Consider the following 72,089-nt stretch of genomic DNA (forward strand, 5'->3'; position numbering starts at 1 on the left):
AAACATAAAAACCAAGTCTCACATAGTCCAAAAAATAAATGAATCGAAGTACTTACCTCAGAGTACTTGCGTTTATTTCAAGATAGTTAAAAGCCAATCGCATCTAAAATATCCAGTTTATTCCCAGTGATACGAGCGTCTACCACAATGTTCGTTTGCCGTAGGTATATACAATTATCCCCCCTGCCAATCAAAGTTTCATATCAGTCAATTAACTTCTAACTTGTCCTGAATGTTCTGAATTTGAGCTATTGATTGATTGATTGGTTGATTGATTGAATGATTTATTGATTAATTGATTGTTTGGTTGATTGATCGACGATTGTTAAGCGTCTAAGTCGCACAAAATAATGCATATAAAGTGCGATTACACAATACAATAAGTCTTCTTGTTATCCTGAATAATTTTGTTCTATGTTGTTTGTGTATTTTATGGCACCCTTTCTGATAATTTTTATTTTTCTTCCACACTTTTTGTCCGGGCTAGTTTTTGGATACAAATGGACCAATTGATGGAAAAACAGTATCAAGAACTTTTAAAATGGCTGCCGTTGCCATTGACATGGGAACAGTATTACATTGAACTCTATAGGAAAATCATTAAAGTAACATTTTCTTACAGAATATAGTAAATTAACCCAGGGAAACTTAACTGAAATGTTACATAATAAGTGTCAATTTGGAATCTGTCTTTGAGATTATAGAAATGGTCACCGTAACCATGGAAACAGCCAAAATATCAATAATTTCAAAATGCTCCAAAGTTCTTGAAACTTTAAAGAAAAAAACATTTGGCATGGGTATAGTTACTGTTTTAATCCGGAATTTTCAAAGTAGCTGCCGTTACCATGGAAACAGCGAAATGTGATTTTTTTCAAAAAGGTCCAAACTTAACGAAACTTAATATAAAAATGTTAACTGGCATGTGTTGATGTGCTATTTCACTTTGGAATTTGAAAAAGCTGCCAGGACCGTGGCAATGGGCGGACCATGGTACCATCCGCTATTGCTTGCTATTTCGTTACTAGTATTGTTTTTGTTTCATATGGGTTTTTTTTTTGTCTGTTGTTGCTTTTTTCTTTGGGTCGGAGGGGGAGGTGGCAGTCATAATGTACATTGTCTCCCTTATATCACATTTGACAGTTGTGCGTCCTAAAATCTCATTAACATTTATTCGTCCGCAGTGTACTACATGCAAAAAAGTAGGAGCTTGTTAAAGTAACTTCGAGCACAATGATTCTCTTAAACTGTTTACTTTGATTTATTTTTCTTGGGTTGTGGTCGTTTGCAGTACGATACCACTGAATAGTATGCCTTATTAAACTGTTAAACTGTTTGCCCTTGAACGTCCAACATCGTACGTTAAAAAAATCACTTTATAAATGTCATGCGTCGAAAGCGCTTTTCTTGATTAACCTTCACCAGGAACGCTCAAAGCCGAATATTTGAAATCCACGGATGTATAAGTACTGAACCTGATGGAAGAGTTATTTGACCCAAAAAAAGGATTAACAAATGACCAAATCCATCTATGGTCAACGTTGTATGATGGAGTTGAAATCTTAGTTTCTTTATAATTTATAAATTTATAAACGGACAATTTTAGAAATGTTTTTTTATAAATCATGTACGTACCGAAGTGCTGAATACTGAGCTGATGATATTCCACCAACAGCGGTATCAACCCAGTGGTGTAAAAAATGAAAACAACACTTTATAAATTGTGATTTTCTTACATGTTGAAGATGAAAAAAGAAGGTTGAGTATTTTAGAACTTCTTGAAGTTTCTAACGATCCTTAAATTATTGAAGATTGTTCGCCGGGCATATGTAAATTCTGTATTGCAGATTTTATAACTCTCTCTCTCTCTCTCTCTCTCTCTCTCTCTCTCTCTCTCTCTCTCTCTCTCAAATTTACCCCAATTTAATTTTTATACACCTATAAGGTAGGTTTCAAAATCAAATTTTACAACAGTTTACTATTGCGCTTCTCCGAGGGTGTGTTTTTTTTTCTGCTGCTTTATCGTTTAAATTGTGTAACATTCTTCCAACAAAAAGTTTGAAAAATAATATATTATGTTAAACCTAACATGACAGCGAGTTTATTATCCACGTCGGTTTAACGTTTATCCCCTTTAATATTTATTTTCAAAAATTTTGTTTATCATTATGAGACTTTGAACTGATTTTATATTCAAGAATTTGTTTTCTAATACTTATACTATTTTATTTTATCTTTTTGGCATGTCACAATAAAGTCCGTTCAATGCATACTTCAAATTTGCTTGTATTATGAATAAAAGAAGACGAGTGATATATACGTCAAGGAAACAACAAGCCCAAGACACAAACAATTCATCAAGCCCAATCATATCTATAACACTGGTTTTATAATCAAACAATGAAAACACAGGCAAAAATACATCAATACTTAAGCATTGACTATTCATCTTCTGTGTGTCTTTTGGGAGGGGATAGGTATTGGTGGACATTCAGTTTCAAATAAAATAAAACTGTCTTTATAATTTGTGCTTGTCCCACTGTTAAAAATTGTATATGCAGGAAAAAATGAGGTTTTTTATTTAAGAAAAGGAAAATTCTCCTTAAAAAGTAAATCGTCGATACTTAAATTATACCGAACAATTAAAAATGTTTACATTTACCGAAAAAAAGGATAAGATAATTAATATTCTATATAGTAGACATGGCATTCATGAGTAAAAGGAAACATAGGGTATAAGTCAATAAAAAACCAAACATCAACACTAAAGCCACACATATATGTTTGAAAGTGAATAGTTCTTCTTTTCAATCAAACTGATGATGCCCTGTCTTACCAATGTTATGCTATTAAAAAAAGAATTGATAGTTATCACAATATGTAGGTTATGCACCTATGTTGCTACTCGAATAGGGAAAAATCCTTATTTTGAAACTAAAATCATAACAAATATCACACACAATTTTGTTCAAATGTTCTTCAGTATTTTCTATCGAACGATGTAAATCCTGATTTGAAGCATATTAGGCTTTAATATTGTAACATTATATTGCACTTAACCCTTTGACTGCGCTACGGATATACATCTCCTTTGTCAACAGACAGCGCTATGCAGTGGCGGATCCAGAAATTTTCATAAGGGGGGCCCACTGACTGCCCTAAGAGGGGCCCGCTCCAGTCATGCTTCAGTGATTCCCTATATAATCAACCAATTTTTCCCACAAAGGGGAGGGGGGAGCGCTCCCCCCCCCCCCCCTGGATCCACCTATGCTAGGAATATGTGGAACAAATCAGATAATTAATCAAAATTTCTTCTACTTGAATACTAATTATTATTACGTATAATTTAAGATACTTTAAAATGTAGTTTGACAATCAAAGTTTCTTTTAATTTTTTGCACAGCGTATTTAGAAATCATATCGCGTACGTCATAGGAATACCTAACAAAAAATATGTTTTTCACAAGCCCTAGATTAAACTTCACATAAAACTGATATATTGTTTAAATCTGTCAAAAACAGTATTGTGTTTTGAAAAGATAATTTTTATGGAATATGTTTGAATATTTGAATATATTTCTAATTGATATATCCCTTCGTTTTCATATTAAAAGTTGAAAAGCTTTCATAACTTATTTCAGAAATGACGTTTACAATGGATGATTTATTGATTGATGAGTGAACTGTTGCACGTTTTAATGTGTAATCACCCGTATTTTCGATAGAAAGGAAGATTTGCACTTTAGATTTTCATGTACATGAGAAGATTTCAGATTTCAATACACACAAACACCCAGGCCTGATTTTAAAAATGGGGAGATAAAGTATGATCGCCAATGATTCAACTATCCATCATAGACTAAATGACGTAGATGTAAGCATGTTCATCAAACATTATTAATTTATAATAATAAAATATTATAAATGATGACAATAACTTGTAATCCCTTCGAGGTCGGAGATCTCAAAATCCGTTTTTATTTGGAGGTCTTTTAGTATCAATATGAACTTTTTAAAATTAGGGGTTAATTTATATAATGTATATGTCATTATACACTCAGCTTCATTTACAGCAATTGTTTTCGTTATTAAAAGTTCAATGATAAGTTAATATTTATATTAAAAGACCTACGAACAAAAAGGGATGTTGAGATCCCCGAGGTCACAAAAAACTGTTTAAATCCCCTTGCCCTTCGAGGTCGGAGATCTCAAAATCCGTTTTTGTTTGGAGTACTTTTAATATCAATATGAACTTGTCATTAAACTTTTACTGACTTACAAACCCTCAAAAACTTCAGAAAAGTAGTACACAAAAAAGCATTCACTTATCGGACAGACTTAGATGGAATGCAAATAATTATTGTTCTCTATTCAGTCCAAGTAGTTAATAAATATCGTTTTTTTTTTTTTTTAAATAATGCCTGTAAACTTTTATGAATTAAATCGTATTGAAACTAAAATTGAGAAAGGAAAATTGAAACTGCCTACATTTAAAATCAGCGGAATCAAGTTATGTATGTTTGAGTGTCTCGCTCAAAACGTGTAAAGATGCGATATTTTGGCAAGATTGATCATCATTCTTTAATAAAAATGCAATGTATAATAACCATGATAACAAACACTTTTATTTTAGTCATCCGTATGTAAATTATGCATAAACCCCTTTAAAACAACTTTTACCTTTCATAGTTCTATAATTGCTTGAAATAATCATATATAATAGACCGTAATAAAACAGAAGATAAAAACCATAGTAACAAAAAATAGATATTAGTGTTCAGTCATGTAGTAATTTGCAAAAAAAAAAAAAAAAACTACATTTAACTTTGCATAATTATCAAGGGATTTAAATGGAAGTTTTACATTATAGTATTGTACAAGATCTTGTCATCGTGTCCTGTTTACATGGAGTAATTTATGAAGTTGATTGATTGTTGTTTGCTTTAAGTCCAGTGGCAAATATTTCATGCATGTGTATGACGAGAACACATAAACTTCAAATAAAGTAGGTAGGTCTTGCAATATGAGGTCGACTGTGAGGTTGGAAGGGAAACTTGGAATGCCACTGGAAACATAAATTTAGCCTTGCAATAACTGGCCACACCCAGACCCCTCAAACAATTGGTGCAAGAGTTTTTAATATGCAAAGTTTTGATGCATGAAATCTACTCTGAAGTCAGCCATCGATACTTAAGTGTAGGTTCCAATAAACTGATTTAAGTTAGATGCTTTTAGCTCGCTTCAGTAACTGCGAGAATTCTATGAAACTGTATTGTTTATTAAACTTTTTTGGTATGATATTCTATACTACCGACCACCTGTGCGAGTGCGGGAGGTCGTTGGTTCGAGCCCCGACCAGGTCAAACAAAGACGTTAACTGTGGTATTTGATTTTCAACACTAACTAAGCGGAATTAAGGAGTAGGATCAAAGACTGGTCGACACGGACAGAAATATGTCTGGGTATGGTGACTTTTCTTCCTGTGAACTGTTACCTTGTGAACTAGCACGTTAAATACCGGATCAGCGTGTCGGTCTAGTACAAAGCAGGGTTAATATTAATATTATATTTACATTTTCTCGTCCTGAATATGAATTTAATTTGCTGCTGGACGTTAAGCAGTCATCTATTGTCATAATTAATTTACCGTTACTTTATTGTGAAGTGTTTTTCTTTACTGGATTCTATTAAACTATCTTTGATTTCCACTGATCGAGATTAAAAAATGAAGGTGACATATTTCAATCAAAATGTTGGGATATCTTTGACGGTAAATAGTATCAAATTAATTTTAGTCATGGGGCGGTTTTGACTTTGATATTCTGTATAGGCATCTTCTCTTATAAAAAGACTTTATGTTGACTCTAAATGTTTTGATGTGTCTGTGTTGTTGTGTTGCTGTCTGATTAATGTATACCCTTATCGCCTTTTCTTCAAACCAAAGGATTGACTAGGGTATAGAAATATTGACATATCTGGACTTCTCACGCCCCACAGTACTTTATAGTAAATCCTTGATATAAAAAGGTGCTTCCGTTTGGCTGTGAGGATGTATAAATACACAACCACGTTCGGTCGAAATGGAGACGCTATCTACACGTTAAATAACCATTTGAGTAACTATTCAAGTGTGACATAAGATCCGCGCACAAGTTCAATGATTGAAATCTTTAAAAAGCATCAAAGATCAGCTGTATCTTCAAATAAGTCACATAGCTTATTTCAACTCATTGTTTGCATTTTTTGCAAAGACAATTGTAAATGAATAAAAGCTTTAAATGACAAAAATGGCCAATAAGACAATATCTTCAGATAAATAAAGTGTTTTTTATTAAACATCATTTTTCTTTAATTTTTTTTTTTTTTTATTATTGTTTAATTTCAACATTCGACATTCGTTTTCAACTTTCAAAATTCAATTTCAACATTCAACATTTAAAAAAAAAATTCAACCTTTTTTTTCATTCTTTTTTGTTTCTTTTCAACATTCGTTTTCAACATTCAACAATCGTTTTTCAATATTCGATTTCAGCATTCAACATTCGTTTTCAACATTCAACATTCGTTGTCAACATGATAAAACCGAATCGATCGATTCCATTTTAATTAACATGAAAAATATTCATCGCATTTTTCATATGTAGCATCCCCTATGATAGACATCTTTAAATCTATTCATGTAAATAGAAATTCAAGATTTCATATCTACTAAAAACCCTCGCTTAAAAGATAAATATAAGATAAAATATCTAGAAATTGGAAATCTGTTTGAGACAATTATCCACTGCAGACTAATGATTATACATCAATAATGAAACTGATTAATTGATTTCTCCCTTAAAGTACAGTGGCAAATATGCCATGCATATACATGAGATGCAAAGTGGGTAGACCTGAAATAAACGTTAACAATTTTAGAGTAACATTGTCATGCGATGGAGCATTGGCTAGAGGTAAGACGTATGCCGTACTAGAATAAAGTTGAACCATGATAAAAATCGTAAGTTAAGCTATTAATCCCCCAACCCCATTTTTTCTACATGATAGACGAATGCCAAAACTAAACGAAATGAACTTACAGGCAATAACGGCTACTATGAGTAAACGAGATATGCACTTATTTCGTAAATAAATTCCTATTTCAGCCAAAATGTCCTGGTTTCGGACATGTTTGGATTTCCACTCACATACTGTCTGATTTTAAACCAGAAATAATCAACCAAAGGCACTTTAATTCATTGAAATTGTAAATTATTGTATTTTGCTGGCCGTTTTTTGCCCGATCCTATATTAGACGCCCTGATTCTAAGGTAACGTGTCTAATTAGTCATGCCCTATTAACGTTTAGTAAATAAACCTCAACTTAAAGACCTACACTGGATTATAAAGTTCTAGGTACAATAAGTAAACAAAAGAGATCCTTTATGAAATGAGATCGTCTCAATATATTTAAGAGAATAATGATCCCTTTCTTCATGAATAAGTACGAGTGTTATCATTCTCTTACAATCTTTTAACCCATTGCTAGTCTATTGTTCTTACTGTAGATTATGTAATAGTTATCCCATGAGGACGCGGTGTGTCAGTGTAAGATTACCCCGACGGCCGGAGGCCGGAGTGTAATCTTACACTGACACACCAAGTCCGAATGGGATAACTATTTTACATCCCAACTGTTCTAGATTATATAAAAAACCATCTACGCTTCATAACATCTAGATTTAGAACGTCACAAAATCATTATAATATACTTTATATATAACTATATAGTATATACCCTTTATGAGTCCCGGACACAATGTTTAAATATGCTAAATTAACCGAGAGTTTACATGTAGTCGTCCTGGTGTATGGGGGTATGACTCGTGGGTCTATATGCTTAAGGTCTTGAGTACGATTCCCAGCATAGACACTGGATTTTTTCTACATAAATTTTGATATAATATATGAATATTTCTAACTTTTATTGTGGATTTGACATTCCCGCAAAAATGTTTACAAAGGAAAGCATGCAGAACAAAGAAACGCTAGCTAGGGTGATCTGGTAGGGGTGATCCTGCTCAGATCACCCCTTGTAGAACAAAGGAGCTGGGATGTAATTTTTAAGAATCCACTGACCACAGTGTAAACTTAAGATAACTTATATTATAACTTTTAACTTTTAACTTAAGATCTTTTATTATCTCAAAAACGATTTTCATATGAAGACAAATAAATTTTGTATATTAATATATGTCTTTTTAAATAAATCATAAATACCAAAATCTATTCAATTTAAATAATTTGTAACGATTAAACATTAAATCGAATGTCTAAATATAGATGTGAACCGTATGGATATCATTTTCAACTATTATAGAATAAAAAAGACAAAATACGAAACTATCTTTTTTATGAAATCCCGTTTATTTATTGTCAAAACGTAAAACAGACAGTCGTATTACTAGAAATGGGTTAAGCTAGAGAAGTTATAAGAAGTAGTGGATTCGGAAAAGATAATGAACTTGCGACTAACGTCGCTCGTTGATTGTCGTTTACGAATCCACTACTTCTTATAAATTCTCTATAAAAGAATACGGTAAAGTGCTCAAGGCTAAAATGATCTCAAAGTAAGGAGATGTGGTATGATTGTCAATGAGACAACTATCCACCAAAGTTCAAATGAAGTTGATGTAAGCAATTATAGGCAACCGTACGGCCTTCAACAATGAGAAAAACCCATACTGTATAGTCGCCCATAAAAGGCCCCGACATGAAAAATATGAAACCATTCAATTGAGAAAACTAACGGCCTAATTTATAACAAACCAATTTACGAAAAACATATATGGCAGACATGAACCAACGACAACCACTGAACTACAGGCTCCTGACTTGGGACAGGCACATAAATAATGTGGCGGGGTTAAACATGTTTGTGAGCGCTCAACCTTCCCCCTAACCTGGGACATTGGTGTAACAATACAACATAAGAAAAAACTATAAAAATCAGTTGAAAAAGGCTTAACTTATCAGATGGATACAAATAGAAATTATACATCATTCTAACAAAACCACAGAGTGGACGTGGACGGGTACTTGTACATCAAAAAAAAAAAAAAAAAAAAATCGAAAAGACTCTCAGTACAGATCTGAGAGTACTCGCAGTTACAGACAGCTAGTTCAAAGCCAATAACAACTAACGAAAAAAATCATGTATCTAACACTAAAATATCAATCAGTACACATCCAAAATCCAATGGATTTAGTGTAAAGACGTCATTAACAGTCAGAGAAAAACATGACCCTGTGCAATGCCAAACTATAAGTATCGACAGATTGTAGTACCGTGAAAGTACATATGTGTAATATATAGTATGCTTTTTATTTACTGATAACAAAATCAATATTTATGCCAATAAAAAGGATATTCAAAGATTTAAAATTAATTACAGTGTTGAATAGGTAATTTTTTAGAATAAGTTTATTTAAAGGATTGATAAGTTTACCCGAATCGAATCTATATTTCCGGGCTCGGTTTACAACATCACTGAAAAATTTAGGATGTTCTATTTCGTTTGAAATAAGTTTTCTACAGGTACAGCCAAACTTGCAGACCAAATCTTTGTATCTATGAAATAATTCAGTAAAGGTTTTGAGTAATTTGTGGTAACGAAATCCCTGACTTAATAATTTACTAGTAATACATAGATAAGGCTCATTAAAATCCCAAACGTCACTACAGACGCAAGCATAGCAAACGAGTTGGGATATAAAAACACCGTAAGACGGTGCCAAATGAACAGCACCGTCCAAAAAGGGAAAATTAACACTAGGGAAAGAAAAATTATCCCCTTTGTCGTAAATTTTTGTGTAGAGTTTCTGGTGTAATACTGAAGTATCTAAATCTAGGAAAGGACAGTTATTGCTTTTGATATTAGATTTATTTAAAGTAAGTTACTTTGGGTAAATTGCAGCAGTATATTTAGAGAATTTTTGATTATTTAAAAAAAAATATCATCAAGATAACGGTAAGTGTTGTTGAATTTATCAATTAAATGAAATTTAGACGGTTCTTTACTGAGTTTGGCCATGAACTATGATTCATAACAGTAAAGAAACAAGTCTGCTATTAAAGGGTCACAATTGGTGCCCATAGGAATACCTACAATCTGTCGATAAACTGTATTACCGAAATGTACATAAATGTTGTCAAGGAGAAAATGTAGTGCTTGGATCATCTCATCACACCTCCAGAAAGTATATCTAGCATATTTACCTTTCTCATTAGTGAAAAATGCTTTATATGAGTTACAGCAAATAAATTTGCAACCAGATTTATCAAACGATCATTTAATCAGATAGGAAAACTTTTGTTTGATAAGATTGTGTCGAAGTGTAGTATAAAGAGTGGAAAAGTCAAAACTGTCAACCGAATCAAAAGAACCATCAAAAGCATGTAATTTATCTAAAACATCCAAAGAATTTTTTACACTCCAAAAATGATTAATTCCACTGTTTTCATATGTTTTATTACAAAAATTAACGATAAGTTCTTTGATAGTAGTTAGGGAACTCGTTAAAAGCACCGACAGATTAGTACTAGAACACGTACTAGAGTCCGAGATGAAACTATATTTTACGTTTTTTTGTTTGTGTAGTTTAGGTAACCAATTCATAGTGCGGACCTTCAAATGTGTCGAGGAGGCCTTAAGCTGGGCTGTGGTAGTGACATGATTATTCACTATATGACTCTCTGTGGAGCGTACGGCCTTGAATGTAGTTGAATGTATAATTTCATTCTTAAGGACTTCCATGTATTATCAACGTCATTCCACCACCACATTGTTAGCTGCTTTGTCGGCCGCTTCAAACACAAAACGCTTTGATAGCACTTGAATTTTGTTGTAAATCCTAGAAATGGGCGTATTACTTACTCTTTTATTTATTTCTAAATTATTTTCGAAATGTGATATGCGAATATCAACAATATTCATACATTTATTTAAATAGGAATCAAGTGACTTTTTGTCAGATTTCTCCCGCTTACACCATTTTTTACAATAGGATGAAAGAGCATCTTTAATAACCTGACGACACTCTTCCCAATTTATTTTTGACGGTGGACGATATTTTGGTACTTTTTTTAGAAAGTTTATAACCTCTCGGTCTTGAACGATGTTGAGGTCGCCTCTAATTACATGGTCATATGGATCATATCTAAACTTCGATTTTGCACAGTCTGATGTTGAAGGAGCATTATTTTCTATACTGGCGTCTGATGTAACTGACGTATAATTAAAAATTAAACATTTACTTGTTTTTTATATGAATAAGAAATTATAGGTGACTCAAAGTTATCAAAATAAGGAGGTATAAAGTTTTGAACGGTAGAGTCATGAAAAATACTAGACAAATTAATAAAATCAATACCTCTATTAATGTATTTTATTTTTTGAAAATAATTTTTATGATCTTCAGGTTTGTCAATTTGAGGGAACAGCCTGTGGTGACAAAAAGCTGTAATAATCCGTGTACATTCATATTTTGGACTGAAAAACGATATTGTATCACACTCGTTATAAATATTATGTAATTTACTAATTGGCATTTGACCCAATTTGCACGATTGGTTGTACGACTTTGCCCCAGCAGAGCTATAGAAAAACAGTACTTTAAGTATATGTAAGAGAATCATAATCCCTTTCTTCATGATTAAGTACGAGCGTTAGCGAGTACTTATCATGGAGTAAGGGATTATCATTCTCTTACACACTTAGAATATTGTAAAGTGCTCAAGGCTCAAATGATTTCCTGGTTGTATTCAAGAATTAGTTTCATTGTCATTGCAATGTTAATAATTGATGCATGACTTCTTTTTTCGGCATTTCATTTATGGATTTGTTTTAGTGATGTAAGGTCTTTATCATTTGGGAAATATTAAAAAAAAAAAAAAAAAAGGGGGCATTATAGATAGTACTGTGACACAACAGTACAAAGAAAAGGTAGGAATTGTATATGTTTCCTGATTGTGAGTATGAATGTAAATCATGTAATATTTTATTGAGAACTTATCCTTTTTACATCGGATGTGACCTTGAGAGGTCATGCCGGTGTTATGTTGCCGCAGAAATTTCCTTGCCGTTTGACTAATAATCGAACGTATTTCGTATAATTACGCGGATATTATCGAGTGCAAAATAACATTCCCTATTGCTTGTTATATGTTAATTTCATCAATAAATATTCATGAAAATAATTTGTAAGAACATAGATAAATGTATGAAAATGTTTTGTCGTGGGAAATATATATATCAATAACAAATCATGGATACCGAAAATTTGTGTTAACGCATGCGGAAGAATATCTCGAGAACGTTTTGCAACAAAAGCGGGAAAATATGAATGCCTACTCAAATCCAATCTATTAGAAAAACCAATTATTACAGAAGAGTGTCCACCATGCACTTGCACTGCACTATCATTAGAATAGTAGAATAGAATGATATATATAAATAGATGAAACTTTGCCTGTAGAGTTATTAAGATGATCTGCTATATATATAACTGGTATACAAATATTAATATAATATATAACAACAAACCAGAGTTTACTGATAACAAATGATTATATCACTACAATATCATAATTATTACGGTGAGGTTGAATTCCCTGTCATTTATTCATCATCCACACAGGAACTTGTCTCAAAAAAAAAAATCTAGTATGTACCTTAACCTAACTTTCAGGTATAGAGATGTGATTCTTTTCCTGAGACAAGTGCTTGTGACCATCCACCAGGACTTGCGATGACCGATGTTCAGTACGTCAGTACTTTGATTTTATTTACAGTTTAAATCAATTAATACATTTGAGTTAAAACTAAATTTTATTTCACAGCCAATATTTTGGTCCGGCTTTTTACATCAAATACTATTTCATTATGTCAAATAAAAGAATTTAATATGTTCAAAACTTAAATTAAATTCCTGTTTTTTTTTTATTTTATCGGAATATTGGAAATAACTATTCTTCCCAACCGCTGATCCAGTAATCAAAGTTTTTGAAAGGTAAAGATTTAGGTTTTTTTTTTATTTCAAAGCCTTTTTTCGTTTTTTTGCATTGCTTTGATATAGTTTTATTTTTTCAGTAATTTTCATATTAACATTCACGAGACCAATTTTACTGCACAAGTAAAATTCAACTTATTATTATTTTTTTGTTTGTTTCACAATTCAACTTTTAGTCACTTTCAATCACTGTGTGATAATCCTTTCAGTCTGATAAATGTCACAGTGCTTCGGAGCAGTTGTGACTCATTTATAGAACCTCTTTGTTTTGAACTGTAAATAGATCCAAATAATAGAATAATCCCTTACTAAGAACATAATTTATATTCAATCTTCACAATTAAGAGGCATCAAATCCTACAATTTCATTGGTCGAGAGCACTTTGCTATATTCTAACGGGTGTTACACTGACACTTTTTATGAAGTTACACGGACACTTTTTAAGAAGAGTCACTCGTCAGTCGTGCATTCGGTGAGTTCATAGGCACTTTATCGTACATCTTGTGACCTATTTGCCTGATTTTATAAACATGATTTATATTAAAAGTGTTCAGAAAATTATATTTATAAAAATGCTAACTATGTCCAAAAATGCTGGGTGTTGCTAAAAGGCGGAAGGAAACGGAATACGGAACGGAAACGGAGAACGGAATTTACATCTTTTCTTTTGGGGTATTTGTTTTCGTAGGCAAGTTGTATACAGTATATCACATGTTTATAAGATAAAAAAACAGAGAAATAAATTTAAGAGAAAAGATTTGAAAGCATAAAGTATTGAAATAAAGGGCAGGAGTTGACGAGCCTATGTTTTCAACATATTTAATAAGGGCATGCATATTGTACGTAAGTTAAATGTGTAAACCAATTGCAATTGTTTAATTAGTTTATTTATTTTATATTTTTCTTTTGCACTTAAGACCACGAACGTCATGCGATTCACTATAGTCTGTTTGACTTTTCTGATTTTCCAAAAACAAAAAATGAATAAAAAGAGATATGGGATAAACGTCAATAAGACAGTAACCGAACAACACAAAACTAATCTACATACGGTCTAAAACGATGGACATTCGCCTAGATTCTAAATAGGTTGTGGAGTAATTCATTTTTTTTTTAGAAATGCTTTCGATCATTTTGTCTTTGTTTCTTTTTTTTGAAATATTTAATTCTTCCCAATCGCGGATCCAGTAATCTGAGTTTTGGTAAGGGTTTTAGCTAAAGATTTAGGTTATATTTAAAGATTTAGTTATTTAAAGATTTAGGTTATATTTTAAGATTTAGGTTATATTTAATATATATAAATCTTTTTTTTTCTTACTTTGTATTGCTTTGGTATTGTTTTTTTTCTTTCTGTAACTTGAAGTTATTAATATTTTCATAATACCATTAACGGTATCAATTTTACTTCACCAGTAAACTTCAACTTATTTTGATTTTTTTTTTTGTTTGTTTCAAAATTCAACTTTTAGTCTGTGTCAATCACAAATCTTTTCAAGCTGATAAATGTGCTTCGGGGAAGTTGTAACTCATTTCTATATAGGAAATCTTTGTTTTGAATTGTAAATGTACCTAAACAATAGGATAATCCCTTACTAAGAACATGATTTACCTTCATTTTTCACAATTAAGAAACATCAAATCCTACAATTTCATTGGTCGAGAGCACTTTGCTATATTCTAAGGTATCTTAGATAATTAATTTGCGTTGAATAACAATGAAAATGCACTAGCAGGTTTGTAAAGTACTGAAAAATAATGTGAGCTTATTTCTGGAATACTTTAAATCATATCAACTTGTTTTTAAAATCAAATTTGGAACACACCCTTGTGTGTTTATAGTTTATGGAAATTATTCTAATGCTCGTCCGTTCCCTTTAGGAGACGCACATAGTCTTTAAATCATGACATCGTAGAATTAAAGGTAAATGCTAAAAACAATGTTTGAATCCACAGCCCATTGATGTTGAAGGATTCTCTCTGCAAACATTTTCACGTCCGCTCTCATCGGCATGCTCGACTCATCGATCTGTGAAAGAAGAGTGTGCCATATTCCGATGTGAATAAACTACGATTCACTTCTCCTGTTTACAGTGTTCCGTTTTACGATACACTTACGATGAAACACAGTGCGTAACTTGCGATCAACTTAGTAGTCCTTTGCGATGCCTTTGTGAAACACACGTAACAGGGAACGTAGAACCACACGTAAACGGATCGTAAAATGATACGATGATCGTAATTTAAGAAGGCTTTGTGAAATGGTGGCCAGGAACATAACGTTAAGGAAAATATATATGAATTTGAACAAATAAAATGTTACTCATCTGAAGAAACATTTTCTTTTGTATGAAATAAATGAAATGCACTACTAGTATTAAGCCTTGAGTACATCCTACGCATTCAATCTTTAAAAATTTAAATTACATTTTGATTTAATGAATACCGGCACAATGCAAATGATGTAGCTACATAATTATGTTTATTCCCTTTAAACTTAAAATATGTCTTATCAGTTTATATGACGGATTGGTATGCCTGTAACCTAACCCGGAACAAAAAGTAGTCCAGCTAATAGAATTTCAAAATATTTCTAATCATTTGGAAACAAGTTTAAATATGTTGTGCAGCTCAATGATATACATATCGTAGTTGGAATTTTTCAATTGATGGTCATTATTAAGGTATGTTGTAAACTGATTTTCTTTAAATGAATAAAACATGATATTTAAACAAGGAATTCATAAGAAATAAAAAGGCTAAAGAAAAGTTAAACATTATCAGAAGATGTCAGATTACATGCAGTTTATGTTATTAGAAACATACCTCTAATGGTATAAAATGAGGTACCAATGCCCTAGCAATTGTATTGATAGTTGACAGTTTGTCAGATTGAATAATTATATCGCGATATAGAAAATCGAAATTTTATTTTGGATGGACGTTTGCACACATACGACTTTCTCGACGTTGAAGCGTAAACCAGGTTTCATAAAAATGTAGATAACAGATATTGACTCATTCGATGGAAAAAATGCCGATAATTTATTTTATTAATATTACAAACTTCAGTTAACTGCAGATTATTTTTTTTTTACTATTAAAGAAAAGGACAGAAAGCTGTCATTAATAGTTCTAATTTATAAATTCTTCAAGTATACCAGTGGTGTGTGTCATTTGACACACTTTGGGCATTTAACATAAAGCAAGAAAAAACTTGAATTTATAGAAACAACTACATATCATAATTATGTAAATTAAGTATAAAATACAATACAATTAAAACTAGAATACAAAGTTTATACACTATTGTAAAGCAATATAATAATTGACGATGATTTCATTCTTTTGTCGTTTTTCTTTCTTTATATGATTTTTTAACAACAAGAAATTATGTGTTTTTTATGAATTTAATACATTTATTGCCTTATTGTTGTGGCATTATCTTTTCATTTTTCATTTTGGATTGATGTTCAAAAGGACTTTATAAATACGGATATATTTGATGTTTTAATTATTCAAAACCTATTTCCATCATGAGAAGAACTACAACATGTATAAAAACAATGTATTCAGATTAGATTTTAATCTCTCAAATAAATGCATCAACAGCTGCGCCATAATTGCATGATAATTCCATCTACTTTCTCCTGCTTCTAACTTTGAATATTTGATATATTCTAATCGGCGTACCCACAACACCGTCTTTCTTTTCCCCGAATGTGACCTCCCGATTTTGACATGTAGAGTAGGATCTGCTTACCCTTCTGAAGAACTTGCGATCATCTCGGGTTTGGATGAGGTTCGTGTTGCTCATTCTTTAGTTTTCAATGTTGTATACTGTTGTGTGTCTTTTGGGCGAATTATTTTTTTGCCATGGAGTTGTCAGTTTTTATTCGAGTTATGAGTTTGAATGTCCCTCTCTTTAAAATGGCCTCCGACCAAAACATTTATATGATATTAGACATATGATATGCCATCTCAAGTCAAGTCAAGTCTGTAAGTAAAATAAATAAACTTAAGCTGTCGTTTTTTGTAGCATTAGATAATCTGTTGTCTTTCTTGACGTGTACATCTTTTTTCCACAGTTGATAAATAATTATAAAAGTTACTTAAACATTGATGACTTATAACACAAATTCGTTTTACAGTACCAAAATGGTTGACATTGAAGCGTTACACTTATTACGTCAGCGAAAAGAGGCGCTAAAAAAATTACCAAATCCCGCCGACCCAAACATATCATTTGAGAAGTATGAAGAAACCGTACCAAAGACTATGACAAAGACACAAACAGATTTAGAAAAAGTATCCAAGTATGCAACAGAAATTATAGAAGAACTCGAAAATGTCAGAGAATTGGTGAAAAACTGCAGCGTCAAAATCGGCGAACATCTACAAGAATTAATGAAAAAGAACTTGATAAAAAGTAGGTAATCTTACAGAATGTTCTAAATTGATTTTTTAACTTGTAACGTGTAAGGTTCATTAAAATTGGAATAACAATTGGCTACAATCCCAGGAGGTATATTTTCTTTTTGAAATCGCATTCTTGGTAAAAACCAGTATATTTTTAGTGTATTGCCAACCAGATAAAGTTGGAGTCAAATAATCTTATTTCACCAGTATTTCAGTTTTGAATTATTCATGATGTCAAAATCATTTTTCATCGAAGACAAAGTTTAGCACAAACGACGCATAATTTTCTATTTGATTACTAAAGATTCAGCTTTTGATGTCGTTAGATAGTGTGGGGGTTTTACAGGTAAATTTTTTTTTGAACACTGGTGCGGGTTTTTGCAAGGAAAATATGTACAAGAAATAGTGTATTCAGTGCAATAATATATATAACCGACTTAACAAACTATAAATGTAATAAAGTAAAGGACAATGACAAACATTCAAACAAGACTCTAAACCTATATAACTACGTCAATAAAATTTAACTATTTCAATTGAACTAAAGTTTCATTTACTTACAAAAATGTACATGTAGATCTCATAAACATGTTTAACCCCGCCACATTTTTGCGCCTGTCCCAAGTCAGGAGCCTCTAGCCTTTGTTAGTCTTGTATTATTTTTAATTTTAGTTTCTTGTGTACAATTTGGAGTTTAGTATGGCGTTCATTATCACTGAACTAGTATATATATTTGTTTAGGGGCCAGCTGAAGGACGCCTCCGGGTGCGGGAATTTCTCGCTGCATTGAAGACCTGTTGGTGACCTTCTACTGTTGTCTGTTCTATGGTCGGGTTGTTGTCTCTTTGACACATTCCCCATTTCCATTCTCAATTTTATTCATTACCATATATACCTTTGCAGTGTTATGGCACAAAACGTACTTTTCCCCTTTATAAAAATTATAAATTATTGTTAAGAACAAACACAACTAAGGACAAGGGAAATCCCATACTATTTCATACTTTGCATTGATTAATTCTGTAAATATATGTATAAAAAAGAAGATGTGGTATGATTGCCAATGAGACAACTCTCCACAAGAGACCAAATGACACAGAAATTAACAACTATAGGTCACCGTACGGCCTTCATCAATGAGCAAAGCCCATACCGCACAGTCAGCTGTAAAAGGCCCCGAAATGAAAATTATGGCCCCGTATGTATGTCTTATGTAAACCGTATTTCTGCATGATGATCAATGCAGTGATGTACGATTTAAAGGATAAAACTTAGTACACTGTATCGGGACAACGCAATTGGAGCGTAAAATTATCCATATATTTCTAAAACTCAATGAATACAATATAAACACACCCACTCACTTGAATCGCAAATTCTCAAAATACAGAATATTGCAAAAAAACATATATAAAAAAAATCAAACAACAACACAAACTTGCACGTGTCTCAAACCTGGGAATGTATGCAAATTAAAGTGAAAGTAGTTTACCGAATTTCAAATCTCGTAAATCGAGTAGAAAATCTAAGAGACAAATAAAAGCAACAAACACGAACTGAAGGAGTTGGATGAACAGTAAAAAGAGCAAGACAGGGTACGTCGACAGGATAGACGTCTCCTGCTATGCATGCAAAAATAAAGGGTCGTTAACATAGACAAAATCCTAATCATTAAACATACAGTAATCACAAAATTCTTCAATGAAATTAATTTAGCCAAACAATATCGATGATGTTGAACGATATCAAATAGTGTAAATTATTTGACGCAAAGGTTAAATTTAATGGCAATGACAGTTGAATTGAGTTGGATATATAATACAAAATAAACTAAACAACATATATGAAACATAAATGAAAATTATATCAGGTATAAAACAACGAAAATGGCAACAAAATTACATAAAAAATTAGAATTTTGTTCACTCACTGCAAAAATCTTGGTCATAAGTCAATACAATGCGGATTGGCATCGATAAAACAAAATATGTGAAAATGGATTTCGTGTATGCATCAAAGGGTCTTTTTATATACCTTTTTTCAACAAACTCTTGGATAAATTTACCTTTAATAAGCCACCTTCTTTTGTTTCTTTGAATAATTTATTTCCTCTACAATACTTTAACTAAACAAGCACAACACAACATTAACGATTTCACATACATGTACGCTCATTACCTTTATGAAGAAGTTTATCAAACAGAAAAATATATATTCTATAACATACCGTTTTTTTAAATATCTATTTCCTTATAATAAACTTAATCAAATGATTTGAGTTGCTTGTATATGTACTACTCCGACGTGAAGGTTTTTTTTAATTGCTAATCTATATGTATTTTATTCTTTGCAGTTGAATTTTCACCACAAGGAAGGCCGTTGAATAGGTAATCTACACACCATAAAATGACATACCGATATAACACTTGTATATAGATATTTGACAAACGTCATAAGGACAGCAACTTATCAACACACAAGTTCACAAAAATAGAACATCTTGGGTCAAATTAGCAATGAATAAGTACAAGCTTAGAAAAACGCGGGGTGATATGATTGCCAATGAGACATCTATCTATTAGTGTCAAAATAACGTGGAAGTAAGTAACTATTGGTCACCATACGGCTTTCTAAATAAATCCATACATAAGTAAAAAAAATTCCTACAAAATCGTCTCTGTGGTCTCGCGGTATCGTGTTCAATTTGATTGCGAGAGGTCGATGGTGCGATCCCCGACCAAATCAAACCTTTTACATTTATAGTTGCCGATTTTCCGCTCAGCAGGCAGCATGAGTAAAGCAAACACTGGTTCATTAGTTGTCAGATAAATGTGTCCAGGTAAGTTAAAACGTCTTCCTGCGGACTTTAACCCTGTGAACTAGCATGTTGAAAGTCCTCACCAGCATGTCAGTCTAGTACAAAGCAGGTTTCATTTTCATGCCACATACAGTACACACGTTCTTGTCCTAAATAGGCATTTTATTTGCAGCGTGACATTAAACGGCAACCAATCATCATCTTTATTTCTAAAAAAGATTTTCAAATTCAAATGTAACGTTAAACTCTATTTATTTACTGATAAGGATATTGTTTCCTAGTTTAGCATTTTGTTTATACCAATTAGGAATGATATTGATATGAAAAAACTAGAACAAGTTCAAACTGTGCAGAGACTTGCAAAACAACAACAAGAACTGATGGAGTTCATAGCGAAAACTGAACAACTGGTTTTGAAGATTGAAAGTAACGCAGCTTTGTCCTTTTCCGATTTAACTGGTGTTACAAGTCAAATGAAACAATGGTGTGATGGTTTAGAAACATTGGAAGAACAGAAAAAAAGAAAAAAAGAAGAAAAGGAAGAAGAAGAAAGGAAGAAAAGGGAAAAGGAAGACGCAGAACGGAGAAAAGTAGAAGAGGAAGAACGGAAAAAGAGAGAACAGGAAGAAGCTGAGAAACGGAGAAAAGAGCAAGAGGAACGAGAAGCTGAGGAGAAACGAAGAAAGCAAGAAGAAGACAAGAAAAAGAGGGATTGGAAAAACTGGCCACCTTTCATGTAATTTTGCCTCATTTATTATTTTTTTCTCTAATATGAAGGTGTATAAAGCAGTTCATTAAAACTCTTTCCTTTGTGCAGTTATTCCATACATGAGGATATAAGTCAATTAGATTCTACTAAATGAAACAAAAACAAAAAAAAAGAAATGACATATATTTAAATATTACGAATTCAACAATATACAAAGATACACATGATATGTCAAGCTATTAAAAGCATCGACTGTATTTGTGTATTCTTTGTCATTCTAAATATTAATTATATGCAAATTTCGTCCATTTGTTTAGATATTACAATACACGCCAAAACAAGTTTCGTCAGGAAATCTGCTGTGTTATTTTTACAATGCCTGATGGAACTCAGGAAAGTGATTTTGTCTGCCAAGGGTCAGATGCTGTTGAAGATCTAGATAAATGTTTGGAAACCAATGACGAACAAATCATATCACCTGTTATTACAATACAACCAAAGAAAGGCAAAATGACTTTTGAGGTATAATTTCATCTGTTACTGTTTTAAACTTTATATAAAATGCAATTTAAATTCTGCAATTATATGAAACTTCGCCGATTTCGTCTTAACCAGCCTTTTTAGTATTGATTGCACGCAATCATTACATACCCGGCTGGAAGAATGTGCACACATATCTGCTACCGTCAATGCAACCATAAATGCCCTTTAATCAAAGTCAAGATTACAATCGATTGAATTTCGAGTGTTCAAAAATTAATTAATATACATGTCGGTATTTAACTTAAAACTTATTAATATTAAAACTATTGCTATATTTGCTGATAAGGAATACATATATTTTTACATTTAAGTTGCCAATGCGCGTGTATGTGCCAATAGTATCGCATGATCAGTGCCTACTACCAACGCTGAAGTTATCAATTAAAGGTCAGAAATGGAGATCAGGAAAATCACTTCCAGAAATTCATCTACCAAAAGTGAAAGTAAGTGAAATAAAGACTTTGATTACTTTGTGTTGTTAGAACAATACATTGAATGTCAATCCAAACACTCCGTAACGACCAATTGTTTTGCCATTTCAAACAGCTATTCGTTTATTATCTCGAGAACTTTGCACTTTTTTAATTATATTTTTGGACATTGTGGTTATAATTAAGCGTTATTACTTGGAGCGGGTTTAACCTAGCTTTTCTATTCTATGTTTATACCCTCTTCCATGTAATATCTTATCTTAGGCACATAGTTCATGTTAGTTTCGTACATGCTCCACGATACTCCTTGTCATATTTAGTGTAGTATTATATGTAATATGGATCGGAACGGATATGACCTCTGCACCGGAAATTATATAAAACTGTCAATTTCAATAACAAAGATTCATTTTTATCTTCAAATTGAACAATGTAAGTCAGAAATGATAGACTAGTGTAATTTAATTAACCATTCTTCAAACAATATGAAAATACTGCTATCTTTAATGCTATTTGGTTGAGACATATTTAGTTCCTTTGTGCAGAATCTTTCCAGATGATATCGCTATACATCGTTCTAGTGAATGTTCTAGCTGTTCAACATCAAGGACTTTTGTGTGATTAAAACCATAGATACATGTATGAAGTGTCGGTTCACTGAAAGATATGATTCCTTTGTAATATTGCTACCTTATCAATTTAGACTTTTGCGGAATAGATGGGGTGACTCATCAACATATTGGAGGACACACCTCGAAATATCTGCAATATAAATAACAACCGAACTTTTCCAGGTCACATTGAAAAAATATATTGAGTTCTTCTAGCTGGCATTATTAACGAATGCTGATGAATGATACAACTGTGTTCAATATTTCTTCGTTTGCCACCATAATAGCGGCATTTTTCAAAAGCAATTCTGGTATTAAGCTATGACAACAGCTTGCACCAAAATATACCGTAACCATAAATTACTTAAAACTTTTACTAAATTCTTTCATAGATACAAATATTTGATTAGTAAATTTGGCTGTACCTGTAGAAAACTTCTTAAAAATGGTATTTCACATCCTAAATTTTATAGTAATATTGTACTTAAAGCGCGGAAATCATTATATGATCCGTGTAAACTCATCGAACCTTTAAACAAACTTATTAGTAAGGGTTATCGTACCAATGTTGTAATTAGATCTCTGAATATAGTTTACATTGGCACTAATATCGATTTGTCATTAGCAAATTAAAACATAACTAAATTTGTATTTTCTTTTCAAACGGGATGTATAGAGACACACACACGTTCATTTTTATCTATAAAAGAAGTCACTCCTAACTATCCTACTACCTGTCGATACATTTATTTTTGACATTACACAAGTCATGTCTTCTTTGACTGTTCATGACGTTAAAATACTAAATCCCTGGGATGTATTTTAGTTGATTTTAGTCTCTGATGCATGATTTTTTATTATTAATTGTTTTGGCTTTTAACTAGCTGTCAGTAACTGCGAGTACTCTCAAATCGTACTTTCTTTTTAATTTGACCTGTTGATACTATTTGTAATGCTTTTTTGTTATTTAATGTTAACATGGATCTTGTCTATATACCAGCTTTGATTATTTGGCATTTAATTTACTTCCAATTTTCACTTCTTTGTATTATGAACATCAAAATTATTTCATTTTTCCTTAGATGCTGTTCTTGGACCTGTACAGGAAGTTTTATCTAGCACTAATTGTATATTTTTATTGTTGATATTCACCCCATGTGTACCAAGTGTTAGATTAGTTTTATTGATATTAAAGAAATTTCTTGGTATTCCTAAACGGAAGATTTTATACACACAGAAGAAGTATACTTAACAACAAAATTATTTTCATTTACCTGTGTATAATATGACGCAGGTTTCTTCAAAAGTGATGATTTTCTAAAAATTGTTTGAAAAAAGTAAAATCACAAAAATACTGAACTCCAAGGAAAATTCAATCGGAAAGTCCCTACTCACATGGCAAAATCAAATGACAAAACACATCAAACGAATGGACAACAACTGTCATATTCCTGACTTGGTACAGGCATTTTCAAATGTAGAAAGTGGTGGATTGAACCTGGTTTTATAGCGCTAAACCTCTCGCTTGTACGACAGTCTCATCAAATTCCGTAATATTTACAACGATGCGTGAACAAAACAGACATAAAAAATAAAATAGTCAAAATATGGGTACAACAGTCATCACTGTGTTACAATATCAAAACAAACAATCATTTACAAAAAAGCACAAAAGCATCTATCAAATTAAAAACCACATTCATTGCTTCGCGTGTCTGACGTCAGAAAATGTAAACGTCACAAAAGAAGAAATTGTGTCGTTCAATGTTTATTCAAAACAATTTTATAATTTCACATGGGGAATGTTGGTATACAGGGTTAAAAAATCAAAAGTTATGTTAGAATTAATTTCAGAAATAGACCGAGATTTAAAATTGTCCAGAAGTTCTTTAGAATATTTTAAGAATCCACAAATGGTTAATACCACTACGCGAGTAAAATAAATTTGTCGTTTGTCGTTCAAAGTATTTTCAAATTTATAATAGAACAATAACATAATGACATATAATAGAACAATAACATAATGACATATAATAGAACAATAACATAATGACATATAACAGAACAATAACATAATGACATATAATAGAACAATAGAATAATGACGGGATCTTTTAAAGTACAGAGTCACGTTATAAGAACCAAAGAAACACAAAAAATTGCACATACAAAACACACCAGCAAAAATGAAAGATAATACAAACACATTGACGGGATGTATAAGTACCGAGCCACGTCAAATGGATATCACAGAAAACGAACCAAACAGTAAAAGCAATATTAATAATAGAACAAAGACAAATGAAAGAACAATATAACACGTTGTTAAGATGATAAACAACGTCAGTACGCAGAATCTTTACTTCAAGACCATCATGTATTATTTGTGAAGTTGATACGGAATATTTATCAACAAGGTCTTGGTACCTTCCGATGAACTTTTTTAGAAAAAGGACGAGACGTTCTTTGACATACCCCTGGTTCATCAACTTTCTGCTCAGACACTGGTGACGTTTTACAAAGTCTGAGTAGGAGCTGCAAGCTCTTGAATATCGAATAAGTTGGGAAATGTATATCCCATATGCAGGTGAAGTTGGTATATTGCTACTAAGGTGGGGAAATTTATAATTTTAAAATTCAAATCGTCTCGTTTGTCATAGATTCTGGTACTGAAATGACTGTGTATGTCAAATTCGAGATATAAGTCTAAAAATGAGGCGGAGGAAGCCGTGTCTGTTGTTTCTTTAATTTCTAGTTCTGGAGGATATATTTATGGAACCCAATCAGAAAAGTTCGGATTGTTAATGGAAAGAACATCAACATTGAAATTTCACAGTGATATCATACTTTAATTTTGTTTAAACCTGTTTATTTACTTTTAACTTTAATTATTTATCCCTTGTAATTTTTTATTAACTGTGTATTTGCTTTTAGGTGTCACATGTCAAATTTATTCGTTCATTGAGTGTTAATTTACGTTTTTTGATTGAGTTAAGCCTTCCAATTGATATTTTATAGTGTGTTTGTCTATGTTGTGATGTTATACTATTGTTTCAGAAAAGGGAGAAGGTTTGGTACCATTAAAACGTTTAATCCCACTGCAAATGTTTGCACCTGTTCCAAGTCAGGAATCTGATTACAGTAGTTGTCGTCTGTTTATGTAGTTCATACGTGTTTCTCGTTTCTCGTTTTTATATAGATTAGACCGTTGGTTTTTCCGTTTGAATGGTTTTACACTAGTATTTTTTGGGGCCCTTTATAGCTTGCTGTTCGGTGTGAGCCAATGCTCCGTGTTGAAGGCCGTACCTTGACCTATAATGGTTTAATTTTATAAATTGTAACTTGGATGGAGAGTTGTCTCATTGGCACTCATACCACATCTTCCTATATCTACTTAGATTATCTGATTGCCTTCAAGCTATTATGGGCACGGGAAATTTTTTTGATAACTTGTAATTTTTTTTTTTAATTTATTTCCAATGTTCCCGAATGACACCGAAGGTGTTTCTCACAGATGTTTGGTAAGTGACAACACATGGGTTAAATTGTTGTCAAGGTGTTTTGTTTTCTGTTTCTATAAAACAATCAACAAACCCAAAAAAGTATGCCTTAAAACACATAGTCATAAACTCTATTAATTAGTGTCTTCCTATCTAAATTACTGTTTGTATATTCCATAATGTAGACTCATGTATATAATATCCCTATATTACAGAAAATAATTTTAATTTCAAACATTTTAAAAACTAGGGTGTTTCCTTCGTTGGAGTAGAAATACCCATTAACCAATTTGAAAGCATTCAGTGTGTTGCTGTTGACAGACACAAACGTCATGAAATCGAAGTCGACGAAGAAGGGAAAGTTTTTGAACCAGAAGTTGACAGAAATATCAAAGTAAAGTTTCCACAGAGAGCGTTTGCTGGGAAAACTATTGTAGCTACGAAGGTAATATTTTAAAAACAAATCATAACCGAAAAGAGCAATGATACTGCAATGGTAAATATATCTATATGAGTCTTTACACAATAAGAAAGGGAGAAAAAACCAAAGAAGAGGTAATAATCAACGTGGCTTGCAAAAGCTACAAGAAGTATAATAAATAAATCATAGAAGTGAAAGAAAACTTGGCCACAAAACTACATGAAGGAATGATAAGACAGCTTGACGTATTGTATCCACAAAAACATGTAGAAGAAATATATCATAGTTTTAATCCTTTTAACAAGATAAACACAAGCAATGGCGAAAATGAAAATTCTGCTGACGACCCATCTATCACACCATCGACGGTCGATACAGTTGATCGAGTTTTTATACAATCGCAAATACATTGGTCTTTTAATGACTCTGTATAATGATTACCTTGTGTCTCTTTGTCATATTTCAAGAATAGAGGGATATAACTTTAATTTTGACGACGTATTAGGACACCATACATAAAAAAATAGTTTTCTATACTTCATGACAACAGTTGCTAAGATCTTTTCTATAACACATTGTACTAGCACCAGATATGATCCGTAGCAGTTCTCCTCGTGCGATTCTTTTTTTTTTTTACAAATTTATGTGGTTTGGAAGATGATTTAAAATATTATGTGAAATGAAGAATCTATTTAGTAGGTAACACAACGTATTGGGCCTTTTGTTTTATTAGGATTAAAGATCTATAGTTTATATATATAATGTAATTATTGGTATTATGTTTTATCAAATGACAACTATTAAATCAAGTATTACTGTGTGTTATATTTTTAAAGGCAGTACCATGGACTCATGCGGACATTAACAATGCTTCAAAGAAGCACAAAGAGTTGCAAAATATTAAAACAGCTGGTTCTTATATAGATATATCATGCGAAAATTCAACAAAAGAAGATTCAGATTTAGAGATGTATGATTTTGGTTGGGTTGGTAAGTGTTATTGTATATATTTAAAACGAATGCTTTATTAACAATCAATTTTCTTATTCTTTTTCTTCTTTTTTCACATACGCGAGTTATGTAACGAATGTCTATAGAATCAATATATGGAAAGTAATTATTCTTTCTTTCTTTTATCTAGTTGACAAAAATGTCAAAAAGAATCAATCAGTTAACCAAGAAACTATTAACAGATGTAGCAGATGGGTAGTCAATAATTTAAATCCTGATGAAAATGCATTGCAATTAAATGATGTCTTTGATAGTGACTTCGTTGAAGACCTGAAGGTTTGTTGAAAAATGTATAAAATTCGACAATCTACCTATACATTCAGATTCACTCATGCAATAACTGTAAACTAAATAATGTGAAAAAATGCATTAGTGTATAGAAATACACTAAATCAAGAACAGAAAATGAAGCAAGAGACTTATGATACGACAGGGACAATTAAAACAATAGGTATCATCATGGCAAAAAGGAAAAACGACGAAAAGCAAAAAAGTCAGTCTACAAAACAATACAAAATATAGAATAAAGACTAGTAACACAAATCCAATAAAAAAACCGGTGTGATCCCAATTATTTCTCAAGTGTAAGCAGATTCTGTTCAAATAGTGACACCCATGTGCTGCTGATGAAAGGAAAACACTCATTGATAAGTCGCTTTCATAAAGTATTTTATTTGTGAATAGAAGAAATGTTGGTAGTTTTGACGAAAGATTCAACCATCAAATCTTGCAAAACAAAATATATAAACGGTTGCTTGCTATATGATACAAATACAAAATTATATTTTGTTAGGTCTTATATTCTTGTGTATATACTGGCTAGTAATATTCTTATGTATATATATATATTTGATAATATTCTAATGTATATACTGGCTAATGATATTTTAATATGCAGACAAAAGAGACAGATGGGGACAAGACTCGCTTGATTCTTCGTCATTTGCACGATTCTGATGCTGATAGTGACTTCGATAAATTTTTAGTCGGATTGAAATCATCCCAACCAATAGTGGCAAATAGAATAAATTCTGTAAAAAAGCAAGTCAAGCTGTCTAGAAAAACTGAAGACACAGACGCCGAGGACAATTTTGCTAGTGACTTTGATCCAGGTATGATGATTTAAAGTACAACAGTTACTGTTCCTTATTCATGAAGTACATTATATAAGTTCAAGTTGCATATACGTGTTTCACAATTTATGGATACCAGATTTTATGTAAAAAAAAGACTGTTGGCTATTCGTGCTTATGTGTTCAATAAAAATATTGATCGTAATCTTTGTTCTTTGATGATTTGAAATTAATTGTCCACAACGAACTTGGTGCATTGTTATATAAAAAGAAACAAATAGAAAACTTTAAATGCCGTATCAGGTTCTCAATCATCAACATATTTCATGTTGAATAGAAGTATTTAAATATACTTGATATTTAATAACAATACGATTGTTATGTTAGATACAACATTTATTGTACTTGTATACTCATAATTACATACTTCAGCAGCTAGTATTTATTTTCTGTACTAATACAAATTTTTCAGTTCTTTTTACCATTAGAACTAAAGTAATCAACTTGACAAGTTAAAATTAGACTAAAATCGCTATCACGCTCATTATAAATTCACGAAATTGGTTTATTTTTTTCCCCAAAGCAGCGATGGTGTGGAGGTATTGTATTTTTTATCTGTTCATCAGTTCGTCCACCATCCATTTGATGTCGCAAGGATATTACCTTCACTTTTTATCGACACCTTTATAAATTTGGAAGCAGGTTTTTACTCCTCAAAACCACGGATGAGTTTAATTTCAAAGAAACCTAAAATGATAACTCATATATACAATATATTATATGATTTTTTGACGTCAACATGGCATCTTCATATTTTATTATTAAAGCTTGAGGATTTCTTCTCATCATGTCATTTGATGAGTTCGATACGCAGACAAATCAGAAAAGGGGGAACATTCTTTCAGAGATGGACCATTAAATGTATCCCTCATTATAATTCTTGTAGCCAGTATATGTTTTTTTCTGATAAAAAAACTTCTTCACATTTGTGTGAATGTATCGGTTCATTCAATTCTGTGACTAGTAAAATTATCCTAATTTAAAAAAAAACTGGTATTCATTGTTGGAGATAGAGATTTTATTTGTTATCAGATCCTTTCAATTGTTTTGTGCGGTTCCGACTTTTTAAACGTTTAAAAAAACAGACTCCAGTTCTATATATTTTTAGACGGCCTCAAATGCATAATCTTCACTAACACGTCACAACTTTAAAATATATGCAACTTACTATGTGATCTCTAATCTGTTTGAGGTCCTGTTAATGACCGTCAAGTAATTTCAGAATATTTTCCCAAATTTATGTAGAAGTAAAAATTCATTATGTTATTGTTTTCTATAAGTGTATTACATTTAAAACTGACAATTGCAATGCAAATGCATTAATCTTAACGATCATCACGGTCAATTTAAACAGAAATATTATTGATTTTATGTAATTGTTATAATTCAGTATTCAATTGTTTTTTTTTATAATGCCTTTTGGTGGTATAATTGCCAAACATCAGCGCTTTCTGATAAATCGTTACATTTTATTTATTAATACACAGATGCATTTTGTCTATTTTTTTACAACTCAACTCAAGAACAATACAGCGGTAAAGTAATTTGCATTTGTATAATGTAACGATTAACATATATATTCAAACAGATTTTGAAAAGAAGGAGGGTACCATTTGTGTAGTTTCAAAGTTGACAGGAAAGAGTTGGGAGGTTGTACCAATAGAAGCCTCTGAAGAACATCCAAAAGCAAGATTCCTGAAGCTTCCATCCGGAAATGATCAATATCAGTGAGTGCACAATCAGTTATTCTAATAAATTAAAAATTATATATAGCATTTTTGTGATATCTTGAATGTAATATACCATATAAAAATATCATTCTGAGGAAAAACAAATAGCAATATTAATTAACAAGTTTATGTTTACTTACTTCTAATCTCTCTGTAGAGTTTTGGGACTAGTTGTTCCAGACAACATGTCAGAAGAAGATATTTGCAGAGCAGCTGAAATACTTGAAGGATTGAATTGTGTCACCAATGTTTCAATAATATGTCGTCAAAAGCATACGAATCCGCATGAAGTTATTATTGAATGTGTTAAATCTGAAAATGTAGCCACCACTATGCAGCACTTGGATTCTATAGGTTATAATGATGGGCCAGCTGAGAGTACAGGTTTTGGTGTTGTTGATGGAGAAGAGATCGAAATAAAATTTGAATCAAATCTTTATTTAGATCGTCTAAAACATGCACCACTGAAGATAAAATTCTATAAGCATCTGCCTTCTAATAGATATTCGGAACATCTAGTAGTCGTCAGCAAGTCAGAGCAGGGAGAAGACAGTAACTACCATGGATATCTAAAGTACTGTGTACCTCCAGGACGGTTGTCATTACCAAAAATAGGGTCACTTGTAGTGTACGTTCCAAAGGTATGGAAATCAGCTAAGTTTTTTCATTTTATGTTAAATGCATGCACATTAATTTTTTATAACAACAAAGATATATATTTGTACATTCATAGTTGTTTATGAAAGAATAATAATTACATTGATACTTACATTTAAGAAGCTAATGAATTGATTTGTGCTATAATATTTACTATATCACTCGAATTAGTTATGTGCAATTGTTTGCTTCATCTTGAAGGCATTACTATGACTTTGAAATGCAGAACAGTTTTCGCAGATAATCGTTTAGTGTGTTTATGGATGTTATGATATGAAAAACAACTCCATACCCTCTGTTTCTTTCTACATTCTACATCACAGAATACACCTGTAAATATTGTGCAATATTTTCATAAGATTCAGTTCTTCTCATGTCACATTATTAGCAGTCCTGTTTTGAACCAAGTATATATGCAATGCAATGATTTTTGCTTTAACTGATTCCATAAATGTACATTGATGTATATCGTACATTTTTGTTTTATCTGCTAGCCTTTGGATTAGATAATTGGAAACTTTCCATATACACTTGATGTACCAGGTATGTAAATTTTCTTACAAACACTTGTAATATCTGTAAATTACTAGGAACATGTCAGAAAGCAACATTACTCCGACGAAGTCTGACTTCCCCAAAATTGTCAAATGAACGATTTACTTTTTAATTATGTAATTAAACGATGGGTAATTGTGCAATTGCCAAAGGTTGCATTTATTGAAAATATCTTTCTTTGTTTGCGAAAAACAAATCTACTAATTAATAAATCTCTCAATTGTAAAACTGCATTTATAAAGCTAAAGTGGTCTTTGGTTGTCTTTTTTGTTTGATTTTTGTCTTGTATGTATGCTTTTTACTGGTGTTGTGTTATTGTCACTTGGTATCTATGTACTTGTTTTGTATTACAACCATATTGTTTTAAAAATTACAAATGGGTAAATTTCAGCAGAGTTACGCATTTCCAAATTTTACTATTGTATTATTTCAAGAGTTTCACCGTGGCCTGTTGCTCAGTTCTTTTTCTGTAAGTCGCCTTTTTATGCCTCACCTAGGGGTATTATGTTTTTTGGTCTGTGTGCCCGTTCGTTCGTCCGTCTGTCCCGCTTCAGGCTGAAGTTTGTGGTCAAGGTAGTTTTTGATGAAGTTGAGGTCCAATCAACTTGAATCTTAGTACACATGTTTCCTATGATATGATCTTTCTAATGTTAATGCCAAATTAGAGTTTTGACCCCAATTTCACAGTTCACAGAACATAGAAAATGATAGTGCGAGTGGGCATCCGTGTACTATGGACACATTCTTGTTCTGCTATATTTGTTCATCGACTTATGATTTATCCCCTTGGTATCTGCTACCCTTTTTCTAAAAATATTAACTGGATTTTGAACAAATATCGAAATCAATTAAATGAATTGCGATCTTCTGTCATCTATCTATTTTTTGAGGCCATTGGCTAATGATAACAACGGAGATCATATGCTATCTTCAATTGAAGCCCAACTTCAATCTTTGAAAACCCGTTGGACCTTGTATCAAGAAATGATAAAAGAAAAAGCTGTTTAGAAGGTTGTAACATAAGTTGTTCCTGTTTCGATCTGATAACATTTTAGATGGTATTGCAAAGTATTTTTATTGTTCGAATCTATTTTATTTTTCGGGGGATGGAAAGGGGAATATTACATACATACGCGGACGAGAACATCATCATTTGATAGAAATATGAACTTTGCGTTGTACTAGACCGACTTACTAAGCCGGATAGCTAAAAAGGTAACAGTAAGCATGACAACATGTCACCCGAACCGGACATCATTAGTCTGGTTCCATGACAACCAGTTTTTGTTATAAGTCTCCAATGCCGCTGTAATCTTCTCAATATGTAAAGACATGGACGATATAAACACGATACATTAAAGTAATTATTTCTTTATTGATCAATCTTGAAAGCATTATAATGCTCTCAAATAAAATAGTAGATGTTGATGTGCATATTTTGTGACCAGAAGTACTATTGCAAGATCTAACAACACTCCAAACGATGCACAATAAATTACCAATAATTCGAAAACATTGTAATGTTTTGCCATCTGGCTCGAAAAATTAAAAAAACAAAAACCCCACCAACGATAGAGAATTGTTTATGTCCTAGAAAATGATAATTATATATAAATTATCTGTCTTTTTTATTTGTCAGTTATCACACAGTACTGTAGGTTAATATTTATTCGTAGGATAATAATTTTCGTTCATTTCGTGTGTAAAGATGAATCACGAATCCAAATGTCTAAAGGAGTACACATTTTTCTATATGTTAGAATGTAGACGGGCAAAACCACGAAATCAAATATCCACTAAAATACAATATTTTATCAATCGACGACAGTTAGTACACAGGGAAAATAAATGAACCATTAGTATTTTCTATGGAACACAATTAGCATAATATATTGTATTGATTAACACCTTACAACACGTATTAAAATTGGTAGGTTTGTGACGTTTTAAACATGTACAATGCCTTATGTGTGTTGATTTTGTGTGTTTCAGTGAAAGCATTGGCTAAGTACATCGCTTGGCAGTTGACATGTACAAATTTTAATTCAACAAAATGGGTGAAACTTGGTGGGTATCTTACTGACTGTGACTCCCATCTTTATCATCAAATCTGTAAAAATATTGACGAAGAAGCAACAAAAGCGCCACAACGAGACAGATGCGAACAGTTCATTTTGTATTGGGCAAATCATCATGCACCGTTCGAATCAGATAGGGTAATTATATAAATAGACCTCTTTATGCTAATTAGTCTATATTCATATACAGTACCACATTATGACAAGAGTAAAAAATATTTACTTGTATATATATAAAAAGAAGTATGACAAATGTATATCTTGATCATGATAAAAGATACTAAAACTATGACAATTAAAACGTTTATCTAGATTTATCTTGCCAGTAAAGCAGAAAAGGGGAGGTTGATTCGGTCATTTTCAGTTATCACTGATAATACAAATTATAACCATTTCCTGCTTTTTTACATACTGTTTTGCATTCTTTTTCGACGGCAAAATAATACTTGGTTTCGTATTGTTCATCTGCAAGCATGTGCAGAAGTATGATAATGAAACATATGTTTATTGATCTGCCTCAGGATGAAATAATGTCTGTAGTGACGTTCTAGATTTCAATGAAAGGAAAGGGTGATTGGAAAGACATTGAAATTTACTATATTAATATGATTGATGATCACAACGTATGTAACTAAACGAAATCGTTTCCACATTTCAAAAGTTAAAAATTATCTAAGGTTTGTTACTAGAGATTGGTCTTTTTCTTTTATTTGGGAGGGGGAAGGAAACATCTGAATTTCTTTTATTTGTTTTCTTTCAATTTTAGCACATTGTTCATATTCTTTAATAAAAAAGTTAATAACTAAACTTCGAATAGAAATACTTTCCTGGAAGAATATATTGAGACTTTAGGTGTTTTTTTTAACAATTGAGCCGAGCGAAGCGAGGCGAAACAAATGTATGTCTTTTCTGCTAAAATAAATTATTTTCTTTATTGTAAGCGGAAGCGTTGGTTGTGGGTCGCCTGACTCCATACCTCTAGGTCATAAAGGAAATTGTTAACGCTAAGACGTATTAAAAGTGCAACACTTGACTCCTAGATGACATCTTGAACCATCGAAATATATGCTCAATCATAAGTTTTGCGATAAACCATGTAACGAAACAACTATTAATATTATCAGTGCTTTTATGATATGGAAAGGGGTATGATATTAAGAAGAATTTCGAGAAAAACCTAAAACCAGACCTGAAAGACATCAAACCATTTTTCCCTATTATTGTCATTCTCCATGTCCAAAAAAACAAACAGAAGATGGTCAAGACTCACATGAATATAACATTAAACATTGGAATGCAGTTTGAAGCCAAAAGTTATGACACAATAGTTATAGATATGACATATGAATCAAGTGTTAGTCACTTCTGTTGAATAGTCAGATACTGATTTAAAGTATTTTATCAAATTAGCTATAATTTGTTCATGTTTGAAATACAGAACAGCTAAACTATTGTAAATTTTTTTCGATGCTTTTGAAGTATTGAAATATTGAATACCACCCCTTCCCATACCCAAAATTTTCGAGGCCCCTTTAATTTCCTCCTCCCCCCTTCATGGTGCAAATGACTAGTCCTTTGGGAAGGAAGGACAGAAATACCCTGGTTCCCCACATGAGTTGAGCAAAACTGAAAGGCAATATATCTGAATTCCGAAATAAACAAAGGTTGACGTACCATCATCTTAATGATATTCTTATCAATCATATTACTTGCTTTCTAATTATTTTTTTAAATCAATGATAGTTTAAATACTCAACTCAGTGAAACGTACTTCAACAATCTACGCAAAATTTTGCATGTTTATCAAACAAATCATATCAGACGAAGTATGTTGCGGTCCATAAATTTTCCCGAAGGAACAGGTGTTTGGAATTTTATAAATTTTAATCCTATCCACATTGGACTTACTCATTGCATCCTATCCACTATGGACTTACTCATTGCATCCAATCCACTATGGACTTACTAATTTCATCCTATCCACTATGCACTTACTCATTGCATCTCCTCTGACATGGTTTGATAACCATACTAAAATGTTGTTTTAAGTATGGATAGTAAAGTAAGGGGTTGTAACAGAGGTGGTAAATTCACTCGAAACTAGGCGAGACATACGCAGCAGTGATAGATAAGTGGTATAAACATAGAAAATTTAATATTTTAATCAAGAATAATTAATAGAAATTAAACACTTAAAAAGGGATTCTACCCCACAAGCGCCTGTGGTCATTTTGACATGTATTTTTTATTCATCTTAATAGTTGTAAGGCTTTAAAAATATATTTAATGTCTTCGTATGCGTCATAAATGGATCACTAATGCCTTTAGTCTAGTTAATTCCCTTAAAAAATACTTTAGTTTCTGTTATGAGTAGTTTTTCCATCGTAAGCGAATGACAGGTATGATAAAAAATTGTTTGCAACAGAATTTGTTTTTGTTTTAATTGGTACAAAATGCTATATATATATAGGTTTTCTTTTTTATATTTTAATCTGATAGTTTTTTTTCCTGAAACTTGAATACCCAATAAAAACACAGAGCAAACATACGATCGGACAACAATAATTTTGTAAATTATATCAAATCATCAAAGTTTTGCATTCGTATCTGTTTGAACATTGCAAAAGTTGTCGTTGCACTCGAATGATCCTATGTGTGATGTACCTTTCATCGTGCTTTCAACAATAACAAACAATCACATTGTATCGTATTATATGTAACACTTTCGGAAACTTGTAAACGTCTTTCATTAATATTATGAAAACCTTTTTTATGCGTTTCTATCTATTAACGCGATTGCATCCAAATGCACTTTAAACATGATAACATCTTTTAAGTTTTAAGTACGTTTGTAAACATACAATAACCGCTCCCATTGCGTTCGTTCGTCGAGATAAGATCGTTCGTCAATATTCTGGTCATCTCTAATAAACGTATTTTAAAAGGTTACCAGTTTAACACTGTAATCAGATCTTTGAATATTGTTTTCATCGGTATAAGTATTAATTTTGATAACAGTAAACTATAAACAAAATAAATACTATTGTTATACACATATGTGCATTCACAGTACTACATTCTGTCGATACTTTTATTTTGGCATTACAAACGATCATGTTTACTTTCACTGTTAATAACGTCTTAACACTAAATCCATGGGATGTTGAATGTTTACTGATAGATATTTTAGTCCTATACACTTGATTTTTATTGGTTGTAATTGGCTTTGAACTAGCTTTCAGTAGCTGCAAGTACTTTCAGAAGTATACTCCGTGTCTTTTGTGTTTTTGCTAGGGTTTTTTGTGCTTTGTATTGATATGAAGAGTTAATCCCTTTTCAACTGATTTGTTTTTGGTTTTCTTTCTAGTTGTGTGCTGTTACACCACAGTCCCAGTTTAAGGGTAGGGTTTGGCGCAAGCAAACATCAGGCAGTTAGTTTATTCGTTTGACTTGTTTTACATTTGTCATTTCGGGGCTTTTTATAGCTTACTATATATGCGGTATTGGTTTTGCTCATTGTTAAAGGCCGTACGGTGACCTATAGTTGTTCATTGCTATGTTATATGGTCGCTGGTGGAGAGTTGCATTCATAGCACATCTTCTTATTTTATAATAATGCCATTAATATAAAGTTACTACCAAGATTATCAAAATATTCGACATTTTGATCAGAAATATTCCAAAGTAAAAAGTTGAATTTAATTTGTGATAGTTTTTGCTTCGCATCACGGTGCAGAGCTATTAGTTTCAGTTGATAAACACGCCATCTTTAAATAATTACTTATCACATATAGTTTCTGATTGGTTGCTCTATGATGCGGCTGAGATACAACAACAGCTATTGGCTTAAAAGAGATAAAGAATTACAGACTTTACTCGTCTCAGGATAAGACATCAAATGCCTGAAAATTAACTATGTGTATTTCAGTTCCGATCAAATGTCATTAATTCATGTTCGTTTTATTATGCATATATTGCATCCTGAAATTCAATATTGAAATATCAATTATTAATACGTTTATTTGCTTTGTTAATCTGCAATATGCACGATTTGTTTTGCTAAACAATGTTCCTATACAATGTTTACAAAAATGCATTATCTGTATTTAATAACTTCTGCCAATCTAGGCACACCTCCGTTGAGTCACAACTCCAGAGTCGTGTCTATTTGTAAATGTTTTAATTTTCAACAAGTAAAGTGAACATATATTTTGGTTGTACAAGTCTTTGTTTACTCCTTGGTTTTAATTGTTATTGTCTTCATCACTCGAAATCATGTTACTCTTAATCAACATACCTAAACTTTCATATATATTTAAATAAATTATATACAGAACTAGCAATCAAAATCGCGAGTCAATGACCAACTGAAAGAACTAGAAAACCACACTCCACAAAAACACATTGATAACTTAACACCGAACAGCCAGTTTAAATTTCAGAAAAGTTCATCTTTATATATATACAAAAATTGATATTCCAAGTCTAAGACATCCATTTTATATCAATCAATATACAAATCAACAACCACATGCACACATGTCGCCTTAAATTAGGATAGAGCGAAGCAGTCCACAGCTTTTTAGAAAGCTCAAACTTGTATCACTTTTATTTCCTTTTTTTGTTGTTAATTATTAATTGTGCATGTTGCTTTTAATCATACTGTCTCTTTTCGTAACCAAACAGGAATAAATGGCGAATAGTTATACATTATAGAGTATTAAAAGAGAGGCGAAGGATACCAAAGGGACATTCAAACTCACAAGTCGAAAATAAACATCGCTATGGCTAAAAAAACGAACAAACAACAGTACACAAAACACAACATAGAAAACTAAAGACTGAGCAACATGAACCCCACCAAAAACTGGGGGTGATCTCAGGTGCTCCGAAAAGGGTAAGCAGATCCTGCTCCACATGTGGCACGGGTCGTGTTGCTCATGTTAGTACAAACCCGGTGATACGTGTGAGTCTAATTTGGTAGGTCACATTCGGGAAAAAAGGAACGGGATTGCAGTAACGATAATTGGAACATATCTGTTTAATTGTTACAATCAAAACTCAACAGAGTTCATAAAAAATAATCACTAACACATGTTATATCAACATATGAAAGACGTTCAAGGAAGACTGATGTCGGCTGTCTTTTGCAAATAATAAAGGCAGACATTGTTAATTCCATTTTGTTGATACGGGAATTCGATAAAATTTCCGATAAGCAGTTTAAATAGCAGATGCTAAATTTCATATCCTGTAGATTAAATGATTGGTGCAATTGGCTATTTCATAGCGACCATTTTCTAAGGGAGCCGGATTACCAGAACCAACCACTTACCATATGCATGAAAACTGGCAATCCTAGTCCACTGATAATGGAGTCGAACGCATTTTCCTATAATTGCAGTTTTTCTCGCGATATTCATTTTGAAGTATTAGAAGATTTACTTAAGTATTCATAAAAAAAAGTATTCATCCTTTTTCGTGGATCGATTTTTTATCAGAAAACAACTAGACAATTTGACGTCAGAATTGAATTTTGATCAGTGAAGAATAGAGATCAAGCGATACAAACATGACAAAATAAGTATTCGAGAAAGAATAAGAAAATTATATATTTATAACTTAAAATTGCCTTTAAATGATTAAGATAACCTCGGAGATCAGTTTTGCGGATCTTGCACAACACACAATACATTTGTTTAGTATGATGTGCACTTCCGTACATATTATTGTTTTGTTTTAGGTTGAGAAGATTATAACGTCCCATCATGATCCGACTTTGGAGTCAGAAGCGCATCAGTTTATCAAACCATACCTTCCTGGAAAAGGTATTCATATAGTTCTCTTGAAAATAAGAGTTATGTATTCTCATCGTTTTAGGCATAATGAGTACTTTTGATGAGTTTTGAGACCTTAAGTTTTAATACTTTGCAACAATTTGTCTTAAAATTTTAATCTTTAAGGTTTTAATCTACATTGGTCCTTCTTCTTGTGTATATATACAAGTTCAAATATCAAACAATCATCTACATCTAGGTTTTAATCTACATTGGTCCTTCTTCTTGTGTATATATACAAGTTCATATATCAAATAATCATCAAGTTAGAGCCCCAATCGTTGTAAAAGGTAATATGTCATTCTAATGGCTATTCAGTAAAATACAACCTATTGTATGAGCATTTGTGTAATTAAATCGCAGACACAAGGCGTATTATATTTTCGCTCAACGCACGTCTACGCACGTTTCGTCTAACAAGGCATATTAAGTGGCGCATACGAGCAATGTCTTCATGCATATTGATTTAATTTCGAAAATGGTAAATTAAAAAAAGAACTATGCATTTGATTTAAGCCTCAACCGAACGATAAGCTTTGCAACCACCAACATATAAAAATATGATGCTATCTTCAAGATATTCTATTCATCTAATTCTTAGTTCACACTAGTATTTTATTGCTTACATACACTAATTTTCCATTTGCAGGGATATTTTCAAACGATAGCTTAGAGAAAATGTCATTTGCAATAGCTGGAGAATGGGAGTCAATGGCGAAAAAACTTGGTTTTACAAATGATGAAATCAATAAAATCAAAAATAGTCAACCAGGAGCTGTTAAACAGACCCTAAGAATGTTAGATTTGTGGCGACTATCGGATAGCGCGATACAGAAAGGAACGGATCTTGTAAAGAATTTCCATGAAACAGCCAAGTCAGCACAATGTGGAGCAAAATTGCTAACAATAATATCTAAAAATGTAAACTGAGTGCAGGAAGCATCTTATCCTATTAACCCCCAAAATAAAGTATATAGCTATATATAAATGGAAATACTGTAATATATGAATGTTGCTGCTAACTGTTGTGTAAAATTTAATTTCAAGTATACATGTGTAGTGTTTTAATTGTAGTGACAGTGGTGATAAAATGTTTCACAATTGATTAGTTCAAAATAAAGGGTTTACAAAAAGGTACGAATATTTATACAGTACCCAGATGTAAAAATGAATAACAAATGTAAACTCAATTGCAGGTATGTGATTATTTTCTATATCACCAGGACAGACATGCTTTTAAGTGATCATCATCTGCCCACATTTTTGGCAACTTAGATTACGGCGTATAATCAAGATGACATTAGTTCGACTAAAAGGTGAAAGGTACTCCATAAACTTTTTGTGGAAAACAAATATTTTGGTGTCTATAGTAAACATGAAAAGGAAGAGAAAACCATCACGAACCTTTCTGAGACTCGCTTTTCAGTCAACCATTACGATATTTTCAGTAACAAAGTAAAATGTCTCGTGAACGAATGTGAACTCTCAGACTCATCAACCTCTAAAAGTTCTTATGGATTTTGTGACAAATTTATAGATTGAATCGTAAAAGATTTGCTTTGTCGTATGGTCAGAGATTCAAGAGGATATTCCTATACTTCGAACTTATACAATTGAATCTCCTACACCGTGTATTGTATACAAAAAGTTATATTTATGAACGAATAAGATCGGTAACTGCTCGACTGAGATGCAGGATGTTCCCACTAGAAATGAAAATAAGAGCAGGGTGCTATTGAGGATTTCCTACAGAAAGACACTTGTAGAAGATATGCAAGTCAGGCTCAAGTGAGAATGAGACTCATTTTGTACTATGTATCTGTTAGTTAATTACCAACTTTTGAGTAATTATTATGCAAAAAGTTTAGAACGAGGTGCTTCATAGGCCTATTGAGGCATGCAGATATTGATATTGTAATCTTATTTTTTTAAAGCATATAGCATTAATAATGACTTAATTTTTAGTATGACTTAATTGATAATTTTTTTACGTAAATTTTTAGTACAAATACTGCTTAAACTAAGTTTGCAACTCTTTCATACAAATTGAACTATGACGGTTTTTCTTTTTAACTCCTATTGGTTTATTTTGCCCTCAAAGTTATTCATCTTTTGGCTTTCTATTCATTTCGTTAGGAATCATTCTGATGAAAATTATTCTAAAAAAAGAGTATTATGCACGAACATTCTGATATTTGCTTTTCAACGAAGAGTGCTATTAATTCTGAAAAGGTTGACAGACTAACCTAGAAAAGAAAAATCAAACATAGCCTACTCAACTGACGAACTGAGTCGGATTTTAATCATTTCAGTTAATACCAGTTTTGAAGTCTTTGGTTTAATCTGACAAGGGGTCCAATCCTGACTGCTCACACACAAGACAATCACGCTATCGCGGGAATATTGAGGCTGTTACAATTTATGAAAGATCACCTTCGGTTTATGGTGGATTCATGTTGCTCAGTCTTAGATTTTCTATGTTTTGTATGTGGACTAATGTTGGTCTTTTAGTTGTCATTAAACATTTGAGCAGTGTTGTTTACTTGATCTGCAGTATCAAACCATCACCTTAGCTACCTTGCTATTAACGAGTACAATTTAAGCTTGCTATTCAAAATATGTGCTATATTGTGTTTCTTTGTTCAAGAAAGTAGTATACTTGTTCATAGCTGCATTGGGCATGTTTGTTTTTTTATTGTGTAATTACGTTTAACGACATAAGGTCTATATAGGTTAAGGACACATTGAATGGTTCAACCCCACTTTATTCAGAATATGTGCTAATTCAAGATATCTTGACCGTGTGCTGTTTGTTATTGTATGCCTGTGTTACTTTGGGATTTATTTGTTCGAAATAGTGTGGTGTTGGTTGTAGCTTTTGTTGGTTTTATTGCCTATTATCTCTTGTGATTCATGTTGTGTTTTCTACGCTTCATATACACAAAAAAGCGATTTGATATTCAACATTTTGTATATAGACTGGTTCCTTCTGTAGTAGAGACATGTGGGGAATCAAACACATGAAGCACGATTTAAGCCTGGATACCGATAAAAAAAATCAAATAAACACATTGTATCTTCAGTGACTGCTCAAACTATTCATAACGATTCCATTAAAGATTCAGAAGAAAAGTCTATGTAGAAATGCATGGAACACTACAACATATTTTATAAACGTGAAAGTAAGAGGAGATAAACTGTTCGAGTAGGTACCTTTATATTTCTACAAATATGTACCAGTAGTGGTTTGTACTGTTGTACCCAAATTTTTGACATTTTACCTCTTATACCTGTTTGTTTTGCTCACACCTTGTTGTCAATATAAAGGAATTCTATGCGACTGTCATACAAGTGATAGACTTAGCTAGCTATAAAATCAGGTTTTATCCACCATTTTCTACATAAGGAAATGCCTTTACAAAATCATGAATTTGACAGTTGTTTTCCATTCGTTTGATTTGTTTGAGCTTTTTATTTTGCACTTTGATAAGGGACTTTCAGTCAAATTTATAAATATTCAATAAAGCAGACAACCCTTCTGTGTTCCTTCGGTGTTAATTTGTGAGTTTTCGAAAATTCTGAAATAAAAAAAATACAAGCATTGGATCCAGTAATGTTTTATTGGTAATCTTCAAAATTACGACAATATCTCTTTTTCTGGAACCAAACCTGGTTTTATTTAACTGATACAACAGCAAAAATTAGGTCTACAGTGTTTGTAGAAGCATCCTGCAACTCCATACTTCCATGACACCACATATGGTTTGTATGGTACATTTTCCTCGCCACGTCTTTTGTAAAAGTGAAAGGCATTTACATGACGAGCTGTTCTAAAAAATGATTTAATGATATGTTAAAACTATGTTATGCTTTGTGTACTATTGTTTGTCTGTTTGTCTTTTTCTTTTTTAGCCATGGCGTTGTCAGTTTATTTTCGATTTATGAGTTTGGTTGTCCGTCTGGTATCTTTTGCACCTCTTTTTAAAAGTTATTTATTATTGTAAAGTTTCAAACATATCGTACTATGAATATTATCATTGTTCACATGATGATATGTAAAAAAGTCACGAAATGATTACATTTTATGAAATATAAATGTCGCGAAATTAAATTGCGATTAATCTTACCTAATCAATTAATTAACTTGGTTCTATGTTTGTTTCACAAATTACTAATAATACCAAATACCTTAATGGCCCTCCAGTATCTGAATATCCATCCATTGTAGCTGTGGCATCTGCACATATACTTTCACATGTCTTTCCCCCGTGACAGTTTTGTGGTATTGCGGAAGCATATGCATTATCTTGGGATACGCCAATGCATGCCGACTGTGCCATCTGGTGATCTGTGCCAACACTGACATTTAGGTGAGCTACTATACAAAAAGACACATTCTTAAATAACATTCGAATTTGTATTGTGTTTACCTTTCTTGACTATAGCTCAGTAGTCAGTACTTCGGTACTGACATGATTTATAACAAACTTTTCTAAAATTGCCCGTTTATAAATATTGAAATTATAAAGAAACTAAGGTTTCAACTCCCTCAGGGAAGTTGACCTTAGATGGATTTGGCTATTTGTTTTAGGTATTTTTGTCATATAGCTCTTCAACTGTTTCGGTACTTATACATCCCTCGGATTTCAAATGTTTGGCTTTGAGCGTTCCTGATGAAGGTAAATTCAGGAAAGCACTTCGGGCGCATGAAATTATTAAACGTGTTGTTTTCAATTTTTTACACCACTGCGTCGATACCTCTGTTGGTGGACTATCATTCCCCGAGGGTATCATCAGCTCAGTACTCAGTACTTCGGTACTGACATGATTTATAACAAACTTTTCTAAAATTGCCCGTTTATAAATTTTGAAATTATAAAGAAACTAAGGTTTCAACTCCCTCGGGCAAAGTTGACCTTAGATGGATTTGGCTATTTGTTTTAGGTATTTTTGTCATATAGCTCTTCAACTGTTTCGGTACTTATACATCCCTCGGATTTAAAATGTTTGGCTTTGAGCTTTCCTGATGAAGATAAATCCAGGAAAGCACTTCGGACGCATGAAATTATTAAACGTGTTGTTTTCATTTTTTTATGTTCACATAAGGTGGTTTATGGCATAAGCTTACTAGTATATATTACTAGTTTTTTGTAATTATTTATATATTTCAAAACAAAATCAAAACATCAAACAAAATGAACTGACGAAGTTAAATAAATTCTACTTAACAACGTGAACTAGTTTTATATCTAATGGAAATGTATATTTTGTAGTGCTACTCTTTCACTTTTTCTTCATGGTTAAATCCTTCACAAAAAGACACCACATCAAAATTGTTAAAAAACGATCTGTTGTACTTTTTTTTTGCCTGTTTAGTTCTTTTTAGAAGTATCCCATTTAAAAGGGAATCAGTAAAAAGAAACACCAACAAGGGGAAACTGAATAACAAGCATATTATTTTTAAATTGATGGATATATGATAGACTGTCCGAATTCACGACTCTCTTAAATAAATCTCTCATTTTTTGCCTACAAAGATAATTGCTTCTTAACATGAAATACCTGAATACGCATATATTATATATTTCATCAAACATTGAATATCTAATCATTTGTACTTGATTGAACAAATAGCAAACTGAAGAATACCAATTATATATAATATAAACTACCAAAAGAAAAACAAAGACAAGAAAGAGAGAAACTCGCCATTTCAGCAAAGTCGGATGCTATTAATTTCTGTATTTGTGCACACAACCCGTAAAATGCGTTTAATTTATCAAGTTATGATATAAATACGTTACACAAGTCATACATTTTGTGTGGTATTAATTTAATTGGCCAAATTTGAAAATCACTTTTATTGGCTATCAACATCACAAGACTTTAGATTGTGTGCATCCCTGAGACAACTTTAACACTAGGAAAACAGTCTGTTTTGTTGAGCGTCTAAATGAGTGCATATTGGATATTGATATGTTTTTATTACTATCTAAAAATATAAAATCTCAAAAATTTCTTACATCCCCTCTTTCACATTATTTTGCTAATATAATAAGTAAATCAATGCATCTCATCCATTCAACTTGTTTTATCTAGTCAGCCATTTAATATAATGTCCTAAAAAACTACACCAGAAAATGGTTAAAGCATGCACCCTAGCCAGATGAAGCAAACGTAAGCACTTGATCTGAATGGACCAACGCTGCTCGGCCATGCATTCAGAAGCGCATTAAAATTATAAGTTGCACTTTGTAAATACAGCTGTTTCTCAAACCACGCCTCTTTTGGGGAGATATATAATATTCATAGATAATTAATTTTGTTTATGTACTGGTTCCCGGATATGATCTCTATGTTTCATCTCATAGAGACATAACTTGGGAATGTTACCAGTAAATATACATATTCATAGTGATCAAGTTAAAACCTGTGGGAATATTTAAATCAAGGTAGGGGTACCATAGATTTTTAATGTAAGTTTAAACTCATTGAAGTTCGGGGCATATAAACGTTGAAAATATGCCGCACAGCCCTATATTTTGACCTTTGAAAAAAATAGTAGTGCATATGAACTTTCCATTCTAGCTAGGATATAATTTTTTTGAAAACTTCAAAGTAAAAGTGGTACAGTTTTAACCGTGAAAGGAGTTCCTATGGGAAATTGTATTGTTGATATTTACAGAAATGCAACCTATATTGGGTAAAAAAAGGGAATATACAGAATTTCACCAAATCTGGTTTATCTCAGAGATTTAAATGACATTAACTCAAATATGAAGTTTTATAAATAGTTCAAGAAGATTGAGAAAATCCTGGCCCTTAACTATGATGACTCAGCCTAAATTCACAGTTTACAATATGCATAGTTTACTTAAAGCCCTGATTACCAAATGAATTCATAATATATGCATATTAGTAATTTAAATTGTTTAGAAGTGTTCATATTTACTCTTCGCAGTCCTTGGAACTCATAGATCCTTCCTGAATATTATTGGTGGGGTGTTTTTATCCTGTCGATAACCCAAAAGTAAGCCGTAGCACCTAAATGTTCTTTTTTGTGACTGCGGCATAAAAAAACACCAGCTAGAAATACAAAAATACCTCAATAAAGCTTACAATAGTGTGTTCTATCCTATCTATGCACTTAATATTCCATATTGTTATAAACAGCAGAATAATTAAGGAAATTTGAGACAGGGCAAAAAACAGTGAAAAATGCCTACCCCTTGGGTCATAAAAAAAATAATTTGACTTGTAAATGCTATGAATTTATTATTTTAAAGGTCTTTTGAGTAGAAACTAATAACTGTACTTGGAAGTTATGCAAAATCAGATGTTAGCAGTCATTTCTATAAAACTTATAGTGAATTTATACATCAGACTGGTATCTTCATACAAACAACTTTTGCAAATATGGCTTTGTTTAAACAATTCTAGTTCAAATATTAGCCTAATTATGTTAGATATATGGTAAAAGATGATACTGTTGTGACAAGAATTCTAAACTGACCATTTGAGGCAGTAGTTGTGAACTTTCATTTTCAAATAGGCATACAGTAAGATGTGGACTGGAGACAGGGGCAGGATTGGATACTTTATATAATCTTGAATGATGTAAAGATTAACTTCTAAACATTACATTTATAGTGTTCTAAAATGCTTTCAATTTGTTATCAAAATAGTTTCAAACAGGTTCTAGACATTTTATGTCAGAAAACATGCTCATAGGGTAAGCTGGCAATGATTAAAGTCTTTTTTTTTAAATTCTTTAAAACATTGATACAGGGGTGGGGTATACAATTTATTGTAAAAGAAAACTTAGATTATATGCAGTGATTTTTTTGAGGCTATAATTCTGATAAATAAGTATTGTTGTGAGAAAAAGTTTTTTAGAAAGTTTTCTATTGGAATAAATGTTAGTATAGGTTTCACTTTGTAAATACAGCTGTTTCTCAAACCACGCTTCTTTTGGGGAGATATATAATATTCATAGATAATTAATTTTGTTTATGTACTGGTTCCCGGATATGATCTCTATGTTTCATCTCGTAGAGACATAACTTGGGAATGTTACCAGTAAATATACATATTCATAGTGATCAAGTTAAAATCTGTGGAAATCTTTAAATCAAGGTAGGGGTACCATAGAATTTTAATGTAAGTTTAAACTCATAGAAGTTCGGGGCATATAAACGTTGAAAATATGCCGCACAGTCCTATATTTTGACCTTTGAAAAAATAGTAGTGCATATGAACTTTCCATTCTAAGATATAATTTTTTTCAAAACTTCATAGTAAAAGTGGTACATTTTTAGCCGTGAAAGGAGTTCCTATGGAAAATTGTATTGTTGATATTTACAGAAATGCAACCTATACGATTAACAACGAACACACAGGGATTTTCTAACCCCTACAGAGGCCGGAGGTTGTGATTGCATTGTCATGTCTCCACGACAAGTTGTTCCGACTGACAAAGCCTGGTGCAATATTGTTACTTGGGATGTCTAGCTAAAGAACTTGGAATGGACACCAAAAGCTGGAATCTCACATTACGCCTACAATATTTACGAAAGAGAAGATTTTTGAAAAACACAAATCCTCCTACTCACATTTGTAATTGAAATGAAAGGACGATTAAATATCCCGACTTTATACTGGATACATTATCGTCACATTAATAGTTACAACGAACGATATATAGCCGGATTGCAAAGATTTTCGATTTGATATATTTTTTTTAAGATCTCATCACCATTCTCAACAAAGTTTTGAACTTACTTTCAGCAACTGCAAGTATCCTTAGCTCAATACTATATGTCTTGTGTCTTTCTGGGTTTTTATTTTGCTAAATTTCGATCAACTTTTTGTAAATAAATTTAACATCCAACTGATTTTCAAAGTTCTTATGTTGTTTTTTTTATACACAGCTGCTTCCTGATTATGGAGGTTAGCACTCATAAACATGTTAAACTCTGCAAACCTATGTGTCTGTCCCACGTCCGAAGTATGAAGTAAATGTCATTGAAACCCTAACACGAATATACGGGAAGGTTTTAGGACGTCAAAAACCCTCAAAGCCTTGCTTGTAGCTCTGGTTAAGATATTGGTTAAGGATATTCGCTCCTCTTGTTTTTGAATTTTTGCCAGATAATCGGAATCCTTTGGTTTTATCCATGTAGTGCCATTAAAATAATTTCCCTGCTAACCCCTACTTTTCTTTTCATAATTTTATTACATATAGTTTAAAAAGCCATATTTGAAAATCCTATAACATCCTTGTTATTTTTTCTTATTTTTTAAAAGAAAAAGGGTGCCAATGTTAAACGTATGAAAAGTCTAGAGAGAATTATTTCCCGCCAAATTTTCAATGTCTTATATCTCGAAAACAAGCACACGGGCCCTTCATTTTTTTCTGCTTTTTTAGTTCTTTTATTTATATACTATCCATCTATTGCAGTCTTTTAAAAAGCTTGTTATTTTAAAACAGAGAAGCGAACATCCTTAACCTTATATTTCGAATTTAGTTTTTTTAATACAAATATTATATAAATTGGCAGCAAACGCAAATAACTACTGTATGTGCATTGTTCTTCGAATTTTCTTCTTTTTCTGATAATAAGCATCAGAACAAACTATAGCAATAAGGAAAAATAAAGGCAACAGCAGTATATAGCTGTTCGATCCTAAAAGGCACCCTCGCGTACAAAACAAACAAAAAAAAGATGTCACAATCTATGTCAATATAATGTCAAAAAAAAAATCGAGAAAATTTAGTTAAACATGCAGAAATGTGATTACAACAATTTTTCTTCATTTTGCAACATTGAAAAATGTTTTGTTTATTTGTTTATGTTGATAAGTTTAAAACAAAAGATGAAGTTGCATAAAAACATAGAAAAACGTTAACAGTAAGTTTACCACCATCTGGTAAAAACCACTACTGCAGGACTATGTATGCCAATAGTTAAGTAAGTCCTGTTTATATAAAAGGAAATGCTCTTATTACAGCCATTTTTTTTTATTCAGAAACAACATAGGTTGCAAAATTTTGAAAACAAATGTTCATCTGTCTTGTTGATTAGCTCTCCGTAAGCGTTCTTGACGATGGCTCATCGAAAAATCTAGAATAGATGTATGTTATGGTCTTATTAGACACTTTGTTCCCAATCATTTCATCATTTAACAATAAAACTTTTAAATGACAGCAAACGTTACTGTCTGTCGACTATCCAAACATTTAGCGCAGAGGATCCCTGGTAAAAAAATTCAAACAGCAAGTGTAATCGCACGCAGAATCTACGATTTGCTGTTCATTCGTATTTATAATTATAATAAAGGTCTATGGTCTGAAAGTGAAAAATAAAATAACTTGTAAACATATTCAAAAATACAGAAATATAGTAGAAAGACGCTATCAATCTTATAATGAACTATAATCCGCGTAAAAGGAAGGTCACAACACAAAGAAAATAATAACATGCAATTGCCGAACATACAACGGTATACAATTTTTTGAAATGTTCGCTTTTAAAAAATGCGCAGAAGTAAGGTGTGTTCCGCCAATAACAATAATTCTAATATATTTTTAAAGACTTTTAATCTTTCAGCATACACTAATAATACAAATGTAAATTATTCATTATTCCTAAAAAAAACTCTAATTTTATACATGTGCGTGTACAATTACATGTAGGAATATATAGATGCACAAGCCTCGAGGTGAAAGGCTAGTATTATATATACTGTCAATCAGCACTTTGGGTCAGTTCTGTTTATTTTAATGTTGTCGTAATGGAATAAATATTTCTTTGTTTTTATTCTTATTTGTAACACAAAAAGTGTTATGACAACTGATAAAGTTCAGAAAACACCAGAAGCAGAGACAATCATAATTCTGATAATTATAAGAAAGAATTAAAAGACAAGAAATGCATATTTTTGTTTATTTCTAGAAGATGTTAATCAACTATAAAATTAGAGTATGATTGCAGTTAACATGTTTTTATAAAGCAGTTCAAAAGATTGCTGTCGATTTTAAACTTAAAGAATCATTCTGGTAAACAAACAAACATCTATACAAACCATTAAAGTTTTGCCTTTAAATTTGGATTTGAATTGATATATTGTTTTGAAGAAAAACAAATTTTTCTACAACCAGCAAGCAATTGAATAAGTCATAAATCAACTAGGTTCTAGATGAATTTATTAAACGCATTTCACTTGGTTAACTGCACAATACAATAATGCACCGACCATTCATTTTTTAGGGTAAATGAGGGTTTTCCGATAGCATACGAAACCAAGAAATAGTTTTTGAAGCACGATGTTTAATTTTTTTTTCTAATTTGAAATGAGAACAAACTGGTTGACCGCTTCCATTCTGGTACCTTTTTCCTCAGGAAATTCGTAATTAAACAATTTATTTAAAAACCTATATCCTCTTAAAAGATGAATGGTTAGTGCGTTAAATGGGAAAGGTAAGCAATAGTAGTTTGTCCAAATCTATATGGAAGCGCTACAAGTTTATTTTCTGTAATGGCTTATTAAATAATAGTGATTATATAAACAAAAACGTTTTGTTGTTGGAATATGTATTCTATTAATATCATTTAATTCATTTTTGCTTCGTCTTGCTATTTCGTATGAATAAATCCTCTGATTGAAAAAAAGATCCAATAGAAGATATAACATGATCGAAAAACATAAAAGCAGACAGAGAACAAAATATAAACAATTAACTAAAATCTACGGACTCTCCCACACTATTCCTACTAAAAACCGAAGGTTTCGTCTAGATGCTGAGTAACTCTCTGCAGTTCCTGCTTTATTAGTGAAATCTGCAATATTATTCCGTTTGAATTACGTTGATGGTTCAAATTCATCGATTAGGCTTCATACAATAGAGAACTAGTAAATGTCGCTTGTCTAAGCGTAGAGCATTACCACACCATCGATACATGCAATACATAAAAAGTCAGCCTATACGTTACCCGTATGAATGCAATTTAACGAAGCAACGTCCGTATCTGTTACTTTTACATTACGCAGTGCTGTTTGTATGTCCCAGTCAACTATAACAACGACTGAGCCAATTTTAGAATAACAATTGACCTGTAATCTAGCCATCCATTAGTTGATTGACAACATAGTTCCAGGTAGCAGGGAACGGTAAGACGGCACTCGTACCAAACATTTAGATGGGAATTCCAGATCAGAAACTAAAAATAGACGAATATAAGAGGCTAAGGAATCTTATCAAAAAAACATGACGAGTTACGTCAGGAACTAGAGAACCTCTGGACAGATATAATATTCCAGTTATTGGGATTACCTACGCCTGTTAACATGTTTCAAAACCTACTTAACGCACAGAAAAAATTGCAACAGTCATATGTTAAGTATCATAGACTAACATATGAATATTTTAACTTCTGAAGGGGACCATATAGTTAGACAGATTAAAGTTACATTGGACAAAATTACCCGACGGAGGCCAAGTTTGTGAGAAAAAACACATCAAATAGCAAGAAAACATGAAAAAAGGAAGCTTCAAAGTCTATGAATCCAGGCTGTCCAGCCCGGCACGTACATGTAGGTCGTACCAGAAAAAAACTGCGGCACAACAAACAAAAACAAAACACGATAGACAGCAACAATCGACAACAACCGAACCAACAGGGAAATAGTCTGTTTGCCAATTCTTTAATTGACCATATGAATAGAGATTCATTAGAACGAGTCGTTTCTCTAGGACGGCATACATTTTCATTTACAATGCTAGCGAAATTGGCAAATTTGACCGTGCGTTATGTATGTAAATTTAATGTTTTAATCTTTTTTAGAGCTAAAACTTTCGATACTAAAGTTTGGATTAAACAATTACATATACCAACAACTTATCATGCTTTGCATTTTGGCCTATTAAAAACCAGTCTTAAACTGGCAACGGAAAAACAGCTAGTGTAGAAGAGATGGATAATTGTTTTTAAAAAGATTTGAATTGGCAAATAGTCTTTCAGCCGAATTAAGAACCATATAAGAATGTAAGGGTCAATATTGAGTCAAAAGTTACAAAACATTCAGACCCAAGTAAATAAACTCATCATAGATACCAGGATTGAAATTTTGTACGCTAGATGCGCGTTTCGTCTAAAACAATACCCATCAATGACACTCGAATCAAAAAAGTTAAAAAGGTCAAATCAAATGAAGTACAAAGTTGAAAAGCATTGAGAACCCAAAATTCCTAAAACTTTTGCTAAATACAGTTAAGGTAATCCATTACTTGGATAGAAAATCCTTTGTATTTTGAGAAATCAAAAGTTTTCATGTTCACGGAAACGAATTAAAAATAAGTATTCAAAATTTCTTGAAACTTTTCCCTAACTTTTGAGTGGATAAAGTACCATTCAACATCTTGGTATATCATCATCCTTTTATAATTTGCAAAGTTCACGTCATACTGTCGTTCCCTCCGTTTATATACTCAAGTATAGTTTCCCTTTGAAAAAAACAATAATTTCCTAAAAACAGCTATGACATTTACCTAGTTTATGTTGCAGTTATTCAACAAAAAATATGAAACCCGTCAAACATGCTTCTCTAAATCTGATAATGGATTATAATGAGCTTTGTAATGGTTGTTAATTTTCAACTAAAATGACAATTTTTTTTCGATTTAACAGAATTAAACAGTCAACAAACTATGCTTCTAACTCCACGCTTTGTCAATTGATAAATTTGTGTTTTATGTATTCGAAAGCAACAACTGTATGCAAATGTAAACCTGTTTATTAGAGGCTGTGTTTTCTACCAGTTTCATGACTTACTTTTATTCGTATTTGCAGTTGCAGGTACGATTGCAATAAAAGTAATATTTGCCCTAGAAGGGTAGTATACTTTGCTGATGTATTGTTACATCATAGTATTCAGAAAAACAATTAAACCTCATACCTCATGCATCGATACCTCGTATTCGATTAGACGACTTTTCTACGTACATGATGGATATAGTCCAAAGACAATGCAAACATGTCTATCGTGATTTGAGACGCTGACATACTAAATCGGTTTTATCCATTTATTCTCTGTCGATAAATAAAATAACGTTCTTAGGTATCAGAAGCTTCATAAGTTATACTTAAGTGTTCGACCTTTCAACACCTATATATAAATTTAGTGCATTTTTATGGGAGATGGAACATATTTACATTTGAATTAATTTCAGATGAGTTTGTACAGCTAAAAGAGGTTAACACATGTTGAGCTAAACTGTATTCCTATTGTTGTTGTCAAGTTATTGATTCTGGAAAGGGTTTCTTGCATGGAAAACAATGGACAAACCGAGTAGAGAAAAATAGGTTTTAAACTATAAAGTATAGAGCTTATTGGTGAAACATATTGAATAAAGGAAGTGGGTGCAAAAATGTAAAGTATAGAGACTAATAGGTGAGAAAACATAAATAATACAGAAAATGGATCTAGAAAATTAAATAATACAGATAATGGTTCTATAGCATTTAAGAATACAGAATTGAAGACACCTTCTCGATTAAGACCCTCGTGTAAAATAGGTGTTAGTCATTAAATTGTTTCATTGTTAAACATTAAGTATAAATAAAATGCAATATCTTTATACTTTATTTCCATTGAAGATACAAATGTACAGAGGGTAGCAGCACATTTACAAAAATGTGATTTATGTACAAACATGTACATACATTACAGTGGTTTCAATACAAGTTACAGTTTAACCAACAGAACCGACTCGTATTTGATAGACTAACATAATCTTTATACTTACGAGTTTTGTTTTACTGGCGCATTATGTAATTATATGATTGTATGTGCCAATTAGTATTTCATATCTCCGATAACTATTTCCTACTGTCGCTAAAATACTACTAGATAATGGAATTCGTCTCAAATCCGTAGATGAAATGTTTTATCATTTCTATCAACGTTATGAAATCTCCCTTTTTCTATTGGGGGTCTATGGTATGTAATTCTAGATCTAAATCTCCATCAAATAGTATTTGCATGCAGATTCAAGATCTCTTAATATACTTCAAATTTCAATTCTTCCTTCAAAAATGTGTTCCTTACTGTACACGTTGTTGGGGACTTTTACACATGTTTTTGTGAGTAATTTGATTTAAAAAAAAACAGTTGTAAAGAACTTAAGCTTGTATTCAATTTGTCTTTTAAATTACTTTAATTATTCCAAATTTTGGAAGTCACATATATCTACTATATTTTTAACCTTACTTACAAATGTACATACATTATTTTCATTAAATAAAATAAATATTCATCTAAGACAGATACTCATATTAGTGTAGAAATTTAGTACATGTCTAAGTACTATTGTAAAACAAGCATGGCGATTGACAAGACAATGAAGATAAATAGAAATTCATATAACAACCAGTAACCAAATCAAAAAGATGAAATAACAAGCAAAATGTTTAAGCCATCAAAACTAGTGGTATTGGTGTCATCTGAATGAATATACTGTAAAACCTTTAGTTTGGAATTCATCACACGATCACAAACGAATGATGAAATGTTGTACCTAATTTAGTGGACGTCCCAATTTTTGTAGAAGGTACATGACCAAACTAATGTTGTTTGCCTTTCCTCCATATGAAAATGTTCATGCAGGGTATCATCCAAAAATTAAATATATGCTTGTGTCTTTTTGATGATTTTGATTTCATTTAAAATTGAAGAAATTCATTTTGAATTTGACTTTGCATGAAGATAAAGGAAAAAGTTCGGTAAACGCAGAGAAATGTCAGTCACCTTTTCACGAAATAAATTTATTACAAGGAAGCGTTAAAATAACTATCCAAATATGTCCGCGGAAGATCAATTTCTTTTGCCATTATCCCATTTCCGATTTTCTTTTTTTGTCTTTTGATGTATCTTTTAACATCATATCTAAAATATCAGATACCTAAATAACACACAGAATAGTATACCATTCACCTGGAAGGACACAGATCATTAAATAACATATTGTTTAACTGATTACAGAAGTATATATCAAAACTGAAATCAATATCCTTAGCGAACGGCTAAATCTTCATTTCAGCACTCATCATCTGGTTGGTGTTTTTTTTTCTCTTTTCCCGATCTGAAAATATATTTTGATTCACATAGTGAAGACAGTAAAAAAACTTTATTAACAAATTCGTAAAACCTTTTCACATCTAATGTACATATATATATAAAGTTAAATAAAATTTAGTATATGTATCATTTTTTTATTTCTACGTCTGTGCAATTAAACGTTCATGCATTTAGAAAGTGTTCTAAGAAGAAGAAGTTTAAACCCATCTAGACATTTCATGCAAATGAAAAGAAAACGGGAAAGAGTTTAATTTATATAAAATATCTAAATGATGTCTACCTTAGCCGTGGTGTATCTGCAAAGTCAGTACTAGTAAAGTAGCTAGTTTAAATGCAATGAACATGACAATATCATTCAAACAATATCTTTTATGGCTACCTTAGCTTTTCACTCTTTGTTTTATCGATCACATTATGACAATTATGTCGTAATAGCATGCCAACCTCTATTTCCGTGTTTATGCATTCGGGTGCAGTCGCTGTATGATTTCAATGTCATATGCAGTAGCTGGTAAAACTCCAATGTCAAGGGAGTACATTTTGATTTTGCTATGAAAATCATTTGATGTCTTTTGATGCCTTGTTCCGCTTAATGTTTAACCTGTTGGTACATGGACTGTGTGATTGTTTTGTATGTTTTACTTTTTATATAGGCAAAAGGGTTGGTTGTGCGCTCGTTAAACTTGAATGACCTTTCGACATGCTGTTCTTGTACCAATGCAGACTATCTGAACCATGTGTTGTATGTTGTTTGTCTTGGTTTGTTAATCTTTTTTAGTGGAGAATCATGGTGTTAGTGGTTGGTATGGTTTGTAAACAACATGATTGTTTTTTGTTCGAAACTTAGATAAATAGAACAGATGCACCAGGGGAAACACGTTACTTGTACATGATTAAAGTATTGAACGTTGTATGCTATTATAATATGTGTCCAATATGACATAACTCAACAGTTATCTCCTGTTTACCAGAAAACATCCAAAATAATAATATAAAACAAATTAAAATATTACAAATGCTTAATGGGTGCATGTACATGTATGTATAGATGTATCGCTCCATCATCTAATTTTGAATGTTTCATTATGTGTTCGAAGCAAGTAATTACTCACCCCTCTTCAATATTTTGATAGACATCCGACTCAGGTGTTATTCCACATTCTTCATATGTATCATTACTGTTAGATATATTCATATATATTTACTATAGTCCAATATTGTATACAAATATTCGAGAAGAAAAAAAGTAATAACATGAAAACTAAAAACAAACAGTTGCACAAGATGTATGCGAATACTAAAAATTCAAAGTTTTGTAAATTAGGACATACATGGAAGCAGATCTCCTTACAAGTTTCAACAAAGCATTTACAAAATTCAACCACAAAAATCAAATAAATCCAATACAGAGAAACTTGGGGATGTGTAACCGAAAACATCAAGTCTGGTGGTTTTAATGCATGTGCGATTGAAAATATCGTTCGATAGATAGTGACGCTCTGGCAGATATGAAATTAGTTCACATGGAACAACCCAATTTTCCAAGTTCCACGCCAAATATCAAATAAGACTATTTGTAAATGAAAATTATGAAGAAAACAAATCCTGAATGTATGTTTAAAACATTTCAAAGTTCATTCATACTGATATTAGCAGAAAATCGGTTAAATGGTACATATCAATGTTATTGAGTTCAAGATTATAACAAAGTCCATTAAACAGAAAGGAAAAAAAAAAATACGAAAAAACTCATAACTTAATACTTCATTTGCAAAATACATCATTGTACCGTTACAAAAGAAAGAGGTTACGAGGCAGATTACAAAATTGTTAACACGTCTCAACTGTACATCACATAATTCTAGACAATTATATAATAGTGTTTAACACAGAGGCTTAGTAATCCGTACCGAAGCAATGATCGAATTGACGGACGGTGTAACTAACATATAAATGGACGTAGGAACAGAGTGACAAGAGCATTGCATGATACCATCCACTCCTTGAGGTACGTTGAGAATTAACATGAAACATGTTCATTTTGTAAAGTGGTGTATTTTCGCGGAGTTTTTATTTAACGATTTTAAAGGCAAAATATTTTCTCGAGGTTTAACAATGTTTATTTTACGCATTTTTTATTGATGATCTCGATCTTTCTTTTAGATCAAATTTAACGAAAAAGCAGCAATACACACTGTACACTTCCAGCTTACTGTTTATAATTTCATTGTAATCCTCCTAATGTGATAAAACGAATATGTTTGCCGCGCTAGTTACAAATTGCGTTACTAAGAATGTACCTTATGTTATCAGAACTTTCTCAAATTTTTCAAATTGTTTATGCATATTTTTTTGAGATGCAAAATTATTTGGTCTCTCAAGTTCCTGATGAAGGTAATTCTAGAATCGTAACATTGGTATATTACGGTTTTTTTGCTCGTTTTCTCTTTAGTGTAAAATAGATTTTTTAGCTAGTAAATATAGATTGATTGATTTGACGTACTGAAAAAAAAAACACCTAAAACCGTGGTGAATAAAATTGTTTCATTTACCACCGTTTTAGATTTTTTTTCTTCGGTACGTCAAATCAATCAATCTATATTTACTAGATACAAAAAATATCTTTTTAAGTAGGTGTGAAATTACAAGGTTATCATTGGAAACAAATTTATTTGTTTTTGCATGATACATTTATCATATGAAGGTGCTGTCAAGTGTTACCACATGAACGTTTTTATATTATATGATTTTTTTATAATTACCTGGGCTCTTGAAGAGGTCTTGATTCTGTAAAATAAAAAAAGCATTTAGTCCCCAATTATTCATACTCATTGATCATCTAAATGTTTTCTTTTTGCAATAATATTGAATAAAGTCAACCTAACATGTTAGATTTTTAGAAGCGGAAGTATGTTAAATTGTTGACGAACTGGTGCTTTTTCTTCTTAACTTACGGTCGTTGCAGTCAAGGGATGACTGGACTATGCAGCAGTAATGGACGGTTAAAACATTAAGTTCCTATCAGATGTCTTTGCAGGAAAAAAGCACATACGATATCCTCAGAAGATAATGTTTTGAAAAGGGTGCTAGAGGCTTGTTGCAAATTGTTCATCGTATTTATCCCACACCGAGGAATTTTTTTTTAGATATGCTTAACTACGTTTATTTGCTGATTTTAAATTAGATAACGTCCTTATTGTGGATAAAGAAAACCATCGGTCAATAAAGTCCATAAAGTCTTCAAATTCTTTGTATTGTTTATTTTATGATAAATTTTTAATTGAACAATAAGTTGTAATAACATGAATATTATAGTTAGTGAAGTCAGGAAATTGAATTGTTTATTGTATTTGGGTTATTTAACAGAGGCTAATACAGCTTCTCGTAAATGCAGTAAAATATACCAAATCAACTTTGACCTATTCATGATCTTTCAAAAAAAAAAAAAAGGATTTTGATTTTAATTCGACTGCAGATGTCTCGAGATGAATGTAACTCAATTCTTTAATAAGCAGAAACATGATTATTTATTCAAATAGGTAGATTGTGAATTTTTATAAACCGAATAATTCTGCGTGATCATACGAAAATAAATTGTATATACCTTATGAGCATTTAATCTACATAAGACTTCATAGTTGCGATCGAATCAAAATAGTAAACTAGATAAATACTGCAATGAATATGCAAAATGATGGTCTAGTCTTTTATGTCATGAATGAAATACTCATTTGTGAAACATACCTGATTGAGGCTGCAAGCTAGAATATTGATCTGAAAATGCTGGATTTCTTCTCGTCACATCAGTATATTCATCAGATCTATATATAACAAAAATAATTCATAAAAACAACTTTTAGTAGTTGATGAGTTTGATATATACTGCGATTTCACATTATTCGTTTTTGTTACTGAATGCACATTTGCAAAATAATTCGTAAGTGTATGATCACTATCGCAAATCATTTTATGATTGGTTATGTCAATGATTGTGATTACCATAAATAATTGATGCATATAAACATCCGTTACATTGAATTGATGAGTACATGAAGTTTCAGATGATTTACAAATAAATAACAAAGACTTTTTTTTTTTTTAGAAATATTTTCAATTTTTACTAGATGTTTCGGAAAAATGGTTATTTTTATTTTGAAGTATTTGTTGTTTTAGTTTATACGTCCATTAAATTATCATAAAATAGTTCAGTGCCTTTTCTGTACTGATTTCTTTGTTTTTTGTATGATTTTATATATCACCTGACCCATGTTTGATCAAATGATGATCTAAAAACCGGGTAAATCCAGAGATATGTTTAAGAGCATGTCTTCAGTCGAAAACCTTCATGGGTCGCTTCATGAAATCAGCAAGACAATGTTAAGCTTGTGAAATATCAATGAAAACATATCCTGTAACGTCTTTAGTCGTTCTAGACCAGTAATTCATTTGAAAATATGTTGAGTTTATTTTACCTTTGGTTTTTTTGGCATACGTTTATTCCGCACAATGCTTCATATTGTATGTTACTGTGGGCGGTATCGGGTGTAAATATGAAGTCTGAGATACTGTATATATAATACCTACTGAACTGATATTTTTTTCATGGTTTTCAAACCTGAAATACATAGACGGATAAACCAATACATTTGACACTATGACGTTCTGGAAAAAAATATCTATAAAACATTTTAAAAATCTTAAAAATCCATATGTAAATCAGGTCTAAAAAGCTATGTGTAAAATAATTGATCAAAAAATGAAGGACATGATAGAAATACTGGGTGCAGGTATCAGTTGTGCAATCAAACAACATCCGCTGACAAAACATATGATCAAGGGATACTGCAAGCAAACAATCAAAAATAAATTACACAAACACTAAATACTGAGAAAATTGACAGTAAAACCTACTTCTTATTAATAAGCTGATCGTGTTTTACTAATAACCATTGATTGGTTTAAAGTGATGATGTTCATTTTGTTTTTGATGTACCTTTGGCATACATTCCATTACATGTATGCTGATGCAGATTCTCGTTTTACGCTTCTTTGCATTTAACAGAAGGAATATTTTGCCTCGACCTGATATTATAAAAACCTTTGTTAAAAAATACGTAACAACTTAATATATGTTTTTATACTGAATAATTCATTAGCGGTACCAATTTTTCAGCACCAGATGCACATTTCGACAATAAATGTCTCTTCGCTGAAGCTCGAGGCCAAACTATTTGCAAATCCAGAGCTTGTTAAAAAACATTTCGGAACAGCAAATTTTAACAGAAAATCCATATTTTCATGCTAGTACCGTACCAACATTAGCAAACGCTGAAACATTTCAATAGGATACATTTTCGAAGGACAACAGGCAATTCAACAAGAATTAATATACATATGAGTAGCAAAAATGTTGAAATACTATACTATAGATAGGCCTTCCATAGTAACTATGATACATATGACTCACACTTGCGAATAGCGAAAAATGTTCCAGGAATTAAGGCTATCAAACCAAATATTAAAGTTGTTATTCCCGCTGCAAACATTCCTTGGTCTTCGTTTTTGGCTGTTCCAGCATCATCTTTTGGACATACAATGCGATACAAATACATGTTAGAATGATACATTTGAAATTAAAGTGTGTAACATGTTGTACATTGCTAATCTTTCGTACTTTTTTATAAGTATGAAATCAACTTTCATGTTGTATTTCGTTGCTTTGATATTAATGAATACTTTACCTTTTAATAAATCCATTTATATCAAAGGTGACACAATATTCAAACTCGCTACATATGTGTTTATGGATTTTATTACCGGCTATTTATAAGCTGTCTAAAAAGTATTGATACATATCTGCTTTAATAGACAGCACATTTTCGTTGTGAGTGATGAAAAAAAGTAAAATAACAAAAATACCGAACTCCAAGGAAAATTCAAAACGGAAAGTCCCCTTTCAAATGGCACAATCGAAATATCATGTAGTAATTAGAGTCGGCAGCTGAAGTCCTCTATCTTTGTCAACTTGTTACTGAATAAGTTCAGTATTGGTCAAGCTGAAGGAAGCTATTACAGCACATTGATATACATTACTGAAATTAATTTAATGCAAACTATCAAACTTCCCTTTTCTAAATTGGAATTTGAAAAAGATCTTATTTGTAACAAGCATTTAATTGTAGCTGGTCAAAAATGGTTCAATAGGAACTGTATTTAATTTTATCTTTAAAGTTTTTTGAAAAATTGTAGGACAAATATCTACTTATCTACTTCAGACATTAAAAGAGATAGTGCGGTAAATTGAGATTTTCACGGAATTTTCCTTTCAGAATGCGCCAGCAAACAACTTTTGTACATATCGCTCACTTGCCAAAAAAAATCTGATGAAATGACTATATACCGAATATCAAACTATATATAGCTATTAGATACACGAAGCAGCGTTACAGACAAAACTGTTTAAAAAGTTTAGATTTCCAAGCAATTTTCGATTTTCAAGGATTACAATATCGGCAAAAGTCGTTCTTTTGATATGAGTAAGAACGAAACATCAAACCAAAAGATATAAGCATTACACAAAAAAAAAAAATGTGCACAACTTAGATTTTAAAGTAATTTTCTTTTTTCCAATGGTCACAATTTCGAAAAAATCTCTCTGCACCTGAACGAAACTGGATCTCGATCTGTACTCGTACAAATTTTAAGCCTTGTATCTATGATGAGTTTATATGTAGCTTTGTATGATAGACTATATATCAAATATCAAAATATTAAACAGAAAATGTTTACAGTGACACACGTTTTTCTTAGTTTTCTACTATCCTCTAGTAATAAAACACATTTCAGATAGTTTTCTTCTTCATGACATAATCATAAAGGTACCTTTTTCCCTGTAAAATTTTCGTACCATGAAAAAAATGATGAAATTTGCACAACTTATAGCTTAAAATGCAGTTAAAAAGTTTATCATTTATCATAGTTCTAAAATACCATAAATTATTTAAACTAAGACTTCTCTTAAACTGAGTTTTACTGTGCGTACTGTTGTACGTTTGTTTTTTCTACATTGGCTAGAGGTATAGGGGGAGGGTTGAGATCTCAAAAAACTTTTTTAACTCCGCCGCATTTTTTGCGCCTGTCCCAAGTCAGGAGCCTCTGGCCTTTGTTAGTCTTGTATCATTTTTAATTTTAGTTTCTTGTGTATAATTTGGAGTTTAGTATGACGTCCATTATCACTGAACTAGTATACATATTTGTTTAGGGGCCAGCTGAAGGACGCCTCCGGGTGCGGGAGTTTCTCGCTGCATTGAAGACCCATTGGTGGCCTTCTGCTGTTGTCTGCTCTATGGTCGGGTTGTTGTCAGTTTTACACATTCCCCATTTCCATTCTCAATTTTAATGCTTGAGTATATCCCATGCCCGCGTATGAGCAAACACACTTATAAGATATAAACAAAGAAAAGTTCTCATAAAAAATGAAAACAACACGTTATGAATTTTATGCGTCCGAACCGCTTTTCTGACTCGTAAGATTCCCGACAATTGATAAATTTATAAACTTCAGATCATTACATGCTATTTGAATTTTCCGTTTGGTAAAAGAATTACTGCAAAAAAAAATAAATAAAAGCAACATTCAAAATCATTGCTATTTAGACTATATACACCTCCATGTTCAGGCAATGTTATCGTGACGATCATCAGCAATGAGAAGAACAACAGATTGTGTTTGTGTAAAGATCATAAAACTATGGTTAAATTGATGCATAATAATATAGTACCTTCATATGCTATAGTGATAATTTCTACAATACATCCGAATCTATTGCATACATGTATTCCATATTCGCCAAAGTCATCTTCCGACTTAATATGTATAGAAGAATACATTCTATATCTGTAATCATATCTATCTTTTTGAACCATCCAGACGAATCCAGTCGTACGAGCCCAAAGTACAGTTGGCTTAGGGAATGAAACTGTCTGCATTACTATATTTTCAGTTTTGTTAACTTTTGTTTTTATTGTCTTGACGTCTGCTATGACATTCCGAGGTTTACCTGCAAATTTTTTTTAATTATAAACTAATCTGTAAGCTGTACGTTTTCTCATTGAATGCCATTTGTTTACATAACCCTGAATTCCTATTTGGTATTAAATGTAGCTAAAATCGTCTGAAGGGTTTACAAATCTCCCTTTTGATGTTGGGCATGTTCCTTAATTCTAATCACTAGTACAACGTCACTTTATTGTTCGTCATTAAATATTGCGGGAATTATATTGATGTGACGTGTCTAAATCTTGATAATGTTATCTGTTGTTAAAATAACAGGAACAGAAATCAAATTATAAAGTTGAGCTTAATGAACTACAAGGGTATGAACAATTTAGAAAAATACTTCAGGGACGAATGAAAGAAGTGCTAAGCGTTTGATTCATTAAACCCCTCATGCAAAATTTGATGTACTTTAAGATTTAAAAAAGGTAAACAACATTTTAAATTATGAACATTTGCTGTGTCGTATAACACACCTTGGACAGTAACGATTAACCAAAAACAAAACATGATACGTTATACATAAAGTAAAGCCTTTTAATATGCATTATCTATATAAGAAGCATCACATTTAAACAAGCATGTTAGTTTTCGACAATTTTCACTGAAATGTCTGGAAACAGTCGTTTTTTTATTGCAATTACGTCAATGATATTTTAAAAGTGATTGTTTATCCCTTCTTTTAAAATTTGTCTCATTTTAATACATTATTGAAATATTCAGGAGACAGAACATACAAAATTGTTGATATCTTGAGAAGAAAGAGGTTGTCCGGCATGGATTTTTTATCTTAAAGCTCATAGTACAATCATTTGACGATAAATACAAAAACAAATAGTACAGATGATATGCTTTCGAATTGTATATGATTTAGCCGTATGTTAGACTAGTGCATTACTTGGAACCTTGCTGGTTAATGTTCTTCGTCTCATAACAGAACTGAAACAGTTATATTATATACGTTAAAAGTCTATACTGATATATCCTCCTGTCATTATACTTACAATATATCATTAAGTTTACTGTTCTAGTATCTCCATATTTAATTCCATTGATAGCCTGTATAGTAAAGTTTCCTGAATCTTCACATTTAAGAGAAGGGAGTTCTGATAAAAACTCAATACCTCTTTTCGTATAACGTAATGGTGGAAACTTCATCAAAGACGAGCTTAATACTATTTGCGGATCTGGATTACTTTCAATACTCAATGTTATCTTGAGATTTACGTCTTCACTGACACTATGGATTGTACCGTTACTCCATTCATAAGGTTCGTTTTTATCACTTAGCCAAAGTTCTATAATTTTGGGGGAATCTGAAACGACACATGCAATATTTCATAATTACTTGTATCAACTTAGTTTACTTAATTTGGGTTAATACATCATTTTTAAGATGTATCTGTTTTGTAAATGAAATAGTAATAAATAACCGGTATGTATATACACAAAGGTTTAACCCCCTCATACTAGAACACTAGAACTGTTACAGTAATTGACCAGACACGATTTTAGCTCTTCTATTTGTGATCCTTTTTTTTAGGATATCTCAAATATATTAAGCATCTTAATGTCGAAACTGGTTATCTTGATGGAACCTAGAGAACGATTTTCCAAATAGATTTGGTCGACACCGAAAGTGGTTTCATGTGATTTTCATAGACAGAAAGGTTTTTTCGCAGTTTTTATATTGCGTAAACTCCACCGACTCTCTCATAAGCTAAATATAGCCCGACGTTCGTGGCTGAAAGGCTGAATTTACACACCGATTAATTCTGTAAAAATACTCCGTTATACTTACAATGATTAAATTAAAATTCTCTGATATGTGTGCCCATATTAAATATTGGACGTGCATAACTATTCAGCAAATGTAAGGACAAATACTAGTGAAGTCATGAAACAGGTTTGTACATGTACAAATTTTATGGTTGCAACGACTCCCACCAATGAGTTAAGACTTATCGTATAACATGGGACTGCTATTAATATTATATTGGATAAGACAGTTTTGGAGCATTTGTATTGTTATTCATCGTATTTAATTAATGATTCCCTCTCATATCTTAATTTCAATGTTTACTTTGAATTTTTAAATCATCTCAAAACAGAAATTTTGATTTTAAAATTTCATTTTCGTATTGCTTAGTTTATAAAGATATCTATTGACATTTTCTTAAGATAAATAACAGAAATAAATGTTTCTTAGAAATCTTTGGAAACGATGTTAATATCTATTTTGCAATATACTATTATCATTTTTGACTTTACAAATCATGTTAGTTGAAGGCTGAGACCATATCTGTTTTATCTACCATAGAAAACGCACAAAACAATTTACCAACTTTGAAGGTTTGATTACTACCAAGTACTATACCGAATCAATAGCACAACATATGTGTATATAGATACTGTATGTCCAGTCCACATCCACGAATAAAAAAATCACAAGAAATAACGTGAGTGTGCTTTAATTATAATTCGTTCTGGGAATTTGTGAAGTAAATTAAACAATAGGACGTGTGATTCTATATGACTCGCAACGTTTTAAAGAATATTGTTTACATATTTTTTTTTCTATTTAACTTAATTACCAGTCACTCAAGGTAATTAACATAAGCGGTCATTATTTGACTTAAGGTCTGTAGAGAAAGTTAAACGTTACCTACGTTACTGGTCACGTAATCAATATTGCCATTTTCAATTTGTTTCGCCATATTATTTTTTTTTATCATGGTGACCTCATAATAATAATCCTTTAATTTAATCCATATACATACTTATGCAGTTTGTTGTGCCCACTGAATGAGACCGCGTCATTGTCAGTATCAAATCCTCAAACTACACGTTAAAATTTGTAAAACGTTAATAAGTTTTATGTCTTAGTGTTAGCTAGCGCGACAAAGATTTTGCAAGAGATACGGACGCCTGCTTCGATCACATCTTCTCTGTATTAATTGAGTTGGATAAGTATCTCGCATTTGTTGATCTATGATCAAAAGAATCAATGATAATGACAAACGTTGAACATATTGAATATGGTTGCCTTTTCGGAGTTTGAAGGATTCGTTAAACATGTAAAAGGTTTAACGGTTCAAGCGTGTCAAACTCTGACATTGCTGGAACTTACTTTGTTATGTAAGACCTAATATGTGATGTATGAATTACACCGGATGGCTAATTAACTTGTGAAATTTTGTGAATATTTGTCTATTGTATTTTCAAGATAGATAGTGACGCCATGAAGCTGAGGTATAGGTTAAAAAAGGAAATATTTCGATTTAATAATTTAAGAAAATAATATTTTTTGGTAAATAATTGTCAACTTTGGTTTGGTTTTTTTTTTCTCTCTTTCTTTTTTAGGGAAGACGTGTTTTGTTAACCTTAGTAAGCACTCTATAAAGTAAATTCCACAGATAAATCGATACTTACACTGTACATTTACTACTAGATCTATTCTTCTCATAATTTTTATGTCATAAGGATGAACAATACTGCAACAGTAGGTCCCAGTCTGATTCTTCTTTATGTCAGCTACAGTTAGAATCTGATATGAATGGACGAGTTCAAAATGTCTTGATGTGCTAAATATCCAATTGAATATACATTTCGGATTACAATCGGCAGTGCAATGTATAGGGCCTAGTATAGTTCCTTCTGTAACATTGATAGCCGTGTATTCAGGTTTCAGCACAACTATGTCAGGACCATCTATATCAGTTAAATAGCATATTGTTATTTTAAGTAAAAACCATAAAATAATCATTCAATGAAAAAAATTAACAAGATTATACCAAGGAATAAATGACAACTCATAATTGAAGCAGATGCAGGACAGCTAACACCATAGGTAATAAAAGTAAAAGGCTAACAAACGTTCTCAAATTATTTTATCAAGTGTTATGATATTTATATATCATATTTATTTAGTTGGCCTAATTTGTTTTGTGTGGTCTTGTAATATGTTTACATACTATTTATAATAATAAAAAAATAGTGTAACTGTGTAGTTTATAAATCACTAGAACAATCATATATACTGATAGAACGATTAGAACTTTGTATTTTACTTACATGACGATTCCAGAATGATCATAATAAAAGATGCGTAATCTAAATTTCTGAATTGTTCTAGAAGTTTCCGTTCTATAGTTTTCTAGGGGTTTCCTTTCTACAGTGTTCTAGAAGTTTCCGTGATAACTATATATACAGATATCGAAATTGCAGATCAGACATTGACATTCTTGTGTTCTCAGATGTTGGATTGACACTTTTATTTACGTTAACTACATCATACTAGATTGTGACTTATTGGACGTAACATTCTGTTTGATTCCGACAACAGTGAAGAGAAGAATTCCGGATAAAGAAAAGACAAAAGGATCGGACATATATTTTGACAGTTAAGTTGACACTTCTATTTGACAAATTGTGTACTACTTCTTGTAAACTTGTGTATAATAAATCTTGTTAAATTTTATTATTGATCTGTGTCTTTTGTTGGCTACAATTTAAAGGTGATTGCCGTAACAAAAAAAAAATACACAGCGATCAACAAAACCTGCATTATAAATCGGCTGGTGCTCCTGAAAGGTAAGATGTTCATACTCCACTAGTAAACTATTTAGTTAGTGTGCTATATAAATACCTTAGAACGTAAGGTACATGTCATAGTAACGGATAAAATGTAATATACATATGACATTACAGCAAAACAACCATGTTGATTCATGTTTGCAATAATTAAGATTTCACAATTTTTTGGAAGTATTCATTATCAGTATTATTGTACTGGTATTATGTTTCAAAATTTGTTAGCTTTAACAAAAGACAATATTACTTTTCAGCATTTGACATTTTTTGCAAATTTATGTTGGTTGCCAGACAAACTTCTGTTATAAAAATACTATGTTAAGAGCCTTTTTTAAATGAGTAATAGATTTTTCTTGTAGCATATACCACACATTTATGAATAAACTCATCATAAATATCAGGCTTAAAATTTTGAACCCCAGAAACGCGTTGCTTCTACAAAAGACTCATACGTGACGCTCGAATCAAAAAACTAAAAAAGGCCAAATAAAGTATAAACCATACCTGAAGCATGGAAATGACACTAATTTCTACCACACTACAGTTGACATTGAATATTTATACAACTATATTATACGTACAATAAGGATCCAAACTAATACTTTTACTCATGTTAGATACATTTCCAAGATCATCAGTTGCCTGACATGATATGTTTATTCCTTTATCTGACTTTGTAAGTGATTGTAATATTAGCTTATTGTTGTCGGTATCTCCTCTTGTAGTTCCAAAATACTGATATGACAGTTTTGATGGTATGTTTCTAGGCCACCGTTGAACCATTGAATTACAAGATAAGGAAATGTTATTGTTGACGAATGGCTGCTCGGGATCAATGGTTAAAATTGGATTCATTGGTTTCGCTGAAATATTACAAAAGCAATTAAAATGCCGTTAAATTTGTATTTTTGTAAAATATTATATTTATTTATTATCAAAAATATATTCTATAACAGATTTCCGATTTCTCACACTTTCTTAATATCAACTTTGTCCTATATATAAATGAATATATTTTAAACAAAAATCACAATAATCTGGTAACGTTTAGTATACAAGTGTCTCACAAGCGTCCTACAATAAAGATTTGAAAATGGGAAAAATTATATCTAAAATCAACTAGATTTTATAAAGAAAAAAGGCTGGTTTCAAATTTCATTGATAATGGAAAGGAGAATAAAACCTTAATTTTTTGTGTGAAAATGCCGGTAATGCTGTCACTTGAAGATCACAAACATGAAGACATTGACATAATTGACATAATATTACCATTTCGTACATAATTTTTTTTTTGTCAGAATAAAATATTAGTCATAGCATAGACTATAAAGATATTTCCCCCAAGTTTGTTCAAAACCTTTGTGCAAAATGGACATTTTTGGTCAAATGTGTCAAATTCAATATGTTTATGATGTCCTAATGAAATTACATGTGACCTTGTACAATGAAGTGTCCATCATATATTCACCCGGTCATTTATTAATACAATTAACATGATTTTGACAGGCTTGTATAAGTTTACAATTTTTGCAAAGGCGAAATAATGGCTCTTATCATAGCTTTTCCTTTCCTAAAATATCCGAATGATGCAATAGATCTGTATTATGGTACCGCTTATTTTGTTAAAAACAGAAAACGGATAGCCGATAAAGTAAATTATCGTATTCTGTGGACAGATATTTTTTATATAATGGTTTTAATCAGATTTATATATTGATATCATACTTGTTACAACTAAAACACAGCATCCATTAACTTTATTATTCCTATATCTATCGATTGATTGGTATAGCCCAGCATCTGTCTTCTTCACATTGATAACGGTAATGTTGATGGTGTTTACATCCTGTGTCGTGACGTCAAATTTGTATTTTGCTTCAGCCACATTAGACATTAACATGTCAAAATGTACCTCAAATAAGGTGAATCCCGTGGGCCCCATAACTACATATAAATAGGTCAAACTGGTCCTCCATGATAAAGTAACATTTTCGTCAATTTCAGCAGTAAATGTGGTGTCTGTAAATTGAATTACAATTGTAATATTGCAAATAGAAGAGTAAACTAATAATGGATGTATTAATGAATTGAATTTATCTTATTAAAACATCTAACTTTGAAAATAAGACAACAAAAAATTTATTTTAAAGAAGGTCACGATGAGATATTTACTGATACCTTAATCCAAAAAATTCGCCACTTGTTGACCTTGAACTTAAGCTTGATAATAGATACTCAAAATAGTTTGGCAACAGATCATCTGGCTGTGAGCAGCAACAATATCTTGCAAGGCATTCCATAATCTGAGTCGGACTCGACCTTGCTCATTTGAATTTGAAGATAATTTTTTGAAAACAAAAAAATTGTTATCTTAATTTTGTTTGCAGACCTTCAAGCATAATTAATATACGTCAATGCATTCAATGGGTCTGAATCTGACAAAACTTTTTATAATTGTAGGTGGAGAGGAAACTTTGAACTTAGATTGTCCTGCACCTTTAAGACAGACCTTCTAACCTAGTCAGCGACATACTTTTATAAACTGCACCCAAAACAAACCAAGTAATAGTGATATGGTCTTCAGAGTAAACTATGGTGATTCGACATAGAACAATACCATAACGCGTCCATGTTGTCGAGGTATCGTAATTGAGACATACGGTTCAAAACGACAAACACGTAAAACTTCTCTATAAGATCGTAATTTACTTCCATTTTTTCCAAGGTCGTTTATAAATTAATGATGCCATTAATCATTGTCGAGTACGTTGATCTTTGCGCTAACAGACTTCGTATGAAGATAAATATTTAGCATAATGTTATATATTTCTTTATTCACATTTGATAAAGTTGTTGTTTTTAATCACTGCTTTATCCCCCCTTTTTTCTATCAACTGTTCAACGACAAATCTTAAATGCTTTTCTCCTTTGGTCAATCCCATTTAATTAACTAAAATTTAGAAACACAAATAACTGCGATGCTTACTGATACAAGATGGCTATTCATAATCACCACAAGCGGAGATAATTTACGATTTCTTGCAAACAGACAAAATGTTTTCACATGCTTTTTTTTTGACAGTATTTATAACGGTGTATGATTTCGTTCCTCAATATGAAACTTCCGTAGATCAATAATGGCTCTACCATGGAATTCACTTAGCAAATGCTTTATAGAAACGGAAATATTAAAAAGGTCTTCATGAAGCACAAGAACGTATGACCAGGTTTATGATTATTTTGTTGTTGTACCTATACTGTCTGTCAAGCAGGGAAAAACGCTTCAATTCAAAATCTCTGTTTTTATCCTTACATGTGATAGAAAAGGGGACATTATATTTCCGATCTGTGCATCTGTTCGATTCAAAACAAAGTGTTTGGTAAAGGTAGTAAGCTTACCATGATGTTGTGGTCACAACAGCTGGAAACTTTGTATACATGCTAACTATTATGTGCACGTCCATAATTATATACCAAACTATTGTTTGACTCTTATTTCACGGTTCACTAAATATATAAATACAATGCCAACGGGGAATGGTAATCTGTGGTTTCTAACTTTGTTACATAAATGTTTTATATTGTAATGATAGGCATGTAAATGAAAATTTCATTTATACAGTAATCATTTCAATAATAATGAAGAGTATAAAATATATCTCTATACAAACTGGCATAATCCGAGAGTGGACAACAGAACGGTACTACTATTAATAAGAGAACCTTTCTGGTCGTATTTTATAAATGTACAAAGTTTGTTGAAGGAGGTGCTTTCACGGAAAGCATTCCAAATAATATGAAG

General features: G+C 31.7%; 2 protein-coding genes across 3 annotated transcripts in view; one reads left to right on the top strand and one right to left on the bottom strand.

The window, feature by feature from the left end:
• The first annotated feature begins 15,656 nt into the window (after positions 1 to 15,656).
• LOC127700212 (uncharacterized) lies at positions 15,657 to 33,721 on the top strand. Of its 2 annotated transcripts, XM_052203632.1 has the most exons (14): positions 15,658 to 15,732; positions 17,200 to 17,477; positions 19,821 to 19,854; positions 20,593 to 21,021; positions 21,312 to 21,516; positions 21,849 to 21,980; positions 26,330 to 26,524; positions 27,337 to 27,490; positions 27,642 to 27,787; positions 28,410 to 28,623; positions 30,233 to 30,371; positions 30,532 to 31,015; positions 31,526 to 31,574; positions 33,579 to 33,721. In XM_052203632.1, exons 2-13 carry the CDS (start codon positions 17,207 to 17,209, stop codon positions 31,535 to 31,537), a joined length of 2,415 nt encoding a protein of 804 aa, XP_052059592.1. In that variant the 5' UTR covers positions 15,658 to 15,732; positions 17,200 to 17,206; the 3' UTR covers positions 31,538 to 31,574; positions 33,579 to 33,721. The 2 variants fall into 2 exon arrangements, 1 of the variants encoding a protein (XP_052059592.1); XR_007981499.1 differs by having other exon boundaries at positions 15,657 to 15,732; positions 30,532 to 31,574.
• Positions 33,722 to 54,140: 20,419 nt separating this feature from the next.
• Positions 54,141 to 72,089, bottom strand: part of LOC127700216 (uncharacterized) — a 26,632-nt gene continuing 8,683 nt past the window's right edge. The window contains exons 3-12 of the mRNA XM_052203639.1: positions 70,013 to 70,306; positions 67,127 to 69,150; positions 64,699 to 65,010; positions 63,420 to 63,698; positions 61,106 to 61,219; positions 60,223 to 60,253; positions 59,383 to 59,459; positions 58,401 to 58,425; positions 56,751 to 56,816; positions 54,141 to 55,642 (exon numbers count right to left, since the gene is read on the bottom strand). Coding sequence (XP_052059599.1) covers positions 55,597 to 55,642; positions 56,751 to 56,816; positions 58,401 to 58,425; positions 59,383 to 59,459; positions 60,223 to 60,253; positions 61,106 to 61,219; positions 63,420 to 63,698; positions 64,699 to 65,010; positions 67,127 to 67,460 — 1,284 coding nt within the window. The 5' untranslated portion in view covers positions 67,461 to 69,150; positions 70,013 to 70,306 and the 3' untranslated portion in view covers positions 54,141 to 55,596. The remainder of the gene's footprint in view (positions 55,643 to 56,750; positions 56,817 to 58,400; positions 58,426 to 59,382; positions 59,460 to 60,222; positions 60,254 to 61,105; positions 61,220 to 63,419; positions 63,699 to 64,698; positions 65,011 to 67,126; positions 69,151 to 70,012; positions 70,307 to 72,089) is intronic.

This window comes from Mytilus californianus, unplaced genomic scaffold (assembly GCF_021869535.1).
Source record: "Mytilus californianus isolate M0D057914Y unplaced genomic scaffold, xbMytCali1.0.p SCAF_5, whole genome shotgun sequence".
Classification (NCBI taxonomy): Eukaryota; Metazoa; Mollusca; class Bivalvia; order Mytilida; family Mytilidae; genus Mytilus; species Mytilus californianus.

Excerpts from the sequence above, each read along its gene's own strand:
- LOC127700212 (XM_052203632.1), top strand. The coding sequence starts at position 17,207 with ATGGTTGACATTGAAGCGTTACACTTATTACGTCAGCGAAAAGAGGCG. Across the intron at positions 17,478-19,820 it reads GAAAAAGAACTTGATAAAAA|TTGAATTTTCACCACAAGGA; the intron begins GTAGGTAATCTT and ends TATTCTTTGCAG. Across the intron at positions 21,022-21,311 it reads AAAAACTGGCCACCTTTCAT|ATATTACAATACACGCCAAA; the intron begins GTAATTTTGCCT and ends CCATTTGTTTAG.